General features: G+C 35.1%; 3 protein-coding genes across 3 annotated transcripts; 1 reads left to right on the top strand and 2 right to left on the bottom strand.

Moving 5' to 3' along the window:
- Window positions 1–2645: 2645 nt before the first annotated feature.
- LOC106417681 (blue copper protein) lies at window positions 2646–4040 on the bottom strand. Its single transcript, XM_013858458.3, has 2 exons — window positions 3802–4040; window positions 2646–3161 (listed from the first exon to the last, which is right to left on the bottom strand). Exons 1-2 carry the CDS (start codon window positions 3956–3958, stop codon window positions 2779–2781), a joined length of 540 nt encoding a protein of 179 aa, XP_013713912.1. The 5' UTR covers window positions 3959–4040; the 3' UTR covers window positions 2646–2778.
- A 10938-nt stretch (window positions 4041–14978) lies between these two features.
- LOC106416763 (RING-H2 finger protein ATL54) lies at window positions 14979–16403 on the top strand. Its single transcript, XM_048748527.1, has one exon. It carries the CDS (start codon window positions 15199–15201, stop codon window positions 16282–16284), a length of 1086 nt encoding a protein of 361 aa, XP_048604484.1. The 5' UTR covers window positions 14979–15198; the 3' UTR covers window positions 16285–16403.
- A 10865-nt stretch (window positions 16404–27268) lies between these two features.
- Window positions 27269–30000, bottom strand: LOC106417796 (transcription factor bHLH96). The gene is made up of 3 exons (XM_013858544.3): window positions 29088–30000; window positions 28207–28620; window positions 27269–27554 (listed from the first exon to the last, which is right to left on the bottom strand). Exons 1-3 carry the CDS (start codon window positions 29562–29564, stop codon window positions 27465–27467), a joined length of 981 nt encoding a protein of 326 aa, XP_013713998.1. The 5' UTR covers window positions 29565–30000; the 3' UTR covers window positions 27269–27464.
- Between the last annotated feature and the right edge of the window lie 33081 nt (window positions 30001–63081).

Raw genomic sequence — 63081 nt, 5'->3', positions numbered from 1 at the left:
AATGAAATTCTGCCACTTAATTACTTCGAGTTTTGGAAAACAATATCTTTTATATTTTGAGAATCTACAGCCTCTTATTGGTGTCGTCGATTCTGGTTCTCTACTGTTCTTACGAAATCTAAACGCTTGTTATTAAGAGTGTGCTTTACAATATTATTGATGTTATACTGTTTTCACTAGATATTGTCATCGAAAGACATGCAACAGAGGAGTCAACACGGTTAAACGACAAAAAAGTTAAGGCCTATGTACAGGGCCGTGCCTGAACAGAGGCCAATAAAGCATGTGCTTCAGGGCTGACAAAGAATATATAACTACAGGAGCCAATTGTAACAGAAATCTCTTATTGCTCCACTGGTGACTGCTGCTGTTGTTTAAGTTACGGACCTGAGATCAAACCTCCACAGCTGCATATGTTATTGTTTTTAGGATTTTTAAAAGTAAATGGGCCAAGAAAAAAATTTGGCTTATGTGCCAATAATTATCAGGCACGGCTCTGCCTATGTAGAAAATAAATATAGCTATGATACTAAGTGGTTTTGATCAAACAAAAATTAGAATACTAAGGGAAGTTTATGACATGTCATTAAATATGTGAATATTATATGCGCAATTCTCTCGAATAGACATTTTATAAGTTTTTGTCACAAAAATAGATCACAGAAACTAAAATGATCAAAATAACATTTTTTATTTTGAAAATTTTAATTTTTTTTAAAAAGAAATTTGAAATCCTATCCCCAAAACTCCACTCTTCAACTCTAAACCCTAAACCATAAACCCTAAACCACCCTAAACCTTAAACTCCACCCCTTAACTATAAACTCTAATGTATAGATTAATTAACCTTAGGAATATGAGTGTATATATTTTTTTTTATAAAACATTCAAGTCTATTTTGATCATTTTTATTTTTAAAGTCTATATCTCTCACAAAAACTTTTTTAGGTGAAATTTCTCATATAGGTCTCTTTGTTTTTTATTCTTTGCAACATTACTTTTCTGAATTTCTTTGGCTGAAGAATACAAACAGTTTTAATGAAAAGAAAACAATATTGACTAACTATGTTTTAGTTTGCACAACATTTTGAGTCCAACTTCATATTCCACTAAATCTAAATTGACTAAATGATGGATAGCTTTTAGCAAGCCTATTTAATTAACCAACTTGAAATTAGATTCAAATAATTTAACTCCACTGATAAAATCCAATAAATTTAAATTATTTAATGCATAATCAGAAATTCAAACAGTATAAATATAGATATAGTAGGGTACAAAATGTGAAAATCATCACTTTAAAACTACAAAGTATTTATAAATATATTTCAAAGTACGTTTATGAAACTAATCATATATTTTTAAAATGTGTGTTAAAATAAAACTTAAAATATTACAAAATGGCTCAACTAAACAGATTCTTTTTAATTTTATTATAATTAATATATGAACATATGTTATTTTAAAATTAGTATAAGTTTTATAAATTAACGTAATACATATTAAATTTAAAATAATTATTTTCTTAAACTAAAATATTATAATTCCGTTCAAAATTAGAATCATACATTAGAATACGGATTAAACCTATATATTTCAGTTTGTGTTGAAATTATTCTTCACAAGCTCAGTCAACTAATATATTAACATCAAAGAAAAGGAAAGGATATACACATAAACGGTAAAAAAAGAAAAGTTAAACTTTTACATGTAATAAATGATAGTTCTAACAAATTAGATGTCATCTATAAAAACAATTGTGTTTATCAATTAGAATATAATCCCGCGCTTTTAAAACGCGGATTAAAATCTAGTTCATTCTATTAAAATGGGTTAAATAGCCTAATCATTCTCTCAATTTGTTGGACATTAATTTCACAATTATGGATATATATCGCGGGCCAAAATTGAATGTGCATGTGACAATTGGTTCGTTTTTGCAGTTTGGAATTTTGTGCAAGTGCGAAGCCCATTCTGAACAAATACTATCTCAAAGCATTCATTTGCGTAACGGAGAATATATTCCTCGCAAGTTCAAGTAATCAGCAACTTATGAACGGTACGAATTGTCAATACACATTGTCATTGAAATTAAAATTAGTGAATTGTATTGGGTTTTACTTATTGTAATTGATTTTCTTTTGTTTTCCAAAACATAATCATAATACTATTATATTACAAATTGAACTTTATTTTCTAGAACGAAAATAAAAATCCAAAACTTAAAAAATCTTAGCATTAAAATTTAATCTTGAATATAGGATCTATTTTTTAGAATTCAAGAAACTTAAAACCAAAACCCAACCAAATTATTTTGTGAACTGTATAATGTAATGACCATTGACCAACCTTGCTTTTGACATTCTTAGCTTAAATGTTCTCATAATTTTAATTAGAATTTTCAGAACCTTGCATTATATTAGTCTTGCAACTAGTAAGCTATGTGTTTTGGCGTAGTTTTCAATAAAATGCTCTTAACAATACATAAATGTAATCGTCTGGCATTAGTCGGAAGACATTTAAAACTCTGATCAGACAGTGTGGTAGCCAGTCCATCCTGTAACACTAAGTGTGTTCTCTTCAAGGCTGACCAGATCAACCGATAGGGTTTATAAAAAACAAATATAATCGTGAATAAATGTAAATACTAAACAAAGGAAAATATCATAGAATAATTAATCACAACAAGAAGCATATAATAATAATAGGGCTCATAGCACTGCCTCTAGCCTGGATTTTCAAACGAGCCAAACCAAATCAACGAGAAATTAAAAACAACTAAGAAAGAGCCAAAGCATATAATAATGCAGCTACACAAGTCAAAACCAAAGCTTTGAACGGCTTCAACATAGCAGTGGCAGAAGCGGAAGGAGCAGCCTTCCTGCCCTCTACAGTTGGAGAAGGTGTAGTTTTGGGGGTGGTACCGTCACCACTGTCACCGCCACCGTCTGAAGAGGCTTCTGCACCTACGTAGACAGAGAGCTTCATGCCGCCGGCACAGTGGCCGGGGATAGCGCAAATGAAGTAGTGAGAACCAGCTGTCTTTAGAGCTATGCTTGTTGTTCCGCTACTGTCCGAAGAAATTGAGTTCCCCAATGTGCAACTTTTGTAGTCACTTTCACTCACTTCGTCCACCGTGTGACCCGCACCGTAGTTGAACACTATTATGCAACACAATGTACACATACATATATATTAAAACTATAAATATGATTTCTATTGTTTTATTTTGAGTGACTGTGAAGATCGTACATTTCTCTTTTTTTTATAACCATGGTATGATTCCAAAAATTTCTAGATCCGCAGGATCTGCGTTTTTTTACCATTTAAGGGCCTCTGAATGGCAAAGGGGATTCGAACCCATGGCGGTATTCATAACTATGAGCTTTTTACAATTAGGCCAAGACCACTTGGTGGTTCATTTCTCTGTAGTGAGACTTTAACTATGTAAATTAATTATTTTATTAAAAAAAGACTTCTTCCAACGGAAATCGAACATGTGACCTTTTAAATTTCTTTTAGGTGATCCAAAAGTTTAAAATAGTAGGCCAACTCTTCGTTGGTATTTTTGTTTTCGTTTGCAAGGTACACTTTTCTAAATGAAACACGATTTAAGTGTTTTCATCAAACTAGTTTTTCTTTTATTAATTATAAATGCAATCATTAAGAAACAAAAATATTGGTTATCCTCTTAGTGTGATAATTTCACATGCAAATCAAATGCATATACTAGCATTTGACATGCATATATACGAGAGGGTGACATGCATATATACGAGAGGCTCTATAAACTATACATACCGATTGTATCGCCAATGGCATAAGGTTTTCCAGTAGCCAAGGAGCTATAGTCCTTCCCAAGCGACCATTCGACAGAATGAGTGGCTGAGGAGGCAGGTGCAACGACAGTGAAGAAGATGATGGCAATGCAACCAACGAGTGTACTCAAGTTTGCCATCTTTTTTTATGAGTGTAACAGTATCTTTAATTGAAAACTGATGTGACTAAGGAAAATCCTTGTGAGTTGTAAGCAAATTTATAGAGAGAATGGAACCAAAAGGGTATGTTGGAGTTAGTAAAGCATTAGGTCCACTTACCCTCCAACAAATGTTTTCATCATTTTAGTTTTGAAATTATTTTTCATATTTTGGAATAAAGACTTGTTCCTCCTCTCCTCTATAGCTTTAAACATACTCAACAAAGGAAATAATGCTAGACCCCAAGAATATGGGTCATGGGGTTCGGTGACAGATCATAAAGTCACATTTAAGGGTTCTTTGTAAAAAAATGATGCAAACTAAAGTAGTCACGATGTGTCATCAAAAATTCAAAATCCCTTAATGATTCAATACAATTGACCAAACCAAAAGAAGATGAACTAACTTTTCTTACGAGCAATCACTGAGGCTTTGCAACAACTGAAATCGAGTATGTGACGTTAATTATTTTCTTTAAATAATTTTCAGTGATAGTGGATATGTGACTCATTATGTCTTACGAGTTCTAGACCTCGAAAGCTTGCTCCACTACAGGCCTAAAGCTGATTCCTTAAAACATTGTCCTAAATTTTACAGGGCTTAAATTTTAACACATTTTGATTCACCTTATCATTATATAATATTTAAATATAAATAATTTTTAATTTGATCGATTATGCTAAATTGAAATTTTTCTTCAAACCTCAAAAACCGCAAAAACTTAATTTTGTTTGGTTATGCAAAATCAAGTTTTCCGCCAAAAACAAAAGAATCAACTTTTCCCATCAAAACCGCTAAACTGAGTTTTCCCACCAAAACAAAAAAAAATCGAGTTTTTCCGCCAAAACGCGAAATTAATTTTCCGGCCAAAAACGCAAAATCGAGTTTTTCCAACAAAACCAAAAATCAAGTTTTCCCGTCAAAACCGCAAAATCTAGTTTTCCCGCCAAAACCGCAAAATCAAGTTTTCTCACCGAAACAACAAAATCGAGTTTCTTCCGCCCAAACCAAAAAAAAAAGTTTTCCCATCAAAACCGTAAAATTTAGTTTTCCCATCAAAACCGCAAATTAAGTTTTGCCCGCCACAACCACAAAATCGAATTCTCACCTAAACCGCAAAATCAAGTTTTTCCACCGAAACTGAAAAATGAGTTTTCCCGCCGAAACTGAAAAATCGAATTCTTACTGTTTTGGTGGAAAAACTCAATTGTGCGGTTTTGGCAGAAAAATTCGATTTTGCGGTTTCTGCTGTAAACTCGACATTTGGTTTTAGTGGAAAAACTCGACATTTGGTTTTAGCGGAAAAAATCGATTTTTGCTATTTTGGCGAAAAAACTCATTTTTTGCGGGTTTGGCGGGAAAACTCAATTTTTCAGTTTGGGCGGGAAAACTTATTTTTAGTTTTTGCGGGAAAATTTAATTTTTGTAATTTTGGCGAGGAAACTTGATTTTCTGTTTTGGCGAAAACTCGATTTTGCGGTTTTGGCGTGAAAACTTGATTTTTATATTTTGTCGGAAAAGTCGACTTTCAATTTTGGCGAGAAAACTCGACTTTCAATTTTGGCGGGAAAACTCAATTTTTAGTTATGGGGGGAAAACTTGATTCTTTTTATTTTGGCAGAAAAACTCGATTTTTGTTTTTTTTTGCTTAAAACACGATTGCGTACTTAGCGGGAGACTTGATTTTTGTGGTTTGGTCCGAAAACCTCCACTTTTTGGTTTTTGCGGGTAACTCGATTTTTGCGATTTTAGTGGGAAACTTGATGTTTGTAGTTTTGTTAGAAAAACTCGATATTTTGTTTTTTTTTTGCGGGAAAATCGATTTTGGCGATTTTGGCGGGAAACTTAATTTTTGTGATTTTATCGAGAAAACTTAATTTTTTTTGTTTTGGTGGAAAACCCCGGTTATGATGGTCAAAAGTGGGAAGAGAACAACGAGTGATGATCATATCACATCTTAGGTTTTTTTTATTTCATGCCTAGAAGTTAAAGATAAAAATGAATAAAATAGATTTTTCTATTTAACTGAGATAAAACATTGTGTACCTAAAATTTAACTAGTATGACAAAAAAACAAAGGAGGTTTTTCTTATCAAAATCAATTAGATTCTGATCCGTGTTTTAAAAGTGTGGGATATTTAAGGATAAATTTTTTTATTAAAAATGTTACAAATATTTTTTATTTGTAAGATTTTTTTCTATTTAAAATAATAACTTAAATCAATGTTTTTAAACCCGATCCAACCCGGCGGTCTAATCGGTAAACCTGGTGATCCGATATGTAACCTAGTTTGAATTTTAGGAAATATTCTTTATTTAAAAATCCAATAAATTCCGCAAAAAAAACACTAAAATTTGAGGCTAAGCGGTTGAACCAATGGGTAACTGATATGAAACCCAATATTGTAATAATTGTATGTTCATATGAATATAATTATATAAAAATAAAAATAGTATAATCGGTTATGTTTTATTTTAAAAGATTTAAAATTGAAATGAGGTATAATTAATATTTTCAATTTGATAAATATGATATCAACATGCGCAAGTTTACCGTTTGAATAATAAGAAAAGTTTTTAATATTTATTTTAATTCTAAATCTTGCCCAAGGGTAAACTAAATCGATAATATTTAATGATTTCAACTTGCGCAAGTAATCCATATTGTGAATGATTAAATTTTATATTTAATGATTTCAACTTGCGCAAGTAATCCATATTAGAAAGGTAAGTTATTAAAAACAAATTTTGTCAATAAGTTATTTGCATATTTAATGATTTCAACTTGCGCAAGTAATCCATATTAGAAAGGTGGGCACTTTACCCGATATCCGAAGTGGCACCCGAACCCGATCCGAAAATGCATGTCAAGTTTTTTATTTAAAAAATTAACAAAAAATTAACAAAAAATTACATCCAATTTTTTTTTAAAAAAATAACTAAATTAATGCCTTTTTAGTTTTAAATTTTTATGTCTAAATCTATTAACCATTCAATCTATTAAAAATAAAAAATTAGTTAACTGAAAGTTATATTTTTAAATATAAGAAACTTGAGAAATAAAAATTTTAATTTTAATTTTTTTTTCAAAATCTAAATATCCGAACCCGATCTGAAATAACCGAATCCAAACTAAAAATAATACCCGAACGGGATCTACACCTCTATACCGAAATACTCAAAAATCCAAAATACCCGATCCGAACCCGAACGGGTACCCGAACGCCCACCCCTACTAATTAGAAACATTATTATATTTTCTAAGCAAATGTAGTTAATATGATATCAACATGCGCAAGTTTACTGTTTGAATAATAAGAAAAGTTTTTAATATTTGTCTTAGTTCTAAATCTTGCCCAATGCTAAACTAAATCGATAATTATTATTCTCTAGCTATATATGGGCTTAACGAAATCGACAATAGTTTTGGGCTTGTCTACATAAGCGATTGATTAAAATAAATGAAAATAAAATTCAAAAAATGGACCAATAGAATTATAACAATTTTTCTGAGAAGCTCTATATTAATGTCATGTCAGCAGAAATCACTAAAGTGACTTTTCTTTTAATGTATAAGAGGATTGTATATGTGTCGTAATTCTTTATTTAGGTGAATAATATTATTTTTCCATAAATAATAAACAAACATTTATGTAGACATATTAAAAGAAAATATAAAAAAATCAAAATATTATCCATAAATAATATAAATTATGAAGTACATTTCTCGATAAAGAAAGCAAATTCAATTAGAAACGTGCAAAAAATTAAATAAATTTTGTAAGCAATTTGACGGGTTAACATTATTTGATAGATTTATAAATTTCTAAATTTTATTGAACATGAAATAATATTAAATTGACATACCGTCATCGGTCTCCTAACTCATCACAACCCATCTGGCAAATACAAAAAATAAATAATTGTAATAGTTTATATATTTTAAAATTTTTATTTGAAAAAATATAGATTAAAATTACGTACCGTGACTACGGAATATTCTGAAAAATTTGTTTGTAGACAACATTCAATGTTTTTGTCTTCGGCTTCCCTTCTTTACCAGTTATTAGGATTTTTAATCCAGATCTCGACTTAACTCTTGAAAGTGAAAGTTTGCCTTGCATTTTGTAAGCATTTTATAAATTATTTTAAAATTATGATAAATTTATTCTTTAAACAACGATAAATAATTTAAAAATAATATTAATAAACATTTTTGGATTTTGTAATATTTAAAATAGTTATTATATAATTATATTCGAACACAGTTCATCAAGTAGAGGATAACACTATTATAATTATGTTATATAAAATTTCGTTCAATTTATTTTATAGGTTATAAATATTAAAAGTAATAAATAAAACATTATTAGTCTTTCAATAATTTCGAGAATAGTTTCCATAAATTGTTATTTGTAATATTCGTTAGATTATATGGCAAGTGATGTTAAACGTCAATAAGTTAAAAAATTCTTCCATATTTGGAAAACATATATATATATATATATATATATATATATATATAACAATGACAAGTTAAATGGTAGAGTATGTAAACACCTGTTTTCTATCAGCGTGAGTTAGAACACCGCCGTATTTAAGAATCATAAGAGCCTCTACAGGTCTTTATTCTTCGCCTTCACTATCCCACTTCAGCGGCTTCAGTTGAACCTTCCTGTATATCCCTGAGAAATTTCCTCCATGCGCCATTCCGAAAGGTTCTCTGCTGTGAGAAAATGATCTCATGAATTAAATAAAAAATGCATAATGCTAGCATACTTATAAGATAGTATATTCAACAAAAAAATATGATATAAGATAGTATTACTAAATGATACTATGTAATACTTTCCCGGACAATATTCAACAAAGAGAGAGAAAGTACTAAAGAACCTCTTCAAGAACTGCTTTAACTTCGCGAAGCTTCTCAGCATGTTCAATCAAGGTTTTCTGGATCACTATCACTCTCACGACCTGGTCTACATATAAAAAAAGGAAGACCATATTGTCGTTACCAGTATTCAACACATGGAAAAGATAGACCAGACATGCTTTTTGGAGACAAGGCACAAAGAGTTGAGTTCAGGGTTCTAAAGATGAGGAGCCTTTGCGTCTAAACACGTTTTTCTTAGCACACAAGCAGCATTGTCGTAATATCTTAATAGTATGAGATGAGAGATTTGTGAATAATACTTTAAAGAATGAAAAGAGAATGTTTGTATTTTAAGACCTTGGGTATCTCCTATATATATACAGTCGATTTATTCTCATATTAATGATTTTAATATTTTGCACAATAAATAATAAAATCGTTTAAAGAAATATATTAAATGTGTATTGTCAAAAAATTATTTGCATATGATATGATTTTAACTTGCGCAAGTAATCCATATTAGAAAGGTAAGTTATTAAAAACAAACAACCTAATTAGAAACATTAAAATATTTTGTAAGCAATATAATAAATATGATATCAACATGCACAAGTTTACCGTTTGAATAATAAGGAAAGTTTTTAATATTTGTCTTAATTCTAAATCTTGCCCAAGGGTAAACTAAATCGATAAAATTTAATGATTTCAACTTGCGCAAGTAATCCATATTGTGAATAAATGATTTGCATATTTAATGATTTCAACTTGCGCAAATAATCTATATTAGAAAGGTAAGTTATTAAAAACAAATTTTGTCAATAAGTTATTTGCATATTTAATGATTTCAACTTGCGAAAGTAATCCATATTAGAAAGGTAAGTTATTAAAAACAAACAACCTAATTAGTAGGGGTGGGCACTTTACCCGATATCCGAAGTGGCACCCGAACCCGATCCGAAAAACCCGAACTGAAATCCGAACCGAAGTAGCAAAATACCTGAACGGGTATTGAATAAGGAGAGATTGGATACCCGAACCCGAACGGATAATACCCGAACCCGAATGGATATCTGAAGATAACCGAACATATGTATAATTAACCTTATATTTTTAGTTTACATCTCTCATTTTATATAAAATATTTATATTGATACTACACATACTTTAAGTTCATATGATATACATACAATTACGAAAAAAATGATTTGCTACTCACTTAAAATGCAAGTCAAGTTTTTTATTTAAAAAATTAACAAAAAGTTACATCCGAAATTTAAAAAAAATAACTAAATTAATGCCTTTTTAGTTTTAAAATGTTATGTCCAAATCTATTAACTATTAAATCTATTAAAAATAAAAAATTAGTTAACTGAAAGTTATATTTTTAAATATAAGAAACTTGAGAAATGAAAATTTTAATTTTTTTTTTCAAAATCTAAATATCCGAACCAGATCCGAAATAATCGAATCCGAACTAAAAATACCCGAACCCGACCCGAAGTATAGAAATACTCGAACGGGTTCTATACCTCTATAGTGAAATACCCGACCCGAACCCGAACCGGTACCCAAGGCTAAACTAAATCGATAATTATTATCCCCTAGCTATATATGGGCTTAACGAAATTGACAATAGTTTTGGGCTTGTCTACATAAGCGATTGATTAAAATAAATGAAAAAGAAAAATTCAGAAAAAACCAGCCAATAGAATTATAACGTTTTTCCTGAGAAGCTCTATATGAGTGCCACCTCAGCAAAAATCACTAAAGTGACTTCTCTTTTAATGTATAGGAGGATATAGATTTCTAAATCAATCAAAATATATAAACCAATAATCAAATTTTTATTATTCAAAATCATTAATTGTCATATATACTTTAGCCACATTAGGCAATTGCGTAATTTCTATTTAAGGAAAAATAACATTAATAATGAATGTATGGTTAGTTTAATAAACAAATTATTATAAATTTAGATGGATCAACATATTTTTCTAAAGATTTTAAAAATTATTTTAGTGATGACACATGACTATCAAAAAATGGTATAATGTTTTTCAATTAATATATAAAGCGATTCTATGCAAAATGTATACTTTTCTTTGAAAAATGTTTAACAGTGCAATAGTCATACTAAATTTAATATCTAAGTTACTAAAAGGTGGTGGTTTGTTTGAAAAATGAAATTAATCTCACCGAAAGCTGCAAAACAAAACATGGATATGATATGATAGTGACCCTGCAACTAATTCCACTGGGCATGGGACTGCCTACATAAAAGCAATATATCAACCAGACCATGATTCATGATTTTTCCTAGGCTTTTGCAAGAAAACTCAAATTTTTCTTCTTCTTCTTCATACTATAGACCTGCTTTTCTTTTCTTTTCTTTTCGTTTCTGAAACCAGACCGTAGTAGACTACGTGCCTGTTTTACTGTGGAATTGGGTATAGTGTCGGCCCATGAAACTTGTGTAAAAAATTGTTAAGATTCTTGAAAAGAAAAGAGATTTCATTACACAGGAAATATATCTCAGCAACATAAAATGTATATTGAAAACCAAACTATTAATATTTACTGCAGCAAGCCAATTCTTGGTAAAGCATTAGTTTTGGTAGAACGATCTTTGTAAAACGAGTTATGCATATTGCAATTTGCAAATGAGAGTGAAAAGTTATAATCTACTATTTACGCATGTCTATTTTCGTAGTTAAGTTCGAATTATAACAAAGCAACGATACTATTTGTCCTGGTCTGATTTCAATATTTTTTCTTCTCAATAGAAAAAAACCTTAGCGGTTTAAAGTGAACATTTATATCATATTTTAGTTTGTGCTTGTTACATGCTATATATATCACGTTGTGCCACTGCAAATGTGTGATATTAAAATCAGATACTTTTCAGGAAATTACTAAACTATTAGATGATAACCCGCACGCGTGCACGGAGTGAATTTTTATAATAATGTTTGTTCATTAAATGGTTTTAAAATTTTGCAACACTACAATCTTTATCGATTATAAAATGACAAATACAAATATTGGTCTGCTAAATATATCATCGTTTAATTATTTTTAAGACTTCATATGCACAAAAATAAATTAAGTTTTACAGCTGACACAAATCACCAAAATCAAATAGGAAACATCGATTGTATAATGACGAAAGGGAATTAAATTTTCTGCTCTCGACCTGTTTACTATTGACTCTGCATAAGTGATTTTATTTTCTACCTCTATAAAATTATGCTTTCGTTCTCATCTTTGTTTCATTGATATGAGTTAAGTTTCTTTTTTAACTTCTTCTATGAATTCGGTGAATTACATAAGTGTCAATTTAAAAAAAATGGACATCTCTAAAAATTAGTTTCACTCCAGATACATATCTAAGAATCAAAATTTTGAAAAAAATCACCGCCAAACTATAGTAACATGTTAGTGTTCAAATCTAATATATCAAGTTGTTATAAAATATAAGTGCAGACTCGAAATATAAATGTATGTCTAGTATATATTCTCACCAGCTGGGTCTAAAAATCATCTAATTCTAGAACAACAAAACAAATTACTTATTTCACCAGTTCGGATAATATCTGAATCCGAACGGGTAATATTAAAACCCGAATAGATATCCAAAGATAACCAAACTTAAGTATACTTAACCCAATATTTCTAGTTTACTTCTCTTATTTTATCCAAAATATTTATATTAATGATGCTTATTGCTCAAAATTAGATAATATAGATATAATTATGAACAAAATCATTTGCTACCCACTTAAAATACTTATCAAGCTCGTTTTTTTTGCATTAACAAAAATTGCATCAAAAATTTTCAAAACAACAACTAAATTGGTGTCTTTCTATTTTAAAAGTTTTTTCTCCAAATCTATTAATAATTTAATCTTTTAAAAATTAGAAAACCAGTTAAGTTAAAATATATTTTAAATACAAAAAACTTAAACAATGAATAATTTTTTTTTTCTTTCAAAATTTAAATATCTAAACCCGCCCCAAAATATCAGAACCCGAACATAAACACCTGAACCCGACTCGAAGTATAGAAATACTCGAACTGGTTCTATACCTTTATATTGAAATACTCGATACGAACCCGAACGTGTATCAGAACGACACACAATATATGTTCATTTATATCTTGCTTGAACAAAAAAAAAGTCAAACCATTGATCACAAAATTTTCATTGTGAGACTTTTACCATTTTTTGTAATTTATAGTCGTTTTAAAAAATTCAAAATATAACATATAAGAAAAAATCTAATTTTTTTTATTAGATGCTTAATGTGATTGTTTAATTTATTTTAATAGTATTCGATTAAATAAAAAGAGAGAGGTTAGAAAAATTGTTATCAAATATGTATTATTCATAATCATTAATTGTCATATATATGTTAACCATATTAGGTAATTTTGTAGGTTTTACTTAAGCAAAGAAAAAATATTCTTTTATGTATTACTAACTAGGATAAGACATGCGCCTTGCGCATGGTAAATTTATATGAAAATTATTTAAGAAATATTGTATGGAAAAAAAATTATATTAATGATCGAATTAATATATTTGGCTCTTAAACAATTTTTTTAAACTTTTTTGGTTAATTACATAATTTGTTTACTAATGAACTGATCCCATTTTTAAAAATATTTTAGGTCAAAAAATTATTTATCGCATAAAAACCTAACGTTTAGGCCGAAGAATCTCATGCCTACTATTTGGTTACAATGAAACTATGTCAGCTCGGTTTTATATTATGATTTAGTAATTTAAAAGTTAATGATGGTTATGAGAAGTTTACGTTCACGTGCCAATCCTATCTATCTTCGATATTTTTCTCATTTTTGTGTCATTTTGGTTATTGCTCGATATAAATATTAATTTTTGAGTTTATTCTCATTTCTTTCTTTTATTTTGGCCTGAGATTTAGAAAATGTTTAAGATTCAAAATTATTAAAGAGATACATATTTAGGTTAAGATATGCGCCTTGTGCAGAATAAATACTTATTTTATATTTTTCTGCATATTATGAAATAATAAAATAATAATTATATATTAAATAACTAAGAAATCAGTTACTATTATGTAATAAATTGGCTTGCACATATAAATCAAATGACCGTTCTTGTTTATTCGCAATCATTTTAGAATAAATAAATCAAAACAATCAGTCTTATCTATCGTATATGATATATAATTAAATTTAAACGATATGAAGTGTATATATATATATTAACATAAACACCTATTAAAATAAAATTATTTATTTATATGATTTTATTATCATTGTATCTTACTATAGAAAAAAATTTAAACATTGATCACAAAAGTTTATGTGAGACTTTTAACAGTTTTAGTAATTTATACTCGTTTTGAAAATTTCAAAATACAACATATACAAAAAAATTTAAATTTTTAATATATGATTAATGTAATTGTGTAATTTATTTTAATAGTAAATAATTAAACAAAAATGATAGAAAGCATACAGATTATTAGCAAATCTTCATTATTTAAAATCATTAATTACTATATATATCATAATCACATTAGGTAATTCCGTAGGTTTTATTTAAGGAAATAATATATAATAAATAGCCACCTTGCTTTAATAAATATCATATGATATTATATAGTTGATATTAAATGTTTCTAGTGAGATATAAAAATCGAATTGGACCAACTTGTTTTTCAATTTCAATGTAAGGCTGATACGTATGACTAATTAACTACCTAATTGATTGACACATAAGCAAGAGGTCTTTTTTAATTATTACAAAATTGAGATTACATCTTTTCAAATGTTCCTCAATTAATATATAGGGGATTAATTTGATAATTAGTTTAATAAAAAGCATATAATATGTTTATATGGACCAACTTATTTTTCTAACAATTCTAAGAATCATTTTCGTGATGACACGTGGCTACGAAAACATGTTGTAATGCTCTATGATTAATATACAGGGGATATATTTATATATTATAGTCTGCCGAAGGCCAACAAAGGATAAACATTACTTAAGTCTTCAAAAGCCAAAGAGTCAAAAGCTCAAAGGTAATATATGGCTTTCATGACTAAGACTCACCACCAATTAAACAATTAGAAGATGCTTCAACTTGTCACAGAACAAGTCAATTACCTAAGATGAGAAGACATTTTCATCTTCCTTTCTCTTGAATGTGAAAGAAACACCAAAGATAAAATCAAACCATCTTCTACATTGTCAAAAACCGAAATTTCTATGAACATTTCAGTTCTCACATGCCCTTGCAATTTCTCTTGATCTTAGTTCCTTGGACACCAAGAAACAATACCATTTTTCTTTAATGGCCAAGAAGAAACATAGAAAGCTCTTCCCAATATTAGCATCGGAGACAAACAAAACATTTGATTGCTCGATAGGAATCTGTGACCCGGTTTGCCCTTATAACTGCTATCAAGAACCTGATTACTACACCATATCTCCACAGCTACCTCCATGGTCATCTCCACAGACGATCAGACCACAATCTCCATCAATCTCAGCCGTGTATCAACCATCTCAAGACTCTTCATCATCCTTAGGCGCCATAACCATCATCGCCGTCACCGGTGCGGTCTTAGCCATCCTTCTAACCGGTTTCTTTCTTGTAGCCAAATACGTTACAAAGAGCGTAAACCGAGTCAACCTCGAAAGTTATCAGTCCCAGAGAGACGGCCACGACGGTGCAATTGATGAAGAGTTTCAAGACACGGAGCAAGTAGATCATCCGATCTGGTTGATCAGGACAACAGGTCTGCAACAATCGATCATAAACTCGATCACGATCTGTAGTTACAAGAGAGGAGATGGCTTGATAGAGAGAACAGACTGTCCTGTCTGTTTAAACGAGTTTGAAGAAGATGAGAGTCTTAGGTTGTTGCCTAAATGCAACCATGCGTTTCACATCTTTTGTATTGACACGTGGCTTAGGTCTCATACAAACTGTCCTTTGTGTCGAGCTGGTATAGCTATCAGTACTCCACGGTGTTCTGGTCCGGTTGATGTACCTCCCGGAGGATCAGGATCTCGTGATGTGGTTGATGATGATCGTGGAGAGATCGAGAATGATGAATCGGGTTCTAAAGAGACGTTGAGTTCAAGTAACACAGATCAGAGTTCAGATGTACGGATTGAAATTGGAGCTGTAAACGAGGTTAACGACGGTGGTGGGTTCGAAACAGAGGCGGATGAGCAAGTTAGGGTTTTGGGGGAGTGTATGGATTTAAACGTGGGAGACGAAGCAAGCTGCTCCAAAGAAAACAATGGCCACAATGTGGAGCCAAACGGAGAAGAAACAGAAGATACAGAGAAGAGTCAGTCAGGCATGTCGATGAAGGCAGCAGGAAGCTCATGCTTCAGTACAAACAAGAGTTCGGTTTTTCCAGTGTAGGAAAGTCTCTTATACCAAACCATTTTTCGAATACATGAAGAAGAGAACATAAACAAGAATGCACAAGTGCATATGTAAATCCATATAAAAAAAAGGCAAATACACTCTTTTTCGTTTTCTTTTCCTCTCTTGTGCTCGTGTTTAATGGTTGCTATAGAGTTATTTTTGGTTTCATACCCTAGCGTGAATCTCTTCTTTTACCAACTAATAGAATTTCATTATTTCAAATTCGATATCTTTTAAAAAAGGAAACAAAGTATTGTCAAGTTATATTATGTTTTTAAAATAAAAAAGTAAAAAAAAAATAGTTACAGAAAAAAGAATTTAAGAAAAAATATTTTTAACGTCATCAGCAAAACACTAAGGGTATGAATGGTGACCAAGGAACGACGAGGAACAATGTATTCCCTAACGTTCCTAAAAAAATCACCATTCACAAGAAATAATTTTTCCCTTTCATTCCTTTTTCTGTATAGAAATAAAGAACAAAATCATTCCTCTCATTCCCTTTCATTCCTTTTTCTGTATATAAATAAAGAACAAAATCATTTCTTCTAAATTTTGAGAATGAACACCCGTTCCTTTACATTCCTTCTATTTATTCCTCTACATTCCTTTCCTATTGATTCTTCTTGTTTCCAGAATGGTCACGAGTCAGACCCTAAGGGTTTGACTGATAACCACCATAGGAACAATAGGAACGGATAGGAAAAGAATGAGTAGAAATAAATTTTTAGGAATGATGAGGAATGATGGTTACTTATCAAAAATTAATAAGGAATATAGATTTGTGCTATAGTTCTCTACAAACAAAGGAACGAAGAGAAAAGGAAAAGAAAACTTATTCCTCATGAATGGTAAAAAAATTAAGGAATCCTAGGGAACATAGTGTTCCTCCTCATTCCTTTGGTCACCATTCAAAGCCTCCTTTAATTCCCTGGGATGTGTTACCCTAAATCCTAATCCCTAAACCATAAATCCTAAACCCTAAACCTTTGGGTAAACCCTAAACCCTTGGATAAATCTTAAACTCTAAATAAAAATATTAAACACTAAAACCCTAAACCCTAAATCATAAACCCTTGAGTGTTTTAGTGTTTAGTGATTTTGATTTAAAATTTAGGATTTATCCAAGGATTTAGGGTTTACCCAAGGGTTTAGGGTTTAGGATTTAGTGTTTAGGGATTAGGATTTAGGGTTTAGTGTTTTCGTGACGATGTTAAAAATATATATTTTTTAATTACTACTATTTTTTTATTTATTTCTTTTTATCTTTTAATTTTAAAAACTTAATATAATTTGACAATATTTTGTTTCCTTCTTTAAAAAATATCGAATATGAAATAACACAATCCTATTGGTTGGTGAACCTAGAGGTTCACCCTAGGCGATGAACCCAAGAATAAGTATTTGCTATATACGTGTATTGTTGAATTTAACAACGATATAATATGATTTTGCAATGTTAACATGGCTAGTTCGATATCACACCTGCAAATTTGGAAACCACACGGAAGTGGTCCAGCGGCGAACTTCAGAGAGATCTGGGTTGAATCAATCCCACCATACTAAATCTGTGAGGCCACATAGATGTGAGAATGTTTTGAATCTAATTTGAATATTCAGAGCATGAATTATATTTACCTTTGAAAATTAGTTTTGATATTTCCATAAGTTCGGGATACCTCATACTAATAAAAAAGTTGATACTTCACATATTTTAGTTTCTGTTCAGTAAAAGAGTTAAGAATCAAGTGCTTGACATTAAAAACGCCGGAACAACGCACATTTTCAGGCAACAAGAGTCGATAAGCATTGCATTTATCTTCTCAACAATCTCCAAGGGTCCAATTTTACGGTCCTTCAACTTATTATATTCATGCGGTAGAAAACACTCTTTGGTTATAATGGTCCAAACTTTATCACCAACACTGAACTGGACGTCACGACGATGCTGATATGCCATTTCTTTGTATTTTGCCGACGTGAGCTTCAAGTTATCATGTACCACCTGATGAATATAAGAGACGTTGGCGATAGACTCAATGGCTTTCCCGTGATCGCGTTCTGCATCTGGCACAACGCCTAAGTCAATCAGACTGCAAGGAACAAGACCATAGACAATGCGATTGAAAGCGTAGTTATGGGAAAATTCTTCCTGACACAAAACATTATCCCATGCACAAATGTTCTTACCAACAAAACAACGGAGCATATCACCGAGAGAGCGATTGGTACTTCAGTTTGACCGTCCGACTCTGGATGGTAGGCTGATCTCATATCAAGGCTGGTGCGAAGTAGTTTCCAGAAAGACAACCAGAAGTGACTGAGAAATATTGAATCACGATCTAAGACAATGGATAATGGTAAACCGTGTATGCGATAGATTTCTTGAAAGAAAAGTTGTGCATCTTTAACTGCATATATTGTCTTCTTGAACGGAATAAAATGAGCCATTTTAGAGAAGCAGTCGACGACAACAAAGATGGAATCATAGCCGCATTGAGTGCAAGGAAGACCAAGAATGAAATTCATACTAATATCAGCCAATAGTTGCGTAGGTACCGGAAGGGGCATGTATAACCAGCCATTTGTAGCATGCCCTTTCGAAGTTTGGTAGACAACACATCGTTCGAAAACCTTGCAACATCTCGGCGCAACAAAGGCCAATAATAAGACTCCAAGACTAGCTGATGTGTATGGTCACGTCCAACTTGACCTTCATTATGTAGTTCTTGAATGATCCCCAATAGTCAGCTTTTCTCTGGAATACATAGTTTATTGTCACGAAAAAAGAATCCTTCTTGGAGCATGTAATCAGAGCAAACGTGTGCCTGCACTTCAGACCATATCTGACCGAAGAAAGTATCAGAGCTGTACTGATCTGCCAAAGCGAAAAACATGTACAAAAGCATGAAAAGTAGCGAGAAGGGTATGACGTCTGCTCAAGGCGTCCACAACTTTGTTTGTTCGACCCGACTGATGACGTATTACAAAATTAAACTGCTATAACTACGCTATCTATGAAGCAAGTCGAGCCAAGATTTTAAATTGAATGTCCAGATGCTTTAATGTGTCGTGGTCGGTGAAAAGAATGAATTCTTTATGAAAGAGATAATGACGCCAATGAAGAAAGGCTTGCACAATTGCATAGAACTCCACGTCATAGGTACTATATAGTGCTTGTGATCCAACGATCTTCTCCTAAAGAAAGCAACCAGACGTCCTTGCTGACAAAGGACGGCACCAATCCTTGCTTTACACACATCGCAGTGTAACTCAAAACCGTTGAGAAGTTTGGTAGCGCTAAAACAAGAGTAGAAACCATGCAGTCTTTGAAAATTCGGAAGGCAAAAACCACCTCCTTCGTCCAGAAGAATGTTGTACCTCCCATGCAGTCAGTAAGTGGAGCGGTTAACGCACTAAAGTTCCGAATAAAACATCGGTAGAAAGAAGGTAACCCATGGAAGCTTTGAACGTCAGTTGCACTTTTAGGCGTTGGTCAGGACTTGATGGCTTCAATCTTGCTTGGATCCACCTCTAAGCCGTTTGATCAGATAATATATCTCATAAAAGGGACTTTTGATGAGCCAAAGAGGCACTTCTTAAGTGCAGCAAAAAGTTGTGGTTGGCGGAGGACAAGCAAGACATCGTGGACATGACGAAGATGGCTGTCGAGGTCAGCAATAAAGACCTAGATATCGTCAAAATAAACCACAACACATTTACCAATAAAGGGCCGCAATGCTTGGTTCATTACTTGCATAAAAGTACTTGGTGCATTGGAAAGGCCAAATGACATGATTAACCATTCAAACAATCCCTCACGATTTTTGAATGGAGTTTTCCATTTATCACCAGGTCAGATACGAATCTGATGATAACCACTCTTAAGATACAATTTAGAAAAATAAATGCACTTCCTATCTGGTCAAGTAAGTCATCAAGGTGTGGAATCGAAAAACAGTAGTAAATATTAATTTTGCTGATGGCTCTGCTATCCACACACATGTGCCATCTTCCATATTTCTTTGCAATCAAAAGAGCGTGAACAGCCGTTGGACTTAGACTCTCACGGACATGACCTTTTTCGAGAAGGTCTTCGACTTGTTTTGTAATTCTTCATGTTCATGCGGACTAATTCTATAGTGTGGACGATTAGGAAGAGCCGAATTTGGTAAGATGTCTATATGGTGTTGGATATCTTGTAAAGGTGGTAATCCAGTAGAAAGATCCTTCGGAAAGACGTCTTCAAAGGTTGAGATTAATGAATCAAATTTAGGTGGAGTGGCTATGGTTTGTTGAGAAGAAACCGGGGTACTCACTAGTGCCCACACGATTTATGAATCACACAACTGAGCTCCAATCTCTGTCTTCGGATGAGTCAAGAGTGTTTGCTCGTTCCTTGGTGTTGTTGCAGTTTTATTCGTTGCTGGCAAAGAGTTTTCCGATGTAGGTTGCTCTGGTGAAGGGCAAGAGTAATAGTTTGTCCTTTAAACTCAAAGTGTATGTGTTGACTTTGTCGTGATGAGTTACGTCTTTGTCAAAGTACCACGGTCGCCAAAGTAAAATATGGCATGCATCCATGGGTACTACGTCACAACAAACTGTATAAGTGTATCATCCAATGAAGAATGGGACGTTTACCTGACGTAAAATTGTGATGTCGACCCCTTTATTCAGCCATGCTAGTTTATAGGCAAAGGATGAGCGATGGACTTAAGGTCAAGTTTATTTATGGTTAGAGCAGAAAGAACATTAGTGCAACTTTCTGAGTTTATTATTAGCTTGCAGATCTTGCCGTTGATAAAGCAGGTGAAGAGGAAAAGGAAGGTCTGTAACCAGGATTCTTGTGATGAACGAGGTAACATACAGTTTCAACGAAGAACCAAAATTTGAGGACCCGTATCTCCAGCAATACGCTCGGTGTATAAATCTTATGGCAAGTCGGAATCATAGTTATAAAGTTGGCATCCTGATCAAGCAATCCTCTTTGATTTTGATGTGGGCATGCGGTTTGTCTGTGTTCGTTTTCCCCCACGAGAAAAACATCTGAGAGTTCCGGTACGTGCAGGTCGTGATTGAGCATAGTATTTGTCGTTTCTGGCGTACCAGGTCGAGCAGTCGCTGGTCACGTTTGAGCAGTATTCAATGTGGACGCTGTACCTGGATCCATGATTTCTGAAGTTGTACGGTTCCGAGTATTCCATGTATGCCAAACATAGCGATATTGAATCTCCTTTGCCAAAGCTCGTTGATGTGTTTCGGAAATTGTAAGCGGTTTGAATTGTTGCATTGCGATTTGAATTTGGTAATGTAGTCCACCAATGAAGCGTGAGACAAGCTATTCTTTTGTCTCAATAAGTGTTGTATGAGCCACCATATGAAAAAATATGTTGCATATTCGTCCACTGTTCTTTCTACCTGGCGCAAGGATTAGAATTTGTTGTAAATTGTCTGTTCGTAATTGTAGGGGAGGAAAGCTCGTCGCATACGTTTCCTTAAATTTTCCCAAGTGTCAATGCGATTTTTTCCAGCTCTCCGACGTGATTCTTAAACATGTTGCCACCATGCCATAGCTATGTTCTTAATGCATGATGTGATTAAAGGAACACATTGATCTCCCAGAATACGTTTGAATTCCAAGGTTTGGTCAACTGAACTTAGCCAATCCAAAAATTCCTATGTGCTCAGATTACCGGAGAACTCATAAATCTCAACTTGAAATTCTGAATCCCATTGTCTATCCTCAGCCTGAATTTCGCATCTATTGAGTTGATGATCATCTGAAAGGGCGACACAATCTCTATTATGGAGGTCTTGCGGGTTTTCATTCACGAATAGGTTCTCAGCCAGGTCATCATCCGACTGATCGTCATGACAAGGTTGATTGGCCCCTGAACCGATTGCTGTTGTTGATGTCGTTGCAGCACCTTTATAATGGCTGTTTCGACGGCATGAAGAAGAGTTTCGTGTAGACCGGTTGCAAATTTATCAAGGGTATTACGAAGTTCTTCGTGTTGTTCTTTGGGGGTATGTTTCCATGGAGGCATATTGTATAGCGAGAATGAAGATCGAGTATGTCTTGATAGTAATAAAAAATGTATAGTCTCTGATACCAACTGATTGATATCTTACATATTTGCATTGTTTTAATCATTCATTCTTGCATATTTTAGTCATCTAGATTAGGAATTTTGCATTCTTTAGGTTCTTTATGCATTGCATAGGTCTTTATCAGGTGTTGGAGTGTCCATTGGTGTTCCTGGAGGTACTTGGAGGCATTTGGGATAAAAAAGGAGATGGAAAGTGTTATTTGGGCGAGTAGACCATCGGAGCGGGCAATATGAGCGACCTACGACACCCACTCCAGAAGAAACGAAGGAAGAGCGAGGCGTTGCAGCGACCCTCGTCACCCGCTCTGACTCCAACATTATCGTCGACCATTTTCAAGAACCAGAGCGATGGAGTAAAGCGAGGTGCACAAGTCACGCGCCTTATGAAGAAAAAGAGTATACGTCTGGAGCGACGTCCCGGAGCGAGGTGAGGCACCCGCTCTGAACTCAACTTCTTGTCGACAACTTTTGAGAGCCGGAGCGACCAAGACGGAGCGAGGTGGCGAACCCGCTGTGAAGCTTGAGCGACCCACCAAAGCGGGGTCTCGAACCTGCGCGCGTTTCTATTCTTCTGATCGAAAATTTATGTTTTCTTTGTGCCCTTTCAGGTTGTTGACTGAGCCCACTAGGTTTTAGAAGTCATATAAATACTCTCTAAACCTAATGTTAGAATCTTATCTTGTTTTCTATCTAATCAAAAAACCACTTTTAGGTGAAAGATCTAATCTTGATCATTATCTTTTGTGATTGCTTGATTGCTTTGATCACTAATCATGTTTAGACTTAGATCAACTAATGATTTAGTGTCTACCCTGATAATGAGTGAGTAGTCATCTTTGGATTCATGGGTTAGGATGATTAGGATGATTAAGTGATGATCTAGAATGTTTAGAGTAGATTAATATGTTTCCTTGCTTGATTGAGTGATCTTAATGCTAATCTAGAGTTGACCATTTTAGATTAGAAATCTAGACATTTCATTGTCCAGAAGGTGTTCGATGAAATGTCTGAGTCAACTCAACATGCTCTTAGCTTACCCTACCAAAGGCATTTGATGTTAGGGGAGTTTAGAAAGTTGAATGATCTGTTTTTAATGAATGCTTGATTGACACAAACCAAAAGAATTTGATGTTTGATCAATGAGAGTAAATGAGCTTTTGTCTTGACAAAGAACTTGCTTAGAATTGTTATATAGACTTAGGAAGTGTGTTGATTGAAACTTTACCATCTTAGATTAAATCTTAGTCATCTGAAATTAAATTCATATACCTATGACTCCTCTTTTATCCATTTGCTTGAAAGTTGCTAGTAAATTGTGTTAGGGTCTTGTTAGCTTAATCAAATCACTTCATTACATTGAATGTATTTAGCTTAAGTATGAACCTGAATTCTCTTTGAATTGAAACACTTAGAAATTGATTGACATCTAAAATACTACTTTGATTTGAATCTTGGACCCTTGAAAAGTCCATATCACCGATGTAGCGTAAGTTATGTATAACACAAAAAACCTATTAATTTTGAGAATACCTAGGAAACATGCTTTCATGAGATTGTTGAGAGTTGACGCTTTATCCGAGAACAAGGTTTGCTGCATAATGCACCCAATCTCTTCTACCTTGTTTCGCCACTGGTGTTGAAACTTGTTTTCAGTTCAATTTTAAAGTCTTTTTCCGATAAGGTCATATAGATTAATTAATGGTGCGGAAATGTATCCATTTTCAATCACATCCAAACAAATATTTTCTCCAGTAAAAATTGGTGATTCAAAATCTCAATCATGAAAATGATTCTAAATTAAACACAACAATAGAGGATAAACTTTTATTTTGTGTAATCACATCGGTAGGTTTTACTTTATTACTACTAGGGGCATTGTCCCCGCGCAAACGCGGGGTTGTACACATATTTCTTGTTTCATCTCAATATTTGTTAGGGTTATTGTAGCTATGAATTTTACGTTTTGGGTTGATCATTGTTTTTTAAGTTTTTTATTGTTATAGGATTAGAGTTGTGATGATGTACTGTGTATGCAATGTTCTCCACTCATGAATGACTAAATTGTGTTAGTAATGTGATTGATATAGTTCGTGTTGTTGCTTGCTGTGTCACTGAGACTTATTGTTTGTTTGTCTTTTTAATTTGTTACTTGTACTGTTGAGATTACATAAATTATATTAAGGTTGTTGAGAGTACCTTTTGTTTCTGGATATTTTTTTTTCAGTTTAGTTGTGTCAGTTGTGTGTATTAAGTAATATTTTTTTTATTCTTATTATGTTGGTTATATGTTTTTTTACTTTTAAACTTGTTATTTTTACCGGATCTTTAAAACAAATATATGAAGACTTGTAGAAATAACTATAAAATGAGTGACAATTAGTATTTGGGTCTTAATGGGTTTTAAACGAATATATGTATTTTTCATAAGAAGACAATAGCTTTGGCATGATGACATTGGGCATATAAGCTATTTTTATAAGACAAGAGGAGTGAGCAGGTGGAGATGTTGTTGGCGCCTTTGTGTCTGTTGGGATTGTCTCTTGTATCTCCTGGTGTGGCTGTGTTTGTTTCTCTTTTATTTGATGGGTAATATGTAAACAAAAATCATTGTTAGTTGTATTTATCAGAGTTTGTAACGTACTCTGCTTTTTTGTTTAGGTAATTTCAATGATCTTGGTTGTCGTCTTCGTCTTCTTCGTAAGCATCTGTGAAAGTAAGTTTGTAAATTGTTAAATATTTGGCCGTGTAGTTTATATTTGTTTAGCTGACTCAATGTATGTGTCGTTGAGTTTTAGTTGAGTTGATTAATTTGGTATATTTGTTTTGAAGTTTATTTGTAAGATTAGCCAAAAAGAGAGGTGATCATTAATGATTCGTCTTTTTTGGGATTCTACTTTTTGGTGTTTTGATTGTTTGGGTTATTGTGGCTTCTTTTAAACAGTAAAATAAAGATTTGTGTAAAATTAGATTGATAAGTAAGAGAGATAAATAGACGACTACAAATCTTGGGTATGAAATATTTTTGATTATGGATGTTAGCACAATATAGACAGTAATATAAAGGGAATTATGTGTTGATTGTTTCTTACGGATCAATGAAGAGACGGATAACGACTCGAGTTGTTTCTTTGGTTAGGCCAAAGCCCTGGACAGAACGGATTTGTCCAACCACATCTGTGAGTTTAAATATCAGTTATGATATTAAAACATAATATAAACCCAAATGCAATATGATAATATACATGGGAGTTCTAGGTTTGTGTTCGCAATCACTTGGAGATTGTCAAACAGTCTAATCTTGACTGAAGATTGATCTCAGGAGCACCCGTGATGACTTCATCAATAATGGTTAGTGAGATAAAACGAATGAGGAATGGATAATCAGTTATCTTATACATGCTTGAGCACCTAGAAACCTCAAAACGATCGACTTTCACAATGGAACCAGCTTTCAAAGATGGCATGTAATGATTAGCACGTCCGACGGGAGTAAACCCATGAATTACGGAATCTGAAAATAATATTATTCAACAAAGAATCAGGAAATAAATTAAAACAATTATGTTAAATAAGTGTTATAGATCGAAGATTAACTTATCTTTTCATCAAGGAAGAGAACCGTAATTCCCACAAACTCCCTGTCTTTCTTGAAGTTCAGGGAATCCCAGAAGCGAGGAAGCCAGAGGCTATGCTCTGACTACTACGACCAAGACGGAGAGATTCGAAGGTTGAGTGACGGACGCCGAGACGCCGGTTTGACGAATTGGAGAGGCAGAGAGAAACATTTTCTAGAAGTTGGTTAAATCTAAGAGGAATCAATGAGTTTTGTGGAGATGCAGATTGGGTTCATCAAAGATGAGAATCATATATATAGAGTTTATATAGGGGCTACAAATCAGGAACATTTATGATCGAGCAATTTAAGATGTGGACATGAAGAGTTCACCGGTGAAAAAATAGATTACGAACAGACACATGGCGCAATCTGTAACTCAGACTTGTTTAAGACAGTGATGAAAAGAATTCAAACTCATGTTAAACGACAACAGTTTACAATATGAAAAAACTATAATTGTTGCAAACTTGAGTTTTTTTTTTCATATAACGTGATGAATCTCATTTAAAAATGAAACCCATAACACACTTGTAGGCCCGACCCTCAGAGGAAGCCGAAAAAGCAAGAGCTTCCGACCTTCATAAATATATATTAGGTTCGACCATCAATGTACAAAGTATCATTTAGCTTAGTGGTATAAATGTTGGTGTTTATATCTCAATAACCCGGGTTCGAGCTATAAACTTGACATTTTTTCACACTTTTTAAAAGTAGGCCCTACAAAACGATGACGTGGCGCGCTGAAGAGTGAGGAAAAACTCATCTATTATAATATAGATTTATGGCTTTTGCTTTTCAACTCCGAAAGTGAAAAACATAGATTCTAAAGATATTTGATAGGTCTTCGTGATACGACAATCATCATCATCTTGTTCCATGAATCCCACGTACTATAAATTCTGCGCATGTACGTTTTAGAAAATAATTTGTTTCACAAAAAATATTATTTGAAGATTGATTGGGGAAAGAGAGTCAAGAATAATAACAGCATCACAATAATTCAAGATCTTAAGTTTTTTGATTTCTGTTTAATCATTTTCTTAAACACAAACTGTGGAAAAACACTTCGAACTATCTATAACCATTAGTAAAAAATAATATCTATAACAGTATAAGTATATCATATATAATGCAATAGCATTTCAATCTATAGGAAACTGCCATACAATTTTTCATCTAAGTTAAATAAAGCATTTATATTTAATTTTAACATCATATATATCAGTAACAAGATGAAAAACGAAGTCATTTCAATAATGGGATAAACCAAAGGAAAATGACACACGAAGCACCGTCATACAATTAAAAGTGAAGCAATAAAAAACACAAAGACCAAGCGAAAGTTATTTATTTTTATTTATTTTAATATGAAAAGGATATTAAAATATAACACATGAAAAATTAGAGTTCCTCTAAATGTGTCATAACTAAAATCCAACTATATTAGCTCAAGATGACTCTTCTTCAATTCTCCTTAGGATTTGATTCATGCCTGCTGCAATATCTTCCACTGTATTCAACTGGCTCCCTTCTTCAACCTGAATCAACCCAATCTTTAATCAAAAAGAACCAATGAAATTCTTACATCAAGAAAAAACAAGTAAAAATGATAGAAGAAATGTATTTTTTTTTGCGTTCTGCCGTGTACAGTGCATCCACAGTTCTGTGACCACCAGAACTTCCACAATACACATAACACACATACACACATGTGGAGGCATATGTCATCTTTTTAGTCCCTGATTCTTACAAGAATCATTACCCATTTTTGTTTTTGTTTTTTTTTAGTCAAATAAATATGCTGATTTTAAACCCCGCCCCTCAATAATTGAGACCAGCCGTAAACCAAGTAAAAGAAAAGGAAAAAACGATTTAAATCGTTCTTCTAAACATTTTGGCCCAGAAAATTAAATCACAAGACGTACATATAGGAGACAAACTAAATGTGTGACAAAAAAGACACATTAAATGAATAAAACATTTGTCATGAGAGAAAGAATCAGTGAATCATTGGCCCAAAACTAACTATCAGAACAGTGATTATATTAGTGCTCCACTAAGACCACTTTAATTTTGATAATAACACTTTAATTTGAATTTGTAACACAATATAAACCCCTTAATACGGTATTATATGTCACTGTAACTCTAATTTCCTTATGAAGCTATTAATATGAAAAAAAAATGTACCTTTAGGCTGATGGAATAGAGGACAGAGTCGTCACAAGTGGTGACATTAAGATGAAGAACCGTAAGCTTTAGGTTCTGTATCGATGCCGCCAGTTTAAGAAGTTGTTTGGGTCTCTTCTTGGCGAGTATCTTCACACTCGCATGGCTCTCCACCATCGTCACCTCTATCTCCGCCATCCCTTCAGCCACAGACGATGAAGAAGGTCGGCTCAAGTATTGAGGAAAAGCAAAGAACTCTGAGAACTGTCCCAACGAGCTGGCGGCAATAGTGTTGATCTGGTCGGCGGCGGCGGCAGCGGATCCGGTGTCTACTGGGACGGTGGCACTCTTTAACGGAGGCTCAATTGATTGTAAATGATGCTCAAGCTCCTTTAAGTAGTTAATGGCTCCGGCTACTATTGACGCTTGATCTCCCTTTAACCACCACAAACCATAGGTTAAGCCCATAGAAATTGGAAAAAGGTTTTTCATAAAACAATCAAACTTTTATATTTAGTACATTGTTTTAATATTAAAGTATTCACAGTTTTATATGATGTCGATAGTCCTTTTTTAGTGCAATGATGTTCAAGACTTTATTTGTGCTCCCACAATCCCACTACCCATAGTTTCCATCTATAGAGACTACATTAGCTTATACTATGAAAACAATAACGTCATTCATTCGTTATATCACTTTTTTTGTCAACATTCATTCGTCATTTTTATCAAACTTATGTTTAAACATTTACACATATATTGTAATATATATTTGTCCTAATGAAACTAGAAAGTCTAGAACATAGGCTTTGTCTTTGTCTTTATTTTTTCACGCGTAAAAATAAGACTTCACGCGCTCGAACGCACATATACATATACAGTTATTGTATATAGAGACTAACCCTTTGAGCATAAGAAGGTGGCATGAGAGAACGGAGAACGGCGAGGTAATCGTTCATTTGTTTCCGGCGATTTCTCTCTACGGCGATGTGAGTCATCCTCTGGTTCTCGATCTCTTCCTTGTTCTTGCTACTCTTTGTCCTCCTCCTCCTCTTCCTCCTCCCCCCTCCAGCCGCCACATCCGATGGTGGAGGTTGGTCCAAGGCAGATCCATAAAGAGGATCGTCTCGTGGCCATTGAAGATCCTCCTCCTGATCGTTGTAGTTATAGTCATCATTGGTAAAAGTATCTCCGCTTTTACCGTTATAATTAATTCTCGGAAGCCCTTGTCTTTGTTCTTGCCCAAGCTTAATGTTGTTCTTGGTGTCTAGTCGATCTTGATTGTCTTCTTGTTGAAAGTAGAAGTCGTGAAACTGAAAATCTTTGCAAGATATTAAGGAGAATGGATCTTGTGGGTAAACAACAGCCTCTAAGGCCATAATTAGCTACAAAGTTCGTCGAAAAATAAAATATACTCTCAGAAAAATATGAAAGGGGTCCGAGCCAGAGAGAGAGAGAGAGGGAGAAAAAAAAAACAGAAAGTGTTTGTCTTTCTCTTTTTGTCTTGAGGGAGACAATGCAAAAGGCAAATTAAACTTGTAATGATGCCTCTAGGTTTACAAAATAAAAAACAATATAAAATCTTTTCTCTAAATAACCAAGTAAAATTGAATAAGAAATGAAACAAGAAGGTCAGAGAAAGTTGTGGTTTTGATCTATGGATGAGTGGAGAAGCTTGGGAGCTTATAAAGCTTATATGTTTTTTTTTTAACAACAGAAGATGTCCCGAAGAAAATCTAAAACAGTTAGGTTATGAAAAGTAGAAGATATATAGAGAGACGTTGAATGTGTTTCTTCTGCACGTGAGACTATAGACCGGTCCACAGAACCAGAGAAAAGATTCTGTGTGTTTCATGCAGGCTTTGGGGTTCGTCTAATTACACTCATGTTCGAGGAGAGATAAATATAATATGTTGAATTCTCAACTTTATACGTTGCAATAAATTAATGTTTTCCGTATATCATGGGAGTCGCTATTATCAAATGAAGCTTGAACTAAAATTTGAAGATGTTTGAGATGATATTAATTATTTGGTACATCACCTTGTACGTGTTCAATAATATTTTGCTTCTATATATGGTGCGTCGTAATGCGTATAGATAGAGAGATATTAAGCTTGACGTCAAAGATTTTTCTATGTTTCTATGTATCAGCGTACGTCAAGGCTTTATAAATTGGAAATCAAAGGCTCTTTTTGATTGATATATGGAACTCTCTGAATCGTGTAAAAACCGAAATAAAGCTATTTCTGAAATGAAGGTACGTTTATCAACCGAGCTTGTTATTATATCTCTGGTAACACGTCTTCCTATTCCATCTTTTCTCGAATCTCATATAACGGAAGAAATTGAAGTTCGAAAAGAAATACCCAAACCTAGTTCACTCGCTTGCATCCATGGCTGATTTCTAAGAATTCATTAAGGAAATTCTCGTATTGTCTCAAGACAATTGAATCCAAAATCCATCAATTTTATTTTTGGGTGCATATAGAAAATTTTTTTGTGTAATGATAATATTTAATTTTATTTTAATGAATTAATTTCCAGTAACAAAAAAATGAAGAATAGTTTTGGATCAGTTAGTTGCATATCTCTCAACATTATCAAGAACAATCTTTCTATCTTAGCATGTAAGGCCGAAGAGCTTACGTTGCAATCATGTTCAATAACACCCATTTAATCCTTGAGACTGTGACCGGATTTACTAATTGGACTATAATTGATCCAAGAGACATCATTTGACAAGTCGGGATTTAGCATAGTCAAAAGAGGCCGTCTCAACAAGTTTAACTAGACTTTACACCAAAAACAAGTTTAACTAGAGCATCCTATGGATTCACCTCCTTCTCTTTTAAGTTTGCGGAAAGCAAAGGCTTATTTATACGAATATTGGTCTTTCCGCCGACCTTGCGGGACAATGACCCGTAATGGAATAACGGTAAAAGATATCGAACAACCATATGCATGCGTTCGAAAGCTTATGCTTTTATATTGATTCAAACTATTTGATCTGATTATTTTAGGAGAAATTCTTGGGTTCACCCCTCTAGATTCACCAACCAATAGTGTTTGAGTATTTGATATTTGACATTTTTTTTAAAAAAAAACACAATTGAATTTCCAAATAAGATTATATTTTCAAAATAAAACAATAAATATACATAAAATAGTTACAATAAATAAATAAATAAATATTATTAAACCGTTAGCAAAATACTAAATCCTATACCCTAAATCCTAAACTCCAAACCCTAAATTATAAACCTTAAATCTTGGATAAACCGTAAACCATTGGAAAATTTTAAACCCTAAATCATACATTAAAAACTAAATCTTAATAACACTAAACCCTAAACCCTAATCACTAAACCCTAAACCCTTGGATAAACCCTGAACCCTCGGATAAATCATAAACTCTAAATCAAAAATATTTAAAATTAAACCCTAGAGTTTATGATTTATCCAAGGGTTCAGAATTTACCCAAGGGTTTAGGGTTTAGGGATTAGGATTTAGGGTTTAGTGTTATTAAAATTTAGTTTTTAATGTATGATTTAGGTTTTAAGATTTTCCAACGGTTTAGAGTTTATCCAAAGTTTAAGGTTTAACGTTTAGGGTTTAGGGTTTAGGGTTTAGAATTTAGGGTATAGGGTTTAGTATTTTGCCGAAGACTTAACAATATTAATTAATTTATTTTTTGTAACTATTTTTATGTATTTTATTATTTTATTTTAAAAATATAATCTAATTTGGATATTTAATTTTATTTCTTTTTTTAAAAGATATTAAATATCAAATACTCAAACACTATTGGATGGTGAACCTAGAGGTTCACCCTAGGGGTGAACCCAACAATTTCTCTTATTTTAGACGTTTGGAACTTTTGATAATAAATCATTATCCCCAATCAAATTAGAGTTGCAAAGTTCAATCTGTTTTGGATTAAAATCGAATAAGCACCATAAGGCGACCAACGATTTGGTAATTCAAACGTCTTTAATAACAGGAATATTAGCACAATAAAAAATTGATCAAGCTATAATCAACTCTAAAATTATTTACCCATTTAAATAACCTACTTTTACATTAACTAAAGCCACCATTATCGCGGTTTCCAAAAGAGGTTTCTGCATGATTTTAGTGTGTGGGTCCCATTTATTTTAAAAAAACGGTCTCCAAAGTCTTGAGTGAAGGATCGGTCTTGGGCCAATTTCTGTACTGTATCATGCGATAATCATGCTCTAAGAGAAAAATATGAAATCAAATGAAACTTGCATTTTCCGCGTTTTTCAACTCCCTACTTCTGGCCGCTTCATGCATTTATATTCTAATTTATTTCAAATACTAAACTGATTTGGAGTTTTAGAATTCTGACTTGTAGATTTAACAATCTGATTTCTTATACAGAAATTACTTGACTATCAAAAATATCCATGATCCATCTAAAGTTTTAAAATTAAAAACCTGATTCTCCAAGAAAGTGACAAGAGTTAAGCCGGTCCTAGCATTTATGGACTGGAAGCTAAAATAATATATTGGCATGTAGATTGACACATTTAGGAGAGAAAAAAAAAATATATATATTATATATGCAAAGAGGAATAATCATGGTCTGAGTTGATTGTGGTTACTGCTATCCCTGTGAGAGGTCATAAGCTCGGTTTTTAAATTACGCTAAAAATATCATTCATAAGAACTCCCATTAATCATGCTCAGATAAATATGGTAAATTGTGGCCAAATTATATTTATTATTTATGGGTCAGAAGCAGCTGCTTCCTTTACTTACCTTCCGGTCTGGAACTTAACAGTCACGTTTGCTTTCCAATTACATGGTCAAAATTAATCATAAAACAAATTTCACGGATTAATATAAGAATAACATTTTGGCGTGTGGGGTAATTATTTTATTAATGTAATCATGTCACGTTTAAGCAAAGTATTCCTTGATGTTGACATAGAGATGTGACGACTAAATAAGATGATATGCCAACTTAATGTGTACATTAACTAGCTAGGTGTCATCTTTCCATTAGTCTGTACATTTAAGCACTGTACTCTTTAGTAATTGTCGAAGTCGAACTTTAATCCGGAAGAGAAGATGTGAGAATTGGATGGCTACGATACGACTTAGAGCATGCTTATCCGTAAAAATCAATGCGTGAGTTTCTCATCTATATAATAACAATATAACATAAGTTTATTATTAAACTTTAAAAATAAAGTGGGAGAAGCAATTAGGATAAAACATTTAGCGAAGAAGTTTTCTAAATTTTTTTTTGTTTCTTAATTTTGTTTAGAGTTTCTCATACAAAAAACAATGATTCTTGTTTTTTATCACTCTCTTTTTCCTTTATTGTTTATCTTCACTATTTTAATCTTAGAAATTCTGTGAAAGACAATACATTGCAGATGTCCTTAGGATTTTTTTTCCTTTTTTTGTTGTAAAAGGGCTTGATGTCCTTAGGATCGCTGTGTAACAAAATTGGTTGTCGCTTGAACCGAGCGAGGGACAATAACTTAAGTATTATCCACCAAAAATCTTAGAGAAAGAAAAAAGAAACCATTTCAATGAAGCCAATTTAGAAACACTATGTAGCACAAATCTTAAGCTATGATTCTCTTGTCTCCTTTGAGTCCGTGCACCTATAGTTTTCTTTTTGTTTTCATTAGACATAAAAAGATGCCAGAATTTCAAAAGCATAAGCAAGTACCCCTAGTGGGAAAAATATTCCCACGATTAAAAGCCCGGCAAATCATTTGATATTTTTCAAGGGTCGTGAAAACTCTAATTGATATATCAGCTGCAGACATTTACAAGAGTTGATGATACAACTTACATTTGAAAGGGAAAAAAAATGAACGTCAATGTTTTTCTTTACTTGATAATTTAAAATAAAGAGAAACATGCAGATACAATAACACTTTCTAGTATCTGGATATCCTACTAAAACAACTAGATTAAATTGATAATGCAGATGCTTAAGACTAGACTAAACAGTTGGGTTACAAATATGTAATTCAAACTACAAAAACAAATTGAATCAATATGCAAGTAACATGTGCAATATGGATATCTTAGTTTTGTTGTTGGATATCTTAAATAAAAATCCTTTCTTTTTTTTCTTTTCTCGAATTTCTTATTTTCTTATTTTTAATTATTTAGATATTCGTGTAAAACTCTGAAATATGAGTGGTTTTTAGACATCCGCAACAAAGATGTACCAACAATAAATATGAATAAATTAATCTTTTAAAATTTTGAGCTATTCATGTTAAAATTTCTCATTTAAAAAGTTTGGCATAAAATTTTCAAGTCTTTGATTAATTAAAATATTATTATTTTGATGAAAGATTTAAGTTGAAATACCTCCACTGCAAATACTTTATGTCTCAAAAACAATAATGATCAACTGACTTACTGTTAAAGTATTAGCGATCCAATCATTAATTTACAAATCCGTGACACACGAATAAACCTAAGGATATGAGACCTGGCAAGAAACAAAACATACCCGGTATATAGGGATTTTTCTACGTAAGGGATTTTTCTAATTTCTGTTTATGCATTAATACTTTCAATCAGAACAACGTTATAAATCCTTTTAGTATTATATCTTTGTTATGAAAGAACTGATATTTTATTATATCGCAGGAATTTAAACGAAGGCGAAATTTTATACCCGTAGAATTTTTAACACGGATAAAGAGAGTTTATTAGAGAGAGAAGAGAAGATTGAGCTGCAATTACAAATGAACGAAAAACGTTCGTATATATAGAAAAAAATTTACTGTGCAAATAGTGCGGCGGACCCCACATCTTTTTATATTTTCAAACATTACGGCTCCTCCTCCTATTTTTGACTTTCGTAACACTCCCCCTTGGGGGCCGGTGTCACTATCCGCTCTCGCTTAACGTCTTTGTTGCCTCGTTAAAAACCTTTCTCGTAAAACCCAATGGGAAAAACCATAGTAAGGTAAAAAGAGTACAACCACGTAAGCTCCCCCTCGAATGAACAGTCATAGATCCTTCTGATGGCGCATCCCAATGTTATGGATGTGTTTTCTGAATACCGAGGTAGGTAGTGATTTTGTGAATAGGTCGGCTGCATTGTCGCATGATCGAACATATCTTACTTCAATCTCTTTATCCTTCTCGAGCTCTTGAGTGTATGAGAAGAACTTCGGAGGTATATGTTCACTACAAGAAAACAACAAGGATTCTGAGGGAAAAAATCGTCGGAATTTCGTCGGAATATCGTTATTCCGACGACATACCGACGAAACAAGTCGTCGGAAATAATTCCTCGGAATTTCTTCTTTCCTCGGAAATCCCTCGGAATTTTCCGACGGAATTCCGAGGAAACAAAATTCCGAGGAAATTCCGAGGATCACTAGTTTGTCGGAAATGTCCTCGGAATATACCGAGGAAGAACTTCGTCGGGATATTTCCTCGGACGTTCATCGATCGATGCGTTTTTTGACTTATATACATCGATCGATAGGAATATACCGACGGACATATGCCTCGGTATATACTGAGGAACGTTTCCCTCGGAATATTCTGAGGAACCGGTTCGTCGGAATATTCCGAGGGAAACGTCCCTCGGTATATACCGAGGGAACAGTTCCTCGGTATATTCCGAGGAACAGGTCCCTCGGTATATTCCGAACGTTTTTTTTGTAAACAGATCGATCGATGGATTTATGTCTATAAACGGATCGATCGATCGAGTAAAAAATATAATTAATTTCCTCGGAATGTTAAAAATATTAATTTTTCAAAACAAATAAAATTTCTGAAATTTAAATTCGAAAATATGAAATTAAAATTAAAATTGAAATCATATTAATTAATATTCAAAGTTTCACAAATAAAAATAAAACATTCCGAGTTTTTGGAAAAAAAAAAAAAACTACGGGTCTGGCACGTCCGGGAACACCTCGTTCGGGTACATCCTCTGCATCATCTCCATCATTTGCTGGTTCAGCCTCCTCTGTGCCTCATAGCCCGCCTGTTGAGCCGCCATCTGGGTCTCCAACAAAGATATACGATCATCTTTGTCCTTCAACTGAGCCGTAAATACTTCTGGATCAACAAAGGGCGGTGGTGCAGAAGAAGGAGGAACCGACCGGGTGCGACGACCCAAACCGACCAAACGTCCCTTCTTCTTTGGAACCGACTGAATAGAAAATAGCCAAATTTACAAATTTAAACCAAGAAATAAATGAATTGAACTTTTAAAAAAAAGAACTTACGGATTCAACGATTTCGTTGATTCGAAACCGGGACAAGTTGGTTGAAGCCGTCGAAGCGTCATCCTCGGTTTGAAGCTGAGACACTTCGTCTACCACCTGAGTTTGGACCAGGTCGACCACGTCCCTCACAAGACCGTCATCAATCTGGCCGGTCTTCTTGTTGGTATACGCCCTCCTCATTAGGGCGAGATCATCAACCGGCTCGCCATCATTTTCTTCCGCCTTGAAAAAAAACATAAATTAAAGAAACATTAGAAATTAGAAGAAATGCACAGTGAATTGAAATTCTGAAACTCAAATAATTGAAGAAAAAACTCAAATAATACCATGCGATCTCCCAGAGTGGCAATAGATTGAGCACCCAAGTTATGCTTGTAGATGCCCTTCCCTTTACGGTCGCTGCTGCGGTTGGTGGAGTTGGTGGAAGAAGTTTCTTTCGTCTCTTCCTTATCCCAATGCGCACACAACTCTTTCCAGACCGTGTCGTTCATCGACTTTGGGACCTTTTAATAAAAAAAAAAAAAAAACAGTTTAATAAATTAAAAAATTGCTTAATAAATTAAATCGAACCTTATTGATTTCCCACTTCTTCTTCCACTCGTGGATCTGCTTCCCATAGTTGTCCATAACTTTGTGGACGAAGTGGTGATAGATAAAGAGCGTTTCATCGGAATTCCAGTTGAACTCTTGCTGAAAAAAAAACACAATTAGTAGAAAATTTATATTAAAGATTAAAAATATAAGTAAAAAATTAGAATACTTACCGCAAACTGACGAAACCACAGAACCTGCTTGTCGGTAGGGAAGTGAGTGAAAGTCGGATGTCCACTGTCGAGGGCCGAGTACATCATACGGTTGATCCATGCGCTGATCCCGTTCCCGGATCGGTTGAACCTAATAAAAAGAATAAACGGTTAATAATGAATCCAAATTTAAAGAAAAAAAAATGTTTAATTACCATGTTTGACCCCGTCCATGTGGATACGGAGTGAGATACGGAAGATGGTCACGACCGGGCTGTTGAACCAACTCCGCAACACGCATCACTCCCGGAGGACCCGGAGGAACAGGAGCGGATGCAGCAGCGGGAGCGAGAGGAGCAGGAGCGGGTGCAGCAGAGGGAGATGTATGGTTGGAGCTGTGGGGCGAAGGGGAATCCTGAAAATGGCTGGAATCCCGAGACTGGCTCCCCGTACCACCACGACCACGACGCTGTCGAGGCCGGGTCTGATCATCATGAGACCTGTAAATTAAAAAAATATATTTAATAAATAGAGAAATATATAAATTAATTTTAAAAAAAAAAAAATCCCAAATAATTTAATCAAAAAAAAGATTTATATATATTAAAAATATTTAATAAATATATAAAAATAGTTCTAATAAACAAAAAATAGTTTTAATAAATAAAAATAGTTTAATAATTACAAAAAAAAGTTTTAATAAATATATATATATTAAAAATATTTTTAAATCCCAAATAATAGTTTTTAATCACAAAAAAAGTTTTATAGATATTTAAAATGTTTTGTAAAATCCAAAAAATCGAATTTATATACAAAATATTTTTTGTAAAATCCAAAAAATCGAATTTATATAGAAAAATCGATTTGTAAAATACAAAAATCGATTTTATATACAAAAATCGATTTTATAAATACAAAAAAAATAAAAAAATTATAAAAAAATTCTAAATCAATTCAACAAAACAAATTATTCAACCAAATCACAATTCTAAACCTATTATACAACCAAATCACAATCCTAACCAATCACCCTAACAAAAATCTATCAAAACTACACAAAAACCTAACAAATAGAACCTAAGAGAGTGGGATAGGGTCCTTACATGATTTGTGTAAGAGAAGGGGGAGATCGCCGGAGATATCGTCGGATTTCAGGGGGAAATCGCCGGAGAGAAGAGAGGAGTCGCGCAGAGGAAGAAGAGAGAAATGGGAAGAAGAAGGGGCTCGTGGTTATAAAACCTAGGGTCCGACGGACATTTTCCGTCGGAATTCCGTCGGAATTCTAATTTCAATTTTCGCGAAATATTTGCCCGGTAAAATGAAAATATTCCGAGGAAATTCCGACGGATAGTAAAATATCCGTCGGAATTTCCTCGGAATATTCCGAGGAAATACCGAGGAACTAGTGTTTGGGGTTTCAAAACATCAATTTGTTTTCCCGTATTTCATTTCTTATACAATTGTAATGCATACCATTGAGGATTCTTTGTATAGATGAGCATAAACCATGAAATAACAAATTTCAAAACTAATTGAAAGTATTCCCTTTACCGTTCATTAAAAGGTATAAGTGTTTCTCTTATGTTGTGGGATTTCGTTCATACAATCGGAAAAGTGTTAATTATACGGTAAGGAACAAATTTTTGACTTCATAATGAACGTAAGACACTTAATAAGAGTTATATAGGTGTTATTCAAACCGCAAAACGTTGTTTTCGGTTTAAAAACCCTATTTCCTCGGATTATTCGGAGGGAACTCCGAGGAAACCCTCTCCTTCCTCGGAATTTCCTCGGAATATTCGGAGGAGATTCCGAGGAACTAGTGTTTGGGGTTTTAATACGTCAAATTTTTTTTATAAACGGATCGATCGATGTATATATGTCCAATAACGCATCGATCGATCACTATGATGCACCGGGCCGTAAGAATGTGATCGATCGATGAGATTATACAATCGATCGATCGAGAATCTTAAGTGTTCCTCGGAATGTCCTCGGAATGTCCTCGGAAAATCTTGTAAGTTTTTTTATAAACGCATCGATCGATGGATATATGTCCAAAAACGCATCGATCGATCACTAAGATGCACCGGGCCGTAAGAATGTGATCGATCGATGAGATTATACAATCGATCGATCGAGAATCTTAAGTGTTCCTCGGAATGTCCTCGGAAAATCTTGTAAGTTTTTTTATAAACGGCTCGATCGATGTATATATGTCCAATAACGCATCGATCGATCACTATGATGCACCGGGCCGTAAGAATGTGATCGATCGATGAGATTATACAATCGATCGATCGAGAATCTTAAGTGTTCCTCGGAATGTCTTCGGAAAATCTTGTAAGTTTTTTTATAAACGGATCGATCGATGGATATATGTCCAAAAACGCATCGATCGATCACTAAGATGCACCGGGACGTAAGAATGTGATCGATCGATCTGTATTTGTTCAAAAACACATCGATCGATGCGTGTGCGGGAAACAGAATTATAAGGCAAAACCCGACCTTTTTTGGATCTAAACCTCAAAACTCTCATCCCCTCCGATTTCCCCTATAATTCGCCCCCCCCTTTCTCTCTCTATAATCATCCGATTTGAACAATTTTGGGCTCTATTCCCCTTGATTTTTCGAGCTCTACCTGATTCCTACACTCGTTTTCACCCTAAGACAGGTATACTCCGCGAATCTCCACATTCTGAAATCGTGTTCTTGAGCAATATTTGGGTTTTGTGAATTTCTTATTTCCGTGTTGATTCCTTGATCAAATATGCATGAAACAGATGTTTAAACATGGAATAGAACACAATTGTCTGTGATCAACGAGTTTGGAACAGGATTTGAGATGATTTAGGGATTGAGAATTTTTTTCAATTTGGTTTTTTTTTATCACAACTCGATTTCGCCTTTCATTTTCATGTTGCTTTGAGTTCTTAATTGATTATAACCATGTTGAGAGCAATGATTCTATTTTGTAGAGAATGAAGCGCACGAAAACATCAGCAAAGAAGAACACACAAGAAGAGGGTTCGTCTCAGCGAGAGAAGCAAAGGCCAAAGAAGTGGGATAAGTCTGATACCACCCACTACAACAACATGAAGAAGGTAGCCGTTCCGGCTACACAACTAGCATGTCCTGAGACGATGACAATATTGGGAATCAAAGCAGACATTGAAGGACTGTTCCAGAACATGGGTCTAGGCCAACTATGCAACCTCAACGAACCCACTTATCCGGAGTTGGTACGCCAGTTCATAGCATCCGCATACGTCAGCCGTCCCGATGATAGCCATCAGGAAGGTTTTCTGGCATTCGTAGTGCAGAAAGTATACTATGAGGTATCTTTCACAGACCTCTGCGGACTATTTGGATTGAGTGCAGGGGAGAGGACATCTGGTCTTTATTGGACTTCAGAGCTGTTGAACTTCTGGGAAACGATTGGCACAGGGGTTTATAGATCTTCTCAGGCAAAGGAGTCACTTATCCGGAGCCCAGTACTGAGATATGCCACACGCCTCATTGGCTCATTGCTATACGGGACAACCATAGCCGCATCAGTCACGCAATGGGAGTTGTGCCTCCTGTACCAAGGTGTGAGGCATTTGCTACCGGCATTTGGAAACTCTACATTCCCACCTGCTACTGCCTTTAACATGGGAGCGGTGCTGGCCGCAAACTTAGCAGGATACAAGGGGAAAGAAACCAAATCCAAGAGCAATGCATGTGGATTTGGTGCAGTGATTACTCGGATCCTTAGACATGTGGGTGTAGACTGCGAGAACCAGCATGTAGCACTGGACAGATCGAACAACATTGCTTGGAACTACCTGGATGTCAAAAATCTTGTAAGTAAGGAGTTCATAGCTGGTCCCCACTCAAGGATCGATCAGGATGGTCCTTACGTCCCCACTCAAGGATCGATCGGGATGGTCCTTACGTCTATGTATTCCAGGACCGAGCGAAGAAAACACTCTACTGCCACCTGCCTCAGATCGGCCTGACTGCTCTACTTTCAGAGGCTGCAGTTGAGTTCCTACCCCCTGCTACCTCACTAGTAGACAAGCCATCCTTCTTCACGCCAAAATATCAGACCAAAGGCAAGGCCGTGGTTGATGAAGAAGGAGAAGATGAGGCTGCACAAGCCATTCCAGATGATTCACAACCCCATCAGCTACTCCCATCAGAATCCAGCCAGTACAAGCTGCAAGAGCTTCCACCGAACGCCACTTCGCGCCAGCAACAACATTGGAGAGATCAGAGCATAAAGACAAACAATGACATGCTACACAAGATCTGGGCTGCCATTTCACGTATCAGGCCGTGTCGTTGCCAAAAGGATGATGTAGTTCATCGGGACAACTCTCCATCCAGCTCTGGTTCGGGTTCGAGTGGTACACACAGGGTAAGAAAGAGGTCCAATAGACCCAACGATGCAGGAACATCTGGAGCAGGAGACGAGGAGTAGGAGCTATCACCGACCAGTATTGCCATTTGATTTCCGACCGCGCTATTTTATTTTCTTTTCTATTCTAACGTTTTATGGTCTTATTTTCTGTTAATTTTGAACTTAGTTTTTTTTTTCTTAATTATGAGTTCGTATTTCTTTTACATGGTTTCTTCGTTTAATTTGGTTGTGTTTTGAGTAGCTTTTAATTCGTATTCAGCTTTGCCTTGCTAGATAAACCAAATAACTAATATCTGAGGAAAGAGGTTATATCAAGTGTTCCTCGGAATTTCCTTGGTATTTCTTAAAAAAAAATATAATAAAAATCAATGGTAGTCTGTTTCCGAGTCATCATCACCAGATGAATCTGAATTGGATCTTGGTGAAACTCTCCAACCACTGGTTCATCCTCTACGTGAACGACGGCTTCCTCTCCAAAGTCGGTTAAATCGACTACAAGGCCAACTCCAGCTAAATCTTCTGCTGCACTTAAGTTGCCGGATGTGCTTGGTTGTAGTGGGTCTTCCAGCTCAGAACTTCCCTGAACTCGGCCTCTCGGGTTGAGTCTTGTAACAGTAACCCATGGATCATCTCTGTTCCTTACCCGGGGGTACTTGATATAACAAACCTGTAACATTTAGAAAAATTATAAATTAATACACATGATGATGAATCATTCTGAATAATTAACATTTAATACCTGATCGGCCTGAGAAGCAAGAATGAAAGGATCATAATATTGCAGCTTTCGCCTCGAATTTACTGATGTAACACCAAATGCATCTGTTCTCACACCTCGATCTGGAGTATTGTCGTGCCAATCACAATAGAAAACAGTACAGCGCAATCCAACCATGCCCAAATACTTGATTTCCAAAATCTCATGTATGTGTCCGTAGTATACATCATCTCCTGATGCAGAACAAACGCCAGCATCATAAGTCGTACTCGAACGTCTCCTCTTCTGAGTTGTGAATGCATATCCTCGAGTACAAAATCTCGGATATGACTTCACAACAAAGTTTGGTCCAACGACCATCTCACGTATCCAATCGTCAAATGTTTCACCTCTGGCCAAACCAGCAGACACCTATTAATAGCACATATATATATGTTATATCAATAAATGTGAATTAGTATAAATATGTGATAAAATATATTTTAATTTGTTTAAAGCACTCACATAAGTAAACATCCATCCAGTAAATTCTCTCTGCTTAGTTCGTCCTCTGTGGCGTATCTATACTCGAACCGCTTTTCTGCCATGAAAATCCTGTATATGATGACAATAATGTAATTAATTAAGATTTAAATTTCAACTTGTTAAAATAAAAATTTGTAAGCTCATTTATTTACCTCTCATATTGAAGAACGTCTTCGCAGTTGGTGAGCAAATATGTTTGCAAATGACTGCGCTCCTGCTCAGTAAGTCGACGGTCCTTTGGTTTTCCGCTAAGTCGTCCAACGTCTGTGAAAATGTCTGGAACCGTAACATGATATGTTGCCCGTTCGCCTCTATCATCATGCCGAGCAGGTCTTCTGTTTTTGGTCTGAACTTCTGCTGGAAAGTAGTACTCGGCAAAGTTTGAAGTTTCTTCATTGATCATCTGTGCGACTATAGAACCTTCCACCCTACTTAAATTTTTCACCATCTTTTTCAAATGGAACATATACCGCTCATACAGATACATCCATCTATACTGCACAGGACCACCAAGTTCCAATTCTCTTGCCAGGTGAATAACAAGATGCTCCATAACATCAAAAAATGAGGGAGGAAATATCTTCTCAAGGTTGCACTGAATCACGGCTATGTTAGTCTTCAAATTTTCAATACCTTCAAGAGTCACTGATCTCGTGCATAAATCGCGGAAGAAACCACTTATCCCTGCAATTGCTTCATGAACATTTCGTGGTAATAGTTCCTTGAAGGCGAACGGAAGGAGGCGCTGCATCATTACATGGCAATCGTGGCTTTTCAAGCCAGTAAACTTTCCTTCCTTTCTGTCGATACAGTTACGCAAATTTGATGCGTAACCGTCTGGAAATTCCACATCGTTTGAAATCCAATCAAAGAACGCATCTTTTCCCTCTGCATCAAGTCGGTATATGGGAAAAGGAGCCCTACCATTCTCATCAACATGAAGTTCTGAACGAGCACATATATCGACTAAATCCAGTCTTGACTTCAAATTATCCTTTGTTTTACCTTGAACATTAAGGATCGTGTTCATGAGATTGTCAAAAAAGTTCTTCTCAATATGCATGACATCTAAATTATGCCTTAGCAGATGATCCTCCCAGTATGGCAGATCCCAGAAAATACTTTTTTTGTGCCAGTTATGTAGTTCTCCAACAGCATCTACCGGAAAACGCTCATGTCCACCGACGTCTGGCGTCCTTTCTGCACCAAAATCTCTTAGTTGTATCTTCAAATCTTTCCCACAAATTTCCGGAGGTGGACTGTCAAACACCCTCTTGTTCTTCGTAAACAAATTCCTACTCCTACGATATGGATGATCAGGTGGTAGGAATCTCCTGTGACAGTCAAACCAACACGTTTTCCTTCCGTGTTTTAGTTGGAAAGCATCAGTGTTATCTTGACAATATGGACATGATAGCCTTCCATGCGTTGTCCATCCAGACAACATACCATATGCTGGAAAATCACTTATTGTCCACATTAGTACTGCCCGCATTTGAAAGTTTTCTTTACACGAAACATCGTATGTTTCAGCACCTTGAGCCCATAGTTGTTGCAACTCATATATTAGTGGCTGAAGAAACACATCAAGTGATCTCTTAGGATGCTCTGGTCCGGGAACGAGAATCGAGAGAAACAAAAACTCTCGTCGCAAGCACAAGTTTGGGGGTAGGTTGTATGGTGTAAGAATGACGGGCCATAGAGAATACTGTCTTCCACTCTTGCCAAACGGACTGAAACCATCAGTACATAATCCAAGGTAGACATTTCTTCTCTCATACGCAAAGTCGGGATACTTTGATTGGAAATGCTTCCACGCTTTTGCATCTGAAGGATGTCTGATCTCACCATCTGTTGAGTGCTCCGCATGCCATCTCATTGGTTGCGCTGTGCGTTCAGACAGATACAACCTCTGCAACCTTTCCGTCAAAGGTAAATACCACATCCTTTTATATGGCACTGGAACTCTTCCACTCGTATCTTTATAACGAGGCTTTCCACAAAATTTGCATGTAACCCGCTGTTCATCCGCCCTCCAATAAATCATGCAGTTGTCGCTGCATACATCTATTACCTGATACGATAAACCAAGACCAGCTACGAGTTTCTGAACCTCGTAGTATGAACCAGGAGCTACATTATCCTCGGGTAGAATACCTTTTACAAAATCAGCAATCGCATCCACACAGTCTTCAGCCAAATTATAATCTGTTTTAATGCCCATCAATCTTGTAGCAGATGATAAAGCTGAATGACCATCTCTGCAACCTTCGTACAATGGTTGCTTTCCAGCATCCAACATATCATAAAATCTCCTAGCTTGTGCATTGGGTAAATCTTCCCCTCTAAAATGATCATTTACCATCTGCTCAGTACCTACACCATAATCTACATCCGTTCTAATTGGTTCTTCTAATCTAACCGCTGGCTGAGGTTCGCTAGTACTACCATGTTCATAATCAGTTTCCCCATGATGATACCAAATTTTGTAACTTCGTGTAAACCCACTCAAATATAGATGAGTCCAAACATCCCACTCTTTAATAACCTTTCTATTTTTACAATTAGAGCAAGGACATCTTAACATACCTGTTTTTGCTTCCGGTTGTCGCTGAACTAACCCCATGAATTCGGTTATACCTCGTTGGTATTCTTCCGTAAGCAATCTCGTGTTCGGATCCAAATGAGGTCGATCGATCCAAGAACGAAAATAATTTGAAGAAGGCATATTTTTTATGAATCAAATTCGTGTGTAAATAGAGTAACAGGGAGGATGAAGATATGGAGTGAATGAAGAGGAAGAGGAGTGCTTGTATTTATAGTTTAAATCCTGCCGAAAGACCGAGGAAATTCCGACGGAATTCCGACGGAAAAGGCTAGTTCGTCGGAATTTCCTCGGAATTTTGTAAAATCCCCCAACGGCTATAATATTTCCTCGGAATTCATCGGTTTTTTCCGAGGAACACATATTTCCTCGGAATTTCCTCGGGATATTCCGACGGAATGGTTGTTCCTCGGAATTCCGTCGGTATATTCCGAGGAAATTCCGAGGAAACCAAATTTTGTGTTTCCTCGGAATTTCCTCGGAGGATTTCATTTTCCGTCGGAATGTCCGTCAGAATATCGCTGTTTTCTTGTAGTGGTTTGGTTCTATCGCTTTTGATATATCCTTCCTTCGTTTCAGCAACACATGCCGCGTTATCTTCATATAGAATAGTTGGCTCCGTATTTTCGTCAATCCCACTGCTTGAACAGATGTGTCGGCTTATTGATATTAGCCATACACATTCTCTACTTGCTTCATGGAGTGCAATGATCTCAGCGTAATTTGAAGAAGTAGCAACAAGTGTCTGCTTCTGAGAACGCCAAGATATGGCGGTGCCTCCAATTGTAAAAACATATCCTGTCTGGGATCGAGCTTTGTGTGGATCTGACAAATAACCTGCATCTGCAAAACCAATCTTTTGACCTTTTGAACTTTTAGGATAAAACAAGCCTAAATCAGTTGTTCCTTGAAGGTAACGAAAGACATGTTTAATTCCATTCCAATGTCTTCGTGTAGGAGACGAACTGAATCTCGCTAAAAGATTAACAGCAAAAGATATGTCAGGTCGAGTACAATTTGCAAGATACATAAGAGCTCCAATTGCACTTAAGTATGGAGTTTCAGGACCAAGTATTTCTTCATTTTCCTCAGATGGTCGAAACGGATCATTTTCAACATTAAGTGATCTAACGACCATCAGGGTGCTAAGAGGAGTTGCTTTATCCATGTTAAAGCGTTTCAATACTCGTTTGGTATATGTAGACTGGTGTACAAATATACCCTTTCGAGAATGCTCAATTTGTAATCCTAGACAATATTTTGTCTGCCCGAGATCTTTCATCTCAAATTCTCCTTTCAGATAGTTTGATGCCTTTTGGATTTCGTTTTGAGTTCCAATAATATTAAGATCATCAACGTACACCGCGATTATCACAAATCCGGATGTTGTTTTCTTTATGAAAACACAAGGACATATAGGATCATTTGTGTATCCTTCTTTTGTTAAGTGTTCACTGAGACGATTATACCACATTCGTCCAGATTGTTTTAACCCATATAATGATCTTTGCAATTTTATTGCACATAACTCTTTAGGTTTGGAACTTAACGTTTCTGGCATTTTAAATCCATCTGGGATTCTCATATAGATATCAATATCTAATGATCCATATAAATATGCCGTAACGACATCCATGAGACGCATTTCTAAATTTTCATTGGCCGCTAGGCTCATCAGGAATCTAAATGTGATTGCGTCCATAACAGGAGAATAAGTTTCCTCATAATCAATTCTTGGCCTTTGAGAGAAACCTTGGGCTACAAGACGAGCTTTGTATCTTGTAATCTCGTTTTTCTCATTTCTTTTTCGGACAAACACCCATTTGTACCCAACAGGTTTTTCATCTTTGGGTGTGAGCACAATAGGTCCGAATACATTTCGTTTGTTAAGCGAATCTAGTTCGACTTGAATTGCATCTTTCCATTTTATCCAGCCATGTCTCTTTTGACATTCATATACAGACTTTGGTTCTGGATCTTTGTTTTCTTCATTTATTCCCTTTGCTAAAAGGTATGAGAAAACGTCATCAATATCATCCATCTCATTTCGTTTCCATATCTTTCCATTATGGATGTAATTGATAGAAATCTCATGATTTCCTTCAGATTCAAGATGCTTTATATTGTCGTTAGATTCACAATTTTCTTCGCCCAAAATATTTTCTGTTATTTTGGGAGTGTCATGCTTTTCACATTCCTTACGTTTTCTAGGAAGTTTATCTTTTGAACCAATAGGTCTACCGCGCTTTAAACGTGTTCCTGATTCACGTGTATCAACTGCCGTTCCACCATTTTGTGGTATTTCAATACGAGCAGGAGTATTTGCAGCGGGTATATGTGATTTAGTTACCATTTTGGTATCAGCAAATGCATCAGGTAGCTGATTTGCTATATTTTGTAAATGCATGATACGTCGAACTTCTAGTTCTGACTGTTTCGTAGGAGGATCAAGGTGTAATAACGATGGTACACTCCATTTGATCTCTTTTCTTACTTGCTTATTGTCTCCCCCTAGATTTGGGAATTCTTTCTCATTGAAATGACAATCGAAAAATCGTGCCGTAAACACATCACCAGTTTGTGGTTCTAGGTATCTTATTATTGATGGAGAATCATAGCCAATATATATTCCCAACCGTCTTTGCGGTCCCATCTTTGTACGTTGCGGTGGTGCTATTGGAATATAAACCGCACAACCAAAGATTTTTAGATGAGAGATATTTGGTTCTTTTCCAAATGCTAACTGTAATGGGGAATATCTATGGTATGCACTTGGTCTTATCCGAATTAGTGCTTCTGCATGCAAAATAGCATGTCCCCATACAGAGGTTGGGAGTTTTGATCTCATGATCAATAGCCTTGCAATTAGTTGCAGCCGTTTAATTAATGATTCTGCCAAACCATTTTGTGTATGAACATGAGCAACATAATGCTCTACTTCAATCCCTGATACCATACAATAATCATTAAAAGCTTGGGATGTGAATTCACCAGCGTTATCTAATTAACTCTTTTAATTGGATAATCTAAGAACTGTGCTCTTAATTTGATTATCTGAGTTAGAAATCTCGCAAATGCCATATTTCGAGATGATAACAAACAAACACGTGACCATCTACTCGATGCATCGATTAACACCATAAAGTAGTAGAATGGTCCACACGGTGGATGTATTGGTCCACAAATATCACCTTGGATTCTTTCCAAAAACTTTGGTGATTCTTTGTCAATTTTGGTTGGTGATGGTCTTATGATTAATTTCCCAAGAGCACACGCATCACATGTCATTTTATTACTTTGGTATATATCTTGGGTTTTTATTGAATGACCATGTGAGCTTTCAATGATTTTTCGCATCATTGTAGTGCCTGGATGACCAAGACGATCGTGCCATAATGTAACATCTTCTGGATTTCTTTTGATCACAAGATGTGATTCTATAGCATCAATATAAGTGTGATGCAATCCAGAAGGAAGTTCTGGAAATTTTTCCAGTACAAGGTCTTTGCCTGATTTTTCAGAAGTTATATATAAATACTTCTTTCCATTCTCAGTTGCAGACTGAGTGTTATACCCTTGACGGTATATATCTTTGAAACTCAACAAATTTCTCTTAGAATTTGGAGAATATAAGGCATTATCTATGGAAAACTTTGTTCCATTAGGCAACATAAAGTTTGCCTTGCCAATTCCTTCGATCAGGTCTGTAGGACCTGATATTGTGTTTATAGTCATTTTTACTGACTTTAAAGTAGAGAAATATCTCTTATCCTTCAGTATAGTGTGCGTTGTGCCACTATCTGGTATGCAAACTTCTCTACCAATTTGTTTAGTTGTTGTTCCATTCGCTTTCTTATCCATTTCTGTAACACACAGTTAATATCAATAAAGAAAAAAAACTTTCATAAGTAAACATATTATGCATCAATAACAAGTACACAATAATTATACATTAGATATTTTGAAATACAACATTATTTTGAAAGTGAAATACATAATATTTTATGGCATCACTAGGCATTATTAAGCTTGATCAGTACAAGCACTTCAATTATTTTGATGAGTGGCCTCGTCGAAATCTCCCATAAAGTCAGAGGATTCGAGGTATGTCGATGTTGTACCCACAAGGTGTTCATTGAGATTTACTTCCTTTGCCTTGCCTTTAATAGATTCTTGGTACAATTGGCATAGATGCCGAGGAGTTCGACATACTTGAGACCAGTGTCCCTTCGATCCACATCTGTAACAGACGTTCTCATTTTTATGAGTAGGGTTTTCTTGGGTTTCTTTCCCTTTTACCCGATCAGATCGATTCCATGTGTTGGATCCCCTTCCTCTTGGGTTGTTACCCCTTTCATGGTTGCGGTTAAATCGATAACCACGACCACGACCAAAACCACGATTGTGACCACGGCCACGACCACGCCCACGATAGGAATAATTTCCTTTTTCCGGATTTTTTATATCCGTTGCATTTACCTCAGGAAATGCTTTTGTTCCCGTGGGTCGGGCATTGTGGTTTTTAATGAGGAGTTCATTATTTCTCTTCGCTATTATAAGCGCCACAGCGAGTTCAGAGAACCTCGTATACCCACAATTTCTACATTGTTCTTGTAGAACATAATGATTTTTGTGGAACATTTGGTAAGTTTTCTCGAGCATTTCTGCTTCCGAGACAGGCTTACCGCAATAATCTAATTGCGCCGCTATTCTCAATATAGCGGAATTGTACGTTTCCAATTTTTCAAAATCTTGAAATCGTAGATTTTTCCACTCATCGAGTGCATGGGGGAGAGTAATTTTCTTTTGGTTATCAAACCTCTCCTTCAGAGCTTTCCAAGGATCTAAGGGATCTTTGGTTCTCGCATAATCATGCGTAAGATTTTCATCTAGATGCCTTCTCAGAAATATCACGGCCTTAGCCTTTTCATGAGAGGTTGATATATTGCCGTCTTTTATTGTTCCGAGTATTTCCTCGGAATCTAGATGAAGCTCCATGTTTGTAACCCATGCCGTGTAGTTTGTCCCAGTTACTTCCAATGCCGGAAACTGAAGTTTCTCGATTTTTACCATTTGTATTTCGAATCGCAGAGTGATCGTGCTGATAACGTGTTATGAAAAGAACTGGTATTTTATTATATCGCAGGAATTTAAATGAGGGCGAAATTTTATACCCGTAGAATTTTTAACACTGATAGAGAGAGTTTATTAGAGAGAGAAGAGAAGGTTGAGGTGCAATTACAAATGAACGAAAACGTTCGTATATATAGAAATAAATTTACTGTGCAAATAGTGCGGTGGACCCCACATCTTTTTATATTTTCAAACATTACGGTTCCTCCTCCTATTTTTGACTTTCGTAACAATCTTTCATTTATAATGTAACTAATGGTAAAATAAATTGGCGTTAGAAAAATTTCATTGTGTTGCAAAGTTTTAAACATCAGTATTTAAAAGATAAATAGTGAAAATCATTGGTATAACTAATTGATATTTTAAAATATTAAAATTTTACTACTCAAAATATTTTAAATAAAATAATTTAACATACTCTTGAATGGATTTTTAGTATTTAAAATTTCATCCCATATAATAATTTTTTTTTCCTTTTTGGATAATTATTTTCAATACACTGCAATGAATATTGTTCTTATGGGTAAATAGGAAATGTCAATAAGAATGAGGAGACTGAGCCATGTGAGTGCCTCACAATAGTCTCAAACATTGGCTTCTCTCTCTTTTCCCGAGGCGAGTTCCCGAAAACACAATGCTCTCTATTTCCGATCAAAAAGTTGAATAGCTTTCTGCAGCAGTTCTATTTTCAATGTCTTTATTTCCACCTACCCTGATCTAAATATCTAATCCTCTGATACACTTGAACAAAACCATTACTCCACAATGTAAGTTGTGTTACTTAAAAGCACGCAAATTAAATATTTTATTGAGACAATTAGTTGTATATATTCAAATGAGACTCATATTAATGAACTACACATCGATTAACATTAGGGGTCTCGCTCATACCATTTCGCACACGAGAAGACGATTATACACCAGCGTGATGATGAAAGCTCCAGTTCTGTACACTGTCGCAGCGAAAAGTAGGTAAGCGTGTCAGACGATGAAGAGAGAAGCGTTTGAAGTTATAGGGTACCAGCTGGATGGCTTCCGCTCCACTTATTTCATATCATCTCCACTCATTTTTTATTCTAATTTTCATCTCATTCCTTATTTTTCTTCATCTCTTTCTTTTTTCTTACCTTCATTTTTTTTTATTTCTTTTTCCTATTCACTTTCTCACTCTCTCAAATATTTTCATTGATTCTTCATTTTTTCATAATACATAAAATTTTAGATGTTAATTTTCTTAAAATCCAGCGAAATTCAAAGATGATTAAACACCAAATCTAGATAAAACCAATGAATTTCATGACAATGATTCATTTGATGGTGAAGATCAATAAGTTTCTTATGTTTGAGTTTGTTGTTAATCATAGTAGAACGTTTGTATTGCCATATATTTATAGAAATGTGATAAAGGTAAAAAAAATTAACATTATATATTATCTGTTAAGATACTTACTTGATTATCGAGTTAAGTGTTATCTATAGAGTTTTAAACAAATCAACAACATAATATCAATCTTTATAATTTAGTATTAGTTATTAATCTAATATATTATTTATCATGTAATAGATAAGTTAGTTACTAAAACTTAAATTAACGAGTAAAACATCAAAGTTAACATGCAATAATCGTTATTGTAGATTGTTAGTATTTGATGTATCATTTAAAAAATAGAGTAGCTGTTAACATATGTATTAGCTGTTACTTCTCATGTAACACATATAATAAACATACATATTAACATATATATAATATTTTGTTTTACACGGTAACATATATATTAGCTATTAATTCTCATGCTGTTTCCATCAGAACATAAATTACATTTGGATGTAGTAATTGATTATCAGCTATCTATCAATGTAATACGTTAAACTTTATTATTATGTTCTTTAACAGTTTTAATAGTGAAAATTTAAATATTATATTTTTAAATCAGTTGATATCAAATTCAAATTACTAACATGATTTATTTGCCTAATGTTTGCGTTTTCAAGAAAAATAGAAGAATTAAATCAATTAGTTTACTTGCTGGATAAAGACATGATTTGCTGACTTCCTAGACTAACACTTAACATACAATGCATATGAGTTAGATTATATGTTAGAGGGGTAAAATTGGAAACGAAATTATTTTGATCACCGTTATGGTAGATTGTTAATTATGGTCATGTCTGTGTTTATATACGCCAATTATTCCTATTTTATTAACTTCAAAATATATCATTTAATATTTAAATTAAATGTAATTTAACTAAAACCTAAAAATTGATTGATTATATATTATTCAATAAAGATAAAAAATGTATAGGGAAACAAAAAAAATTTACTTTTGAAATAAAAATAATTCTAAAACAATTTATACTATGAACACAAAGAAAGTGCATTTAATTTCTTATGTGAAAACCACTAAGTTAGGTAATTAATCGACACATACTGTACATTGATTTCCAAAGAGATGGCTTCTCTCTTTTATTAGATCTGTATGATATTTACACATAATATAAGTATACAACTATAGTAGCAACAATTATGCATCTTTTAAGCAGTAATGAAATTTTAAATGTTTTATGACGGTTTTGTTCATATATGCTCCATCCGTACAAATTGTTATAGTTTAATATACACCAAGATCAGTTAATCTAGCCTGACGGCATGAATACACAAATACTGAATACTTCATATATAAATCGTTTTTCTAACGGCTCAATGAAATTTACAATTTCGATACTGACTCTAATTTCCAGCAAGAAATTCCATACGGTTTTGTGGTTTCTGATGGTTTGCGACTTTAATATGGGTTACCTTTTTACCCAGAATGAAAAGGTTTTATTTCCTTGGAGAGTGTATTTTCTGTAAGTAAATGTTATTTACTCCTTGACAAAAAAAAAGAAGTTATTTACTGTTATAAACCATACGATGGATGTCCATAACCGGCCCAATACCTAGAGAGAGAGAGAAGCGGCCGCAGCAAGAGGAGAGAGAGAGAGGCGGCTAGGAGAGACATCAAACCCTAGTTTCCTTTTACTTGTATTTGTATATTTTTCATATTTGTATCTTTTCATTTATCTCTTTGTAATTCCCATATATAAGAGCACCTTATGTTATGAATAATTATAAGAACTTACATATTCTAAATCCTTAAGTTTACAACACGTTATCAGCATGAAACTCTAAACACCCTGAGCCAAAACCAAAATCGCAAAACCCTAAACCTAGCCGCGACCCGACGAACCCTAATCATCCGATCGCGTCTCTTGTTCCAGCTCACGTCCCTGATCAGCTCCAGCCAAAGGCGTTCGTGATCCTAGATGAACTCAGCCTCAGCTACCATCCAGGACAGCTCGCGTTCCCGGACAGCAAGCGTCCCGTTCGCACCAAACGATCAAGCCGTTCGCGATCCGAGAGCAAACAACTCGTGTCCCCGATCAGCCGCTCGCGACCTCAGCCTCAATACGTTCGCAGTCAGCTCGCGTCCAGGCCAGCTCGCGTCCAGTCCAGCTCGAGGTTCATTCTTTGGTGGTCCGGTTTCAACAATCAACTAAGCTAAAAGGATTCGAAATCTAAGAACATATGAATCGAATTTGGATTGTTTGATAAAGAATGAAACCACAAAACCTAATCTTTATGATAAAAGCAATAGGATAATAGATCAAACCCTAATGAGTAAATCAAAGCTCTAAAGTTCGATACCCTAAACCCTAAATCATGTTCCTACATGATTAAAACCCCAAATCGGATTTTACAAGTTAAAATCCGATAAACCCTAACCCTATATCTATAAACCCTAAATAATATAAGTATCATAATTAATTATACTATAATTATCAAATCACATATTAAAACCCTAATCGAATATTTTTGAAATCAAAACTGTTTTCGGTTTTGATCATTGAGATTTTAAACTTGATTGAATCTGATGCTATGTTGCTAGAATTGTTTGACAGTTAAGTTGCTAGATTTATTATTCTCATCCTGCTAGTTTAATAATTCTGATCTGTTTAAATCTTGATTAAATCCGACCTGCTTGTTTTTATTAATGCTTTGATCACAGTTAGGATTGATAGATTTATTTTTTCATTCTGCTTGGTTAATTGTTCATCTGATTTAAAATTGATTAAACCGACCAGCCTGTTAAAGCATTGGTTGAATCCGATAGGTTGCTAGCTTGCTTTGCTTATATAATCCGATAGGTTGATAGATTCATGATAAAATCTAATGTCTTGAGGTTTGAGATTGTATGCTAGGTTCGATTTTATTGATTGATCTGATTAGAAATCATGAAACCCTAATTCTAGTCCTAACCTTAATCCTCATATCTGAAACTTGAAACCCTAAATTCATTATGCTTATGAGTTCTATTAAATTGATTGTTCTGATTATATGTTTTTGAGGTTTAATAAATTCGGAGACTAGATAGATTATTTACACACGGTTTATGCTAAATACCAATCAGCCTTGAAACTGATTCATTGAAATTCATGCTTGAAATCTATATTCTAGTATTGCTAAAATCAGCCTTGAAACTGATTGAGTGATTAATTGAATCCGTTTTTGCTAGTCTTAATAAACCATAATATTATGAGCACATAAAAATAGTATTGCTGAGACTTGCTAGAAATTGACTGATTGATTAAATGCTTTTAAGATTGATAGTTTCATTGTCCTCACAAGATTGAAATCCGAATTGATTGTTTTTAAGAATAAGGCCGCATGAAAAATTATACCTAAATATTGAGTGATATATGATTTGAGATGTCGAAATTCAACCTTGATACCATGGTCGAGGCAGAGACCGTGGTATATCCTTTAAACCACAAAGCTCGACCAAATCAGTGTGCCATAGATATGGAATGGGGAACCATTGGGCTAAGATAAGTATGACTCCCAAACATCTTTGTGACCTCTATCAAGACAGTCTGAAAGAGAAGAATCATGAAGCCCACTTGGTATATAAAGATGGTAAAGATGATTTTGATCATGAAAGAGATGATCCTACGGAATATGAAATTTCTGATTGCCTAAAAGAATAATGTTGATTTCGACTTCTGTGTTTGTTTTGCTTTTATACTTGCTTTGTTTTATCACTTTGAATTTATTTTATTGCTTTGTTTGCTCCGAACTTAATAAAAGGAATGAATGATTTTTTTCAAATATATAAGTTTATAAGAAATATAGTTGTGGGTATAGCCATTCTCATGATAAGCTACGACCAGACTAAAAAAATTTAATGATTTATATTCACTCATAGAAGCCCATTGAGTTTAAAAGATATAAGAGTGGTTTCCATATTGAAACAATGCGTAAAGGAAACAAAAAGTTCCATTTAGATATATAAAATTCGCCCAAGACCATAGAAAAATGGTCGAAACTATACCTGCATTCTCTACTGGTCTTTACTATGCCAAGATCAGGATGATAGAGACTAAATGCCTACGAAAAATATTCACTTTATGGCATAACCGGATTGGCCTTCCTGGTTCAAACATGATGCGAAATTGATATACAAATGGGCACACATTGAAAGAAAGAAAGAGTTATCCCAAAGAATCTCACGTGTGTAGCATGTACACAAGGGAAACTCATTGATAGGCCATCACCAGTCAAAGAGACTAAGTAAATAATAAACTGGTGAATACATGTCTCAAGCGTTTAAATGATTATGGTATGTCCATGGGGGTAAGTGTGGACAATTCCGTGATACATGTCCATAGTACGGCTTGGCCGAAATCTTTTATTAAACGCATACAGCTGATTGCTAGACCATTACTTATGAGGTCAAAACTCCCAGTCACAGCTTGGGCCACACAAAATTTACATGCATCTAAGTTAATACGCATCAGGCCATTTAGTGAGCATAGATATTCCCCATCGATTAGATAAGTCAAGAGCCAGACATATCCCATCGTAAGACATTTGGATGTGCCATCTATATACAAATTTCTCCACCACAGAGAACTAAGATGGGACCTCAAAGGAGGATGGGAATATATGTTGGATATGAGTCTCCCACGATTATTAAGTACCTTGAGCCAAATATGGGTGATCAATTTAAGGCCAGGTACACGGATTAGGGGGAGAAAGTAATAAGCTGGTAAAAGAGTAAAATAAATTACATGGAATCATACATCCTTATATTGGCAAGATCCTCGGACTCAAGAATGAGATTTAGAAGTCCAAAAGATTATACAAAAGCTAGCTTAAACAATTGCAAGATTCCGTTACTGACCCGAATAGAATGACTAAGTCATATATACCAGCTGTAAATGCACCAAATTCGAATTGATGTTCAAGAAGGACACAATCAAGTTGCTACTGAGTCTAAGGCACGTTTGAAACTTGGTAGACCAATAAAGTTCCAAAGATAAGATCCCTCAGATATTAAAGAAAGGTGCTAATGAATCCGTGGACGAGGGAATCCTAGACATGGTCGATCCTAAGATGGACAAACTTAAAAGCCACGGCCGTGGATGAGGAAACCATAAACATGGTTGTACCTAAGGTGCCTAACAATGAGGCTTGGGACGCCAAGCTTCAGGGTACTGAAGGTCATAATGAAACCTCAATAAGTTATGTCATGTCCGGGGCACAAATGGAACAAGAGAAAGAAAGTCGACATTGATGATATATTTGCATGCAGTGTAGCACTTGAGATTATGAAATGAATGAGGATCATGAACCCACGTCCATACATGAGTGCACTCAACAAATCAGATTAGATCAAATGGAAAGGGGGCGTGGAGTTAAGTTCATTAAGAAAAGAGAGGTTTTGGTCCCTTAGTTCGGACACCTCTAGATGTGAAACCAGTTGGACAAAAATGAGTCTTTGTGAAAGAAATGATACATGGCGAGATAGCAAGATATAAGGCACGACCATATGCATAAGGATTCCACAAAGACCAGGAATCAATTATGAGGAGACATACTCCCCTGTGGTGAATGCAACAAACATTTAAATTCCTAACAAGTCTGGCCATAAAAGAAGAAAAATAGACTTGCGGTTAAAGGATGTAGAAACCGCCTACTTGTATGGTCCACTGGATAATGAGATATATATAAAAGTCCCAGAGGGTATTGAGTTGTCAAATGCAACAGGTTCTCGAGAACTAAAGTATACAAGTATATGTTAATGATCTAAAATATCCTAGGAACCTCTGGAGAGACTTTCAAACGATTATCTAAAGAAAGATATTGAAATGAAAATTTGGGACAAACAAAGTTTTGTTTAGGATTACATATTGAACATCTTAAAAGATGGAATCCTTGTGCATCAAAGGACTTATAAAAAGGTATTCAAACGGTTTTAGCATGGACCAAAGCTCGCCCATTGAGTTGTCCCATAAGGTCCCTTGGTCCGGACACAAACCCATTGTAAGTCCCAAGAAGGACATGGTCGTGAGTACCCCTGACTTGGACACGGATCCTTTGGTCCCAAGAAGGACAAGAAATATGTCCTTGGTCCGGTAAAGTCCCTTACCCAAGTGCCATTGGCGCCTTGATGTAATAGGCAAGCCATACTAGGCCGGACATGTGTTTTTGCCGTGAATCTCTTATATATGTTTAGCTCATGTTCGAGCATGAGGCACTGGAAATAAAGACATACACGTCCCGTACCTTAAGTTATATTGGCGCCTTGCCTTGATGTATTTGTCATGGCATACACATCCGGACATGAGTATTGATGTAAACCTATTGTCTAGGTTTAGGTCATGTCCGAACATAAGGGACTGGGACAGGATAAAATACATCCTATGTTACCTACAAGGAATTAAGAATTTGAGATTACATTATACTAACCAAAACCCAAAGAAGGGTTAATATGTTTTGATTGATACATGTTATCTCTCGGATCCACAATGATAGATCCCAGACAAGTTATGTCTTTGCAACGCGGTAGCACTACTTTACCTTGGTATTGAGACCATTAGTCATTGGCGTCCATGAAGCTCAACCATCAGGTTGGGATGCGCCAACTTGAAGGACATATACAGAGGTACACATCAGGGGGAGTAATACGTGTTGTACTCTTTTTCCTTCATCATGGTTTTGTCCCACTGGGTTTTCCTGATAAGGTTTTAATGAGGCAACATCTAAAGCGTATTACAAACTCTGAATGGTTATGACATCCAAGGGGGAGTGTTATAAACCATATGATGGATGTCCATAACCGGCCCGGTCCATAAACCGGCCCAATACCTAGAGAGAGAGAGAGACGGCCGCAGCAAGAGGAGAGAGAGAGAGGCGGCTAGGAGAGACATCAAACCCTAATTTCCTTTTACTTGTATTTGTATACTTTCCATATTTGTATCTTTCCATTTATCTCTTTGTAATTTCCATATATAAAGGCACCTTATGCTATGAATAATAATAAGAACTTAGAGATTCTAAATATTTAAGTTTACAACATTTACTAATTTATCAGATTCCGGTCCAACTTGAATTAAACTGATTATTGAACCAAAAATAATCTAGGGCACTACGGGTTTAACAACGATCTTGTATATAGTTCAATGCACGCTCTTCTACATGTCTCATGTCCCTATTAGTTACAACTCTTTTATATTTATCAATAATAAAAATATAATAATTTAGTCTCTTAGTTTAATACACGTCGTACATTATTCGTGATGCCCTGGCCAGATCTTCGTCAGATTATGGCAACGCATATATTAACTATTATTATCGATTTTTTAGAACTAATTATTTATTGTTATGATTAATATACAAGAACTTACGGATTATATTCTTTAATTTCACAACAGGTTATCAGCACGAAACTCTAAAAACCCTAAAGCTAAAACCAAATCGAAAAATCCTAACCCTAGCCGGCGATCCGACGAACCCTAAACCCCGATCGCATCTCTAATTTCCGCACCTGTTCCAGCTCGCGTCCCCGTCTCAGCTCAGCCTACATACGATCTCAGTTCCATCCTAGCTTAGACGAACTCAGACAGCTTGCATCCGACGATCAAGGCGTTCCCGATCAGCAACAAAAGGACGTCCGCGACCCGATAGAAGCAACTCGATCCATTCCAGCTCGCGTCCCCGATCAGCTTCAATCCGTTCGTGTTCAGCTAGAGGATAGCTCGCGTCCCTTTCGTGTTCAGCTCGCGGTTCATCCTTCTTGGTGGTCCGGTTCAAACAAACATCTAAGGTTAAAGATAATTCGAAACCTAAGAACCTATGATCGAATTTGGATTTCTTGATAAAGAATAAAACCCTAAAAATCATAATATTTATGAATAAAAACCATAGGGTAATAGATCAAAAACTTTATTGAGTAAATCGAAGCTCTAAAGTTCGATACCCCAAACCCTAAATCGAGATTGATCTATTGATCAATTAAAATCGAAATCTCTAATGGTTTTGAATCTCAAAATCAAACTCCTTTGATCTAAGATCAAAATCGTAATCCTAAACCCTAATTTGAAAATCGTTTTGATTGTTTGAATTTGAATCTGAATTAATTGTTTTGATCACCTAGAACTATTACTAAGATTGTTTAAACTCGAATTTGAATGAATTGAAATTGTTTTGCTTGTTTTAAACTGAAATCCTAATTGAAACCTCCTGTTAGGATAAATGTTTCCTTATAACCTAGTCTTGATTGTTTTGATATAGAATCTGAAACTGTATAATCCGGTTGAAACTGAAACTACATGCTAGGTTAATTGTTCTAGACCTGATCATACCTCGTGGCCGTGCGGCCTTGTTGCATAATTCATACCCTAATTTGATCTCGTTGATTGATTGCAATTACACTTAGAAACTTATGCTAGGATGGTAATGAATTGATTGCACCAAGTAGCCGTGTGGCTTGATCTTAAACTTGGCCGAGAATTTTTTTTTATCATTACCGTATTGATTGCACCATGCACATCTCGTATGAACTGATAGAAACCATATATGCTAGGATTGCAATTACACAATGAACTGAATGCATAAAAACTAACTGATTGCATCCATAGCCGTGCGGTTTGCTTCTTGGCCGTGAGGCTTGATTCTTGGCCGTAAGGCTTATTGCTTGTTTAAATGAAAACCTATTTGTTTAAACATTAAAATTACTAAAAGATCTAAAATTATTAAATCTATGTTTTCAGATGTCGAAAATCAATAACTTGGATTTTGCTGCCTTAAATCTCTCTGGAGATAATTACCTTCAATGGGCGCTTGATGCTAAGATGATCCTGAAATCCAAGGGACTCGGTGAGTGTATCACCGAGGACAATAATGTCAGTGAGAAAGATCGATACAGAGCCATCTTGATCATTCGCCATCATCTAGCTGAGAGTCTCAAAGATCAGTATCTGACCATTGAGAATCCATTAGATCTTTGGACATAATTGAAATCGAGATATGATCACCAGAGAACGGTGATCTTACCAAAGGCTCGGTTTGATTGGATGAATCTCAGAATCCAGGACTATAAGTCCGTGGACGAGTATAACTCGGCACTGTTTAAGATTGTTTCTAATTTGAAACTGTGTGGTGAAAGTATTACAGATCAGGATATGCTTGAGAAAACCTTTTCCACTTTCCACACAAGCAATGTGCTGTTACAACAACAGTACCGTGAGAAAGGTTTCACGACTTATGCTAATCTTATTTCTTGTCTCTTGCTCGCTGAGCAGAACAATGAATTATTGATGAGAAACAGTGAAATGAGACTTCCTGGCTCAGCCCACCACCTGAAGCACACGCCACAGAGGACAATAAAGAATCCCATCACGTCCAAGGAAATGGCCATCATGGCCGTGGTCGAGGAAAGTGGAACGGAGGTGGACGTGGACGTGGCCGAAGCTCCTTTGGCCGCGGGCGAGGGAATCAACATGGTAGAGACCATGGGCGTGACCGTAGCTCATTTGGAGGAGGTCATGGTCGCGGCCGTGGATCTTCATTCAAACCTCAACACTCTACCAACTCAAGCAAATCAGTGTGCCATAGATGTGGTATGGGAAATCTTGGGCTAAGACTTGTAGGACTTCCAAGCTTCTAGTTGACCTCTATCAAGAGAGTTTGAAAGGGAAGAATCATGAAGTCCATATGACTTATCAAGATGATGAACATGACTTCAATCATGAAAAGGACGATCTTATGGATTATGAAATTTCAGATTGTCTAAAAGACTGAAGATTGATTTCGACATTTGTAATCTAAATTCTGTGTTCTTTGCTTTGGTGTTTTTCATTTCTATGTTGTCATTCCTATGAACTTGTTTTCTTAAAATCTTAATAATATGAATGATTTTATATATGAAGTCTCTAAGTATCATCCTATGAATCTTGTTTTAAAAATGAACGAGAACATGGATGTACTCGTTGTGGACAGTGGGTCGAGCCACACGGTCTTAAAAGACAAGAGATACTTCATAAACTTGACACTAAAAAACGCCGACATCTCCACCATTGCGGGTATAGCTAGTCTCATAGAAGGTCACGGCCAGGCTAATATCATGTTGCCTATGGGTACACATCTTGAGATATCAGATGCCTTGTATTCACCCAACTCTAAGAGAAGTCTATTAAGCTTTAAAGACATTCGAATGAATGGCTTTCATATTGAAACCAAGGGCGAAGGAAACAAAGAGTTCCTTCAGATCATTGAAATCACCCAAGGTCATAAGAAAGTTTTAGAATCCATACCCGCACTATCTACTTGTCTTTACCATGCTAAATTCAGTATGATCGAGGCCAATGCCACTTTTAACAAAGAGGCAATCGACAACTTCACTTTATGGCACGACGGGCTTGGCCATCCCGGTTCGACCATGATGCGTAAACTGATCCTGAACACAAACGGCCATACCCTTAAAGAGAAACGGATTTTCCCTAAGCACCTAACGTGTGTTGCTTGTTCCCAAGGGAAACTCATTTCTAGGCCATCACTAGTCAAAGTCACTAAGGAAACGATAAAATTTCTGGAAAGAATTCAAGGAGACATCTGTGGACCAATACACCCACCTTGTGGGACATTTCGATATTTCATGGTCCTCATTGATGCGTCCACTAGATGGTCGCATGTCTGTCTCCTGTCGACCCACAACTTGGCATTTGCTAGATTGCTTGCTCAAATAATTCGATTACGAGCTCATTTTCCAGATTTTCCTTTGAAGACTATACGTCATCATAATGCTGGTGAGTTCACTTCCCAAGCGTTTAATGATCACTGTATGTCCATGGGGGTAACTGTGGAATACTCCGTGGCACATGTGCATACACAGAACGGCTTGGCCGAATCATTTATAAAACACATACAACTCATTGCTAGACCGTTGTTGATGAAGTCTAAGCTGCCAGTTTCTGCATGGGGACATGCCGTCCTACACGCAGCCGAGCTCATACTCATCAGGCCATCTAATTTCCCATCTTAAGACATTCGGCTGTGCCGTTCATGTTCCAATTGCTCCACCACAAAGAACAAATATGGGACCTCAAAGGAGGATGGGTATATATGTTGGATTTGATTCCCCCACGATTTTAAAGTATCTCGAGCCAACTACGGGTGATTTGT

Source organism: Brassica napus, chromosome C2 (genome assembly GCF_020379485.1).
Source record: "Brassica napus cultivar Da-Ae chromosome C2, Da-Ae, whole genome shotgun sequence".
Taxonomy (NCBI): domain Eukaryota; kingdom Viridiplantae; phylum Streptophyta; class Magnoliopsida; order Brassicales; family Brassicaceae; genus Brassica; species Brassica napus.
This window is presented reverse-complemented; position numbering and strand designations above follow the sequence as displayed.

Coding starts and splice junctions, on each gene's coding strand:
- LOC106417796 (XM_013858544.3), bottom strand. CDS start 29,564: ATGGCCTTAGAGGCTGTTGTTTACCCACAAGATCCATTCTCCTTAATA. Junction 28,621..29,087: donor CACCTTCTTATGCTCAAAGG/GTTAGTCTCTAT, acceptor TGGTGGTTAAAG/GGAGATCAAGCGTCAATAGT. Junction 27,555..28,206: donor TCTATTCCATCAGCCTAAAG/GTACATTTTTTT, acceptor GGGTTGATTCAG/GTTGAAGAAGGGAGCCAGTT.
- LOC106416763 (XM_048748527.1), top strand. CDS start 15,199: ATGGCCAAGAAGAAACATAGAAAGCTCTTCCCAATATTAGCATCGGAG.
- LOC106417681 (XM_013858458.3), bottom strand. CDS start 3,958: ATGGCAAACTTGAGTACACTCGTTGGTTGCATTGCCATCATCTTCTTC. Junction 3,162..3,801: donor TGCCATTGGCGATACAATCG/GTATGTATAGTT, acceptor GTTGCATAATAG/TGTTCAACTACGGTGCGGGT.